The sequence below is a fragment of the Haliotis rubra genome, unplaced genomic scaffold (assembly GCF_003918875.1).
Source record: "Haliotis rubra isolate DU_JTF1 unplaced genomic scaffold, ASM391887v1 Scf2052, whole genome shotgun sequence".
In the NCBI taxonomy this organism is placed as follows: Eukaryota; Metazoa; Mollusca; class Gastropoda; order Lepetellida; family Haliotidae; genus Haliotis; species Haliotis rubra.
In genome coordinates this window covers 1-70,708 of record NW_025766062.1, presented here as the reverse complement: position 1 = coordinate 70,708, position 70,708 = coordinate 1, and the positions used below count along the sequence as shown (strand labels likewise).

The following is a 70,708-nucleotide window of genomic DNA, read 5'->3' as shown; positions in this document are numbered from 1 at the left end:
ATTTTGATGAATGATGCATACTTCAAAGATTTGGTTTAACTGAAAACGCAATTTTGGATTGTTAAACTATTCATGCGATGTTGGAAAAATCTAGTTAGAAATATACATCCTCAAATATATAAGAAGAAACGATTAAAACTAATATTGTACCGCTTACAAATTACGAAATGGGTCTCAAACAGCCAATGAGGTGCAAGAGAGTCGTTATTCGTATCACGTAAGGCTTTCAAAGCCATTAGTGCAGGCAGAGTTACCCTTCCGCCACAATGCAAGATATTCAGCCATCTTTATGGTACTTTAGAAGTTGGGGAAGTAAATATTTTAAACGAAGTGAATAAATACCTTCTTTTTATTTCGAGGGACGTGTATCGATACAGACTTCTTGTATCGTTGTCAAGCAGGAATGTAATCGTAGGATGAGAAGAGAATGCATAATATTGATAAAACCCACTATACTTACATTCAGTACCATACATCACAAGGAAGCGAAATGAAGGGCTTGGACCTGAACTAATTCATATTTTATCACTTGCGTATATATACCAGATAATTAACGAAACAGCTCCACAGTTCCTTAATGGACACCGTATAAAGTTATTAAGCTACATACAATCTGGATAATCATCCTGAGTTAAAATCGCCCTCGTGCAAACCCATGCTTTAAAAATGAGGCGATCAACGGATCGAGTAGCTAGGCTTGGTTGATACGTCATCGTACCCCTCTATTCGTGACTGATGCATATGCTGCTGATCACCGGATTATCTTGGTCCAAATCCGATTGATTACTTACAGAACGGCCGTCATATCGCTGAATCATGTTAAGTATTACATATACAACAAACCAAACGGTGGTCTTGCCTGAGGAGAGAGATTATTGAAGGTTCAGTACAATTCCACAACTTCCTCCCGTCTGTCTTCAGCATGGTTGGTACGCACCGGAACAAAACAAACCTGTTCACACAAAAATATATAATAATACGAATGAAAGGAACCCAGAGGCGTTGCTAAGTTTTAAAAAATCCGAAATCTAGGACTTGACAACATTTTCTAGACTTTGCACGGGCCTTCGGATGTAATTGTTTTGTGTCTCTGTATGACAGGCAAGGTCTATTGAGATTGTGGACATGTTAGCAATGCTAATATTGTTATACAGTAAGATTTTAGACGTTAAATCATGAGGGTAAATTCATTTTACAAGCATTACTGTGTACTTATATCCTGTTCATGACTCCTATTGCTTTCGCAGACCCGTGAGTAAAGTCCGGGTTAGAATTGGTCTTCAGCATCCCATGCTCGTCGTAGCGCAAATATAAGAAATAAAATAAAATGTTTTTCTACTAATTATGTAATTTTCATGAACTCTTTGAAGTTCGGATCACCCAAGAATAGTGACATTATCATATAATGCAACCGAGTCGCTTTGCTAAGAAAAACATTAAATAAAATATTGATGAAGAAAGATTTAGTTTTAGCTCTGGTGTATTGTTTTATTCCGCACTCAGCAATATTCCAGCTATATGGCGGCGGTCTGTAACAATCGAGTCTCAACCAGACAATCCAGTGATCAACAGAATAGCATCAATCTACGCACTGGATGATGACATATGTCAACCAGGTCAGTGCATCACCCGATCCCAAAGCTTAGTCGACTCTTACGACAAAGCATGGGTATTATAGAAGAACAATTCAACCCGACTTTCACGGTAAGAATACTGAATAAATGTATCGCTTTAGAAGGTAATACATTTAACTGTTTACTATGCCTCTATGTGTACTGCGTATATGCAAAACATGCCTTTGATAAAATGTGGACAATGTATGTATTTGAAACAATGAAGCACCTTATTTTAAAATGGACGATGAAGATTGAACAAACACCGTTCAAATTGCCAGCATTTTTTCACGTCAGGGCATAATCCCTCTTGTACAGCGGCTGGGAAAATTGCATACGCCAAGAATAGTTCATATTTCCCATCTCTTTGTCAATAGAGGGATAACCAAACACTGCAGGACGGCAACTGACAGTATCGAGTCTTGTGTACACATATTCCTCTTTAGATACACTTGCATGTCAATATGTAATCTTCGTGCCTGCATAAAAATATCACGACATCTCTTTTCACCTTCTTTGATTGTCTTGGGACGAGCCTTGAGTGACGAGAGTTAACCTTAGCTTCCGGTTCAGTCCGGATACATTTTATTACACTGCCTATGACGAGCTTCATCTGCCAGCCCAGCCGAAGCACACACTCAGACCTCGACGCACGGTGTCGCTCAATGTGTTATTACCCACCTCTATAGGAATGCTTGTTTGTATTGTTGAGATTATCAAGGCTATGAAGACGTGTACGATGTTTCAAATTCATTCTTGATTATGATGCTGATGAATATTATGCTGCTGTCAGCTAATTGTAACCTTTGTGTGGCCTGAGCCAGTTTTTCGACGTGGACTCTCACATGTGACTTCTGTGATGTGATCTGTGACCTCACCTTAGAACTACAGGGATACACTCGTCAAGTTATCCAGACATACTGTCCAGGTAAGACGTGAGCTTTAATTTGTTTTACAGTTTACATTTGCATGTAGTGATTCGTGACCACCCAGGAAATACAAGATACGCTCGTCAAATTAATCCAGACATACTTACTGTCCAGGTAAGACGTGAGCTTTAATTTGCTTTACAGTTTACTTGGTATTGTCATTAATTATTCTTATAACTGCTTCTCTTAACAGAAGAAGGACATTGGATAGCCTCTACACTCGTATTATGGGTTTTCGGACATTTAAGAAACGTCTGCTTTCGTTATCTTTCTTGGCCGCATGAATGACTATAAAACATCTCAATATAGCATCCCTCGTATAGCCCAAGCAGAAGCACTGCAGTCCGGAAACCTATATGGTGATATACGGTGTGACTATACTTCCAGCTTAAGCTTCCAATTTATAAATACTATTTTGTATCACTATCTTCATGTTAATCTCTCATGTTGTATAATAATTGAGATTGCGTTCAACTCTTGAAACAGTATTTTGAAATGGACCGTTTACTTGACTTCCGTTGTTTTGCAAAGCATTATCAGGTCAAACAGGGCCTGGTCATAGACACTCACTGCCTTCTCGGTTGTTGGATTCATATAGCGTATCACACACTGACCCGGTTAAAGACGGTTAAGCTGTAAGTGTACTAACCAGCTGACATATACTTCCGCGTGTTGGTTTTATCAATGAGTTATGTTTGGCTCCAGGCTTTAATGCTTGTTCGTACAATCGATTTGACTAGCCGTACATGGCGCGGCGTTTACATCATACAAGATTAATATTTCCGTTAATGCAACATTTATTCTGAATTGTTATTCAACACTGAGAACCGTGTTGTAATGCGCTTAACGCGTGGATATAGCTTTCATGCGTTGTCTCCCAGAACTGATGAGTGAGTGGGCAGGTTTTACGCAACTTCTTTGTAATATTCCAGCAATATCACGGCCAGGGCACACCAGAAATGGGCTTCACACATTGTCCCCATATGGGGAATCGGAACCCCTCATCTCTTCGGCGTGACGTGAGTGAAAGCCCCTTAAAACTGGTGGTAAAATACTCACATCCTCTCATTCGCTTTCTCTCTCTCATTAGGGGCGCAGGTGTTGCCGAAGACTTTTCATACGGCAGACTCCGCCTCCTTTAAAAAGCTTCAACTCCAGTCAACTCTGAGAACAAGAGTTGCTTCTTCGATAATTCCCACACGGATGTAACCATTTACATGTATTTAACCATGTACACAGAGGTACTCACAACCGGTTTCCTTTCGGCCTAGTTAGTATATGTGTGTATCCATGGTGTAAGTAAGTAATATTCCATCATATTACTCACAGTATTTATATTACGTCGTTTAGTAAACAACGCCATGGATTTTTGTCCTGTGCGTAAAGACACCATTTTAGAGTTTTGATGTTTTGCATTTCAGCTTCTTTACCAACGCGTCGAAACCTACCACACACAACATCGGTTACCGGGACACCGGGCTGTCCCAGCGTCGTCGATACGTCTACCATCAGCACCTTTGCATAGAAGGACACCTTCCCACCTCACGTTGTCCTGATAGCACTTTGGCTCCGCTGATAGTGTTGGTCGCTGCTCTAGGATACTGGCAGAATGTATTTGGAGACAGTCTGTACAAGATGGTGCAAGGCAGTAATTGCCCCGCAAGGACGTCGACGGTGAACCTGTGAAGTATCCCATACACCTTGGGAAGTTGGCGCTTGGAACCATAACAATTCACAAACACAGTTCCAGTTCCCACGGGTAGTTGCAAAAAACACTAAACGCTCAGCTATCTTTTTCTTGAGTAGTACGTATATATTTAGATATCGTTCCTCGGAGATCATTGTTGTCCAAATCTACCGATAATTCACCACTCCTAATTTCCGCCGAAAGGTGATAACACTGCTTAACTATATCCATGGTGACCGACATCTTTTTCTTCCAGATCTGCTTATTCCAAATCCGTTACCGTGGCTGACTAATGAAATATACCCTTGTTCCAGGAAGACACTGCGTCATGGTGTGCTGGATATGTGAAGGACTGTACCCACTGTTTCATGGATCAGGTGGGCGATGTCATGCAGGAACACCATCAGTATCAGGCACAGACAGCGCCCTCCTTGACTCCCCATACACGCACTGGAACCGGCATCACTTCACTGGCATCATTAGGGAATCACTCATGGGGATCAATGATACTACCTATGTAAGAGCTTCACAGTCCTATCAGTCAAGGAACCAACCTTCAAAGCTATTAATAACAGACTGATCCGATTCATGTTCACATATATGCTTCCGGACATTTCTGAGAATGAAAGGTCGAATTTGTTATAGTTAGGATCTCCATGGCTTTGACATGTAAGCTTCAACCAAATAAGCTTTAATACCCTCTAAATGGACTGATTAGAAAACGGGCTTTACATATTCTTCCTGACTCTCCCTGAGAATGAAAGGTTGAATGTTGCGCTATTTAGATGGCTATAGCTTTGACATATCAGTATATAAATGGAACTAAATATATCTTTCAAATGCGTTCCTCAAAACGAGCATCCACGCCTCTATATATTATGATTTCAGGCATTCCTGGAACGAAAGGTGCCAATGTGCATTATTTAGATGCCTTTGCAGCGCCTACCTAATAGTCCATTGCAGAAACTAGATAAACCTTTTAAACCGTTCCTTAAACGGGCATCCAAATGCCTCTGTACATATGCTGTATATTCCTGAGAACTTGATGGGCTGCTAGCGTGTAATGAAATGCCGGAATCGTCAATAACTTATTTCGTTTAGTTAGAGTCTTACAAAAATCTTCACCTGGCGGTGGTAAAACCTTGACAATTATAATATATGACGCTGAAGCGCATAATAACTGCATCTTTGATTGTTTAATTTCGCAGAAATGCCCAAAGGCTATACATTTCTTAGAATGTGGGCACCTCGCAGGAATCTAACGAGCGTCGGAATAGTAATGTAATCTTCAATTCGAACAATAATGATATGAATATGTCGGGGAAAAGGACTTAACTCAGCCTACGTACGACCCGGTGGTGGATCGCCAATACGACCACTCGCGCCCCATTGAAAAATGCAAAACGGCATACATAATAAACATGACAAGCACATGCAGCACATGTGTTGTCAGAGAAAGGACAAGTAACTTTGACCCTAATGTTCCTCCGGCAGTGAATGGGTACACCCGGCAGGATAAGATGGTAATGTGACGGTTGTATCTTTATGGTCACGGATGACTGAAACTGAATCGTGTGCAAATCCGACCCACTGACCGGTGCACTTGACTGATGATGTAGCGTCACGACCATACACGCGGTGAATGGAATTAGGCAATACGATATCGATGTTTAATATAAAACGGAACACATAAAACAAACGTTCAGGCGTTATTTCTGGGACACTGGTGTTGCGTCTTCCTCCAACCACTTCTCAATTTCCAACTGAGGTGTTGCGCGATGAACCAGGTATGTTGAAACTTGGTAACATTTCAAACTTGATTGTTTTGGTGTTGTATAACGATTTGACAGAGTTAAGGAGTATAACATTTGACAGAGTTAAAGGCATTATAACATTTGACTGAGTTAAGGGAGTATAGCATTTGACAGAGTTAAAGGAGTTATAACATTTGACAGAGTTAAGGGAGTATAAACATTTGACAGAGTTAAAGGAATATAACATTTGACAGAGTTAAAGGGGGAGTATAACATTTGACAGAGTTAAAGGGAGTTATAACATTTGACAGAGTTAAGGGAGTATAACATTTGACAGATATCTGATAAAGTGTTAGTGTTTGGGTATGAGTTAGACGATAATAATTGAAACTCTGTCAAGAATTCAAAGCACCGATTTACAGTTTGTAGCTGTGTGTTCGTGCTGAAGAGAATCAGTGCAGCTTTGAGAAGAGACTGTGGAAAACACATCTCTGTGAAGTACATGAACGTCAAACATGTTATCATGGAAACCCCTATCTAACAAAAGGAACCGGTTGGCAACTCGGCCTTTGTATGCGCCAAGATTTCGGAATATTCCACTACAGTAGTTTAGTGATAAACACACCGCTATGAACAGACTTAAGTAAAACCTGTTGGAGTTGAAGAATTAAAATTACAAAACATAACAAAGAGAGAATCAGCTGACATCCTGGTCTTAGTGTGTGACATGACATTGATTAGTCGACACGAGTACGGACACAGACACTACCATGAATTGTTTCCTGGATTGTGCATTATATACCATCAGTCAACATATGGCGTTGCCTGAAAAGGAAACGAGCAATGGATTAAGATCATAGCACATGTACACCCTCACGTTTAGAAATTACACCATCACGTTAATGTTTACCTGCTCCGGCAGGTGCGTGGCAGATAACAAAATCGATTTGATGGCGACACAAGATTGACCTCACTTTCCCGCTACACAGCACTGCCGCATAACACAGCAGACAGACATATTGTCCCGGTAATACTGGCTGAGTTTTATCATATAGGTTACTTCACTTACGATTCCTCCTACTGCAGCAGCTGGTAGTAGTTTAATGATTAGCCTCAGTGATTTGTACCCCAGTCTCTGACTGTGACTAAAGCCAAAGCTTATTGATGAGGAAATATTAGTCTCATGTCAGTTCATTAATTGAAGGACATTATATTTTAATGGTGAAAGAATTTGCTGTTCGAGTATATACTCGATATATACTCGTACTTCTTCCTGAAATATAGCGAAGTGCTAAAGTTAGCCATGAGTAATCGTGACCCTAGTTATGCGCCTTGATACCATGCAGTGAGAGATTAATCTTGAACAAAGAGCAATCACGGTTTGGTGCAGTTCAAATCAAAGAAACCGTAACTCCAAGTTTTATGTTATATGGAGAACTTGATCGAATGCCTCTGTGCACAGCAACGTGCAGTAAACATGGACAAAGTACTGTGACTATGTGTCCCAGTCCACCCAGCTGTAAAAATGGGTACCTCGTAAGGATGGGAATGCCACACTAACTCGGTGCGCCCTAGTAGGCTGCAAAGTTGTATGCTCCCAGGGGAGTTGAGATTGACAATACGATGTGCCGTTGAGGATTGACATCCAGTGAACGAGGGAAAAACAAAGCGCCTTTGAGCAGCTGGAGCTTCGAGCTGGATATCGGCGCTATACAAATGCTAGCATAATAATAATAATAATAATATCGAAAACATGACAAACATGGAATTCCCTCGATGCAGTTGGGCATTTGCTCAGACTTGGTTGACATTCTTGCCTGTATAGTGAATGATGTGAAAGATGTGAAGAAATCCTAAATCTTGAATGATTTGATTGACCATTTTAAATTATCTTGTTAAATTGACTTATTTTTGTTTTATGTCAAATAAAGTCATTGTCATTATCCATAATCCCTTCTCTGTGTGTTTGGATTAGTACATTTGGACTTGTCCATTAATTTAACGACGGTAACAGTGTAGTGAACCCTCAGTGTAACCAACCATAACATTTGTTGTTTTAACGCGTCTAACTTTGGGAGGACACCCCTCAGTATACTAGAGAAGAAGCATGTACAAGCGCAGCAACCACCTCACATAATGATTGCTCATGAGGTGTAGAGATCAAGACATCATACCCAAAGGCCTCAAGACCGCATCACCTATCAGCTCACCCCTTCCACGAGGAGCCATCCCATCCATACGGCCTCCAAAAAGACTTGTAAGAGGTGAAGCATCAAACATCACCGAACACCAAAGCCATCACCCTCAACCAGATCATCTGACCATATCAGCCAGTTGACCGACACACTCCAGCCAGATATCTTCAATACTGTATCATAACTGTTTCATTACTGTATCATAACTGTATCATAACTGTATCATTACTGTATCATTACTGTATCATTACTGTATCATAACTGTATCATTACTGTATCATTACTGTATCATAACTGTATCATAACTGTATCATTAATGTATCATTACTGTATCATAACTGTATCATTACTGTATCATTACTGTATCATTACTGTTTCATTACTGTATCATTACTGTATCATTACCGTATCATAACTGTATGATAACTGTATCATTACTGTATCATTACTGTATCATAACTGTATCATAACTTGTATCATTACTGTATCACTGTATCATTACTGTTTCATTACTGTATCATTACTGTATCATAACTGTTTCATTACTGTATCATTACTGTATCATAACTGTATTATAACTGTATCATTACTGTATCATTACTGTATCATAACTGTATCATAACTGTATCATTACTGTATCACTGTATCACTGTAATCATAACTGTTTCATTACTGTATCATTACTGTATCATAACTGTATCATTACTGTATCATTACTGTATCATAACTGTATCATTACTGTATCACTGTATCATTACTGTTTCATTACTGTATCATTACTGTATCATTACTGTATCATAACTGTATGATAACTGTATCATTACTGTATCATTACTGTATCATAACTGTATCATAACTGTATCATTACTGTATCACTGTATCATTACTGTTTCATTACTGTATCATTACTGTATCATAACTGTTTCATTACTGTATCATTACTGTATCATAACTGTATTATAACTGTATCATTACTGTATCATTACTGTATCATAACTGTATCATAACTGTATCATTACTGTATCACTGTATCATAACTGTTTCATTACTGTATCATTACTGTATCATAACTGTATCATAACTGTTTCATTACTGTATCATTACTGTATCATAACTGTATCATTACTGTATCATCACTGTATCATTACTGTATCATAACTGTATCATTACGGTATCATAACTGTATCATTACTGTATCATAAACTGTATCATAACTGTATCATCATAACTGTATCATTACTGTATCCTAACTGTATCCCTAACTGTATCCCCTAACTGCCAAGTTTCTTAATATTCTTATAATTACCTTCAGTGTGAATGATTCAAGATTCGCCTAGCTAATCTTCCAGCTAATTTAGAATGACTTTAAAGAAGACAATTAAGTGACTTTAAATATACAACCAAGATATTACATCGATGTTCTTCATCTTTAGATCACGGTTATGACCTTGATGTACCACCGAAACCCCTTACACACAAAAACATAGTTGCACTCGCTGACCTCTCGTCGTCAGCCGGTAGCGTGACCTTGAGAATTAGTCCAGGAGGAGGCAGCTGAAAAATTTCAAATCGTAGCCTCCCTAGTACTGATTTTGTTTGACACTATTTTCAGTTAGTATGATGTCTTGGGCTCATGAAAAGGCCTGTAATACTCTCAGATTGTGGTATCAGGGATTTTTTACAGGCCATTATATGTGGTGGGGGTCTGGGGGCATTTTCGTCACATTTAGTTTGCTGCCCGACAACACCTCAAAGTTAATCATTAATAGTTTTACTACTATCAATCTGATCACTTTCATTTTGACTTCTGTGTACTGCTAAAGGATGTAGAAATTATTTGACATAATTTTGTTTTGAAAAGAAAATCAAAATGGCCGCCATTATGGCCGCCATTTTGTTTTGTCGTGTTTTGCCTTCTCAGCACTTAAATCTACATAAAAATGAACACCGAATGTTTCCATTTACATCCAAAGTTGATACTTTTGATGTGTTTTGACACTTGTTTCTCCTAGAATGATGGCTTGGGCACAAAACAAGTCATTTTGTATGGTCATAGCATGGTAATTTAATGTTTTACAGCTTATTCTTTGAGACAGGGGTATTTTGGCATTTCTCAGTCTTTTCATGGAAATGTGTCAGAGTGATTTATTTAATGGCAGTTAACATTATTTTTGTTACTAAAACAAGTTGTTTTTGTTTTCTCTTTACTTCTAGAGTGACGGCATGTTATTAGGAATGTTTACATATTACCAAGATTTCAAAATGGCCGCCAAAATGGCCGCCATCGTAGTTTAACTACATATACTTAGTGGAGGACTAAATTTGTACTGATATGAAATCCAAACAAATCATTTGGTGTCTAATGTTGAATACAGTATAGGAATAGAGCTAAATTTCGATGATGGGTCAATCAAAGCTTCACACTCCTAAAATATTTGATGAAATAACATTATCCAAAAGTGTTTGAAAACTATGCTTCATGGCCGATAACTACGTCTAAGCTTTGGTTGTAGGTATTCAAATTGTTCTATCAGATAACTCTTAATCACTTTTGATACATCCATAAGCTTGCAATTAACCCTCCTTTTCACTTTCTTTCATGTCATATGTTACTTCATGTCACAATCGGACCTGTGAAGATCCGGGTTAGAATGGACCTTCAATAACCCATGCTTGTCGTAAGAGGCGACTAACGGGAACGGGTTGTCAGGCTCGCTGACTGGGTGGACACATGTCATCGTATCTCAATTGCACAGATTGATGTTCATGCTGTTGATCCCTGGGTTGTCTGGTCCAGACTCGATTATTTACAGACTGTCGCCATATAGCCCGAATATAACAGAGTGCGTAAAATTAAACTCACTCACTCACTCATGTCAGAATCGGAGTCATCTACTGGCAACAATCATCTGCCATACAAATAGACATGTCTCTGTGCACACTATATTATTCTTTCTGCTGGCATGCTGACTTTTTGCATTTACACGATGTCAGTTCAACCAATCCACGGGGAGCAGGATCTCTCGACATTAGAATAGCTGACCATCACAAATGCTCCAACCATGGTCAACTGGTGAAGGGATGTTCATGATTGGTTGCAGAGACTGTTTCCAAACATGGACTTGGTAGTTTACTCTTTCAATGTGATGTTTTAGACTGTTGGATGTTGGTGGGAGGTTTTCATTCAATATCTTGTGTCATCTACAGACATCACTGGATTATTTGGTACATGCATAGAACTCACAAACTGGCCACAAGATATAATGAGTGTTTCTTGAACATCCAAATTGTCATCCATTTGTTGTGTGAAGCTTCTCATCCCTAGGCTTTACATCCTTTTTGGATGTCAGTGTCAATTGTGTTTTTTTTTGTTGGTGATTTTCAGAGGACTTATGTAAGTCAATTCCCCATGTCGAACGTTCTACACGTTCTAAAATGGGACGGAGTAATAACGTACGTAAAATGAGATTGCCATACTAAGAACGGAATCGCGGCGCTTCAATTTTACTGGGTATGTGTGAGGACGTAGTGCAGTCCGGCATCAATTGCAATACGTTTGTACACAGTTTCCACCTGGTCCATCCCGTTTGCAGAACTCTACTGAACTCTAGTTAGTCGCTATTCCAAGCAAATATGTTCAAAACAAAATGAATCGTTCTGAAGAAACTTGTAGTACACGGTTCTAACAGTTTGCAATTGGTTTTCATCACGTTCTACTCGTTGTTAGTATGTTTATGTAGTTCTCATGCAGTCCTTACTATGTCAACTCTGTGTGCATTACGATATGACAAGGTAGGGTATATATACATGCGTTTTTAACATGGTCGTCATTTGGGATAGAGTTTCTATGAACAAGTTTGCAGCTGTCAGAATATTGAATGCTGGTTTCCTGTAATTTTATCGGAAGCAGAGCAAGAGAACAATGAGTTGGTAGAGCAATAAAGAAGGGAAACACAAGAACTTGTTGGGTGAGGAACTGGCTTAAACCTGAGAGGTGAATAGCTGTGGGACATTATCATCAACTGATGGACGAGCTCCGCCTTGATGATCATGAGCCCTTCTACAACTTCTTGAGAATCACCCTACCCATGTTTGATGAACTTCTTGAACGCATTGACCCCTTTATAAATTAGATGTTCACCCTTCTTCTTCCTTGGAGGCATGGTGATGTCATCTTCCTTGGAGGCATGGTGATGTCAATGTTTCCACCTTGAAATTGAGAACGGAATAAGAATGGGCAGGGTATTTATATAAATCGAACCAGGAAATGATTGCTATTACGATTGCACACACTAGAAACGGAGTGAGAAAGTAGTGAGAATGGGAAGAAGTGCCTGAAAATGAGTTGGTTTAGAAGAATGAGTTAGAACGGGGTTGTGCGCATTAAGAACGAGATAGGTTTAGTTCAGAAGGGATATAAAGTGACTATGGACAGGATTGGACTGCTTGAAAACGTTGTCCACACGGGGTGAACGGGCAATTCTACCCACTCTAAACGTAACACCAACTGTCTGAGGACAGGGTAAAGACGAGACAGACGTACTGAGAACTGTTTATGATCAAACTAGCATTGTAATTTATACAAAAGTTACACGTTCTATCCCGTTCGAGGTCACTTTACAGTTATTGTTTGGACAGGGCAGGACGTCCTAAGAACTACATTGGTGTGACTCAGGCTTTACCAACAGGTAGCATGGCTGGACAAACAGAACACCATCGTTCGTTCATACATGCTACAAGACTAGACTTGTTGACAGGACTGCTGATGTTTTTTCTCCCCCATTGTCTTGGCAGTGGTTTGTTTTTGCCAACAATCTTGACTTCTAGCGCCGTTGGCGATCCTCTTTTGATTTGCTCCCCTGCTTTGATTGAATCTTGTCTGGCATACCTGTCCCAAACAACATCAACTCTAATACAGTCTGTTCGATTCAGAATTAAAGTGAAGTTGTCTCAATGCATATCAGCCAAGTGTCCAAATGTGGAAGCAGCTCCCCTTTCTGAACATTTGCAATTTTGCCATTCCATCAACTATATGAACTGGCAACATTCTCTCTTCTGCTAGTATAAGCAGCGAAGGACCAAAAGCTTTTAAAGTTCATTTAACAAACCGCTTTTGATGTTCTTTCTTAATGTTCCATCTGAATGGGCCATTGTAAAATGAACACTAGAAATGTCCATGTTCACATCAGGGTTGATGACAAATCCACTCAATCTTCCAAATGAATGATGTCTGCATCTTGTGAACATTGGAAGTGGAGTTGTTGTCCCAAAGGATATGATTCACAGCCTCTTGCATGTTAAACAGATTGGGGCAGAGCAAAGGGATAACATCATAAGTAGTCGATTGAACTCTTCCAGGACAAACTTGTGGTCACCTTTACATCGACTGAACCTGAAAACCTTTTCTACATTGATTCCAAGAAAGGATGTAAAGCCCAGGAATGAGAAACTTCACACAACAAATGGATGACAATTTGGATGTTCAAGAAACACTCATTATATCTTGTGGCCAGTTTGTGAGTTCTATTCATGTACCAAATAATCCAGTGATGTCTGTAGATGACACAAGATATTGAATGAAAACCTCCCACCAACATCCAACAGTCTAAAACATCACATTGAAAGAATAAACTACCAAGTCCATGTTTGGAAACAGTCTCTGCAACCAATCATGAACATCCCTTCACCAGTTGACCATGGTTGGAGCATTTGTGATGGTCAGCTTATCCTATTCTGATGTCGAGAGATCCTGCTCCCCGTGGATTGGTTGAACTGACATCGTGTAAATGCAAAAAGTCAGCATGCCAGCAGAAAGAATGATATAGTGTGCACATAGGCATGTCTTTTTGTATGGCAGATGATTGTTGCCCGAACACATTTGACTTGTTGCCAGTAGATGACTCCGATTCTGACATGAGTGAGTGAGTGAGTTTAGTTTTACACTGCATTCAGCAATACTCCATCTATATGGCGGCAGTCTGTAAATAATCGTGTCTGGACCAGACAATCAAGGAATCAACAGCATGAACATCAATCTGTGCAATTGAGATACGATGACATGTGTCAACCCAGTCAGCGAGCCTGACAACGTTACCAGATCCCGTTATTGGGTTATTGAAGATAAATTCTAACCCACATCTCTGCAGGTCCGATTGTGACATGAAGTAACATATGAAATGAAAGAAAGTGAAAAGGAGGGTTAATTGCAAGCTTATGGATGTATCAAAAGTGATTAAGAGTTATCTGATAGATCAATTTGAATGCCTACAACCAAAACAGACGTAGTTATCGGCCATGAAGCATAGTTTTCAAACACTTTTGGATAATGTTATTTCATCAAATATTTTAGGAGTGTGAAGCTTTGAATGACCTTATCATTGAAATTTAGCTCTATTCCTATACTGTATTCAACATTAGACACCAAATGATTTGTTTGGATTTCATATCAGTACAAATTTAGTCCTCCACTAAGTATATGTAGTTAAACTACAATGGCGGCCACTTTGGCGGCCATTTTGAAATCTGGGTAATATGTAAACATTCCTAATAACATGCCGTCACTCTAGAAGTAAAGAGAAAACAAAAACAACTTGTTTTAGTAACAAAAATAATGTAAACTGCCATTAAATAAATCACTCTGACACATTTCCATGAAAAGACTGAGAAATGCCAAAATACCCCTGTCTCAAAGAATAAGCTGTAAAACATTAAATTACCATGCTATGACCATACAAAATGACTTGTTTTGTGCCCAAGCCATCATTCTAGGAGAAACAAATGTCAAAACACATCAAAAGTATCAACTTTGGATGTAAATGGAAACATTCGATGTACATTTTTATGTAGATTTAAGTGCTGAGAAGGCAAAACACGACAAAACAAAATGGCGGCCATAATGGCGGCCATTTTGATTTCAAAACAAAATTATGTCAAATAATTTCTACATCCTTTAGCAGTACACAGAAGTCAAAATGAAAGTGATCTGATTGATAGTAGTAAAACTATTAATGATTAACTTTGAGGTGTTGTCGGGCAGCAAACCAAATGTGATGAAAATGCCCCCAGACCCCCACCACATATAATGGCCTGTAAAAAAAAACTGATACCACAATCTGAGAGTATTACAGGCCTTTTCATGAGCCCAAGACATCATACTAACTGAAAATAGTGTCAAACAAAATCAGTACTAGGGGAGGCTACGAAATCCTATTTCTAGGCCCTTTTGAGATTCTCCTCCTGGACTAAATACTATTCGTGGCCACAGCTTGTTGACATTCCAACAGATGAAACATGCTGAGTGTAATTTCTACTCTGATAATAGATATGGGTACTTCTAGTTTTAGTCAGGTCAACTTTGCCGTGTAGTTGTAAGTGAGTCATGCAAGAAGTGGTCACATAGTCTACTTCCCCGAAGTTGTAGCCAGGCTGTGTATTGTTGACAACACGCGCAACTCCATGTAGCAATCTGATATGACATACAATGTCATGTGGGTGTCGGAAAGACCTCCTCAAAGCGACTGTGACTTTCTGTATTTTTTACAAAATTTCAATGTGAAAGGACATATTTCGGTCCGCTTGATCCCCATATGAATCATTCAGGTTACAAAGTACTGTCTTTCTTGCAACTACTGAAGAAAGTGAGGACAACACCCCCGACTTCATCTACTCCACCTCATAATGCCTCGACAACACCATTAAATGTTCACCTCAACAAGGCTGAGATTGCTGTGGTTATTGTTGCCTCTGTAATCGTCGCTGCGGCGTCTAAAGGGTGTTGGTGATTTACAACAAAGAGCTCGGCAAGATTATACAGGAACTTGTTCATTGCCAATATATACAGGAACTTGTTCATTGCCAATACGCTGATAAAGACAGACTGAAATTCCCGATACAGGAGGTCGGTGACGTTAACCTTGGGCCACCATCCCTGACACTAGACTAAGGCTTAGTCTCTGAATATATATAATTTTGATAGTAACAAACAAGCCCATTTAAATTGAAAAGGAGCCCTAGGGGAAATCTAGACTTGATTCGTTTAGGGTTTTAGCACTACGAGGAAGGCTAGGCTGTAGGAAAATAATGTGGTTCAGGGACTGTGAGACAGACTACCCTGACATCACAAGAAGCAACACCAACATCAACAGTACAGTCAACGCTAGGCACACCAGCATTAAACCAAGAGGCTGGACCGAACGATAGGTGGATACATTTTGCCTCGCCCAGTGGAACCATTTTTCAATATAATCTCTGATTGAATATATCTGGCGTTGATATTTTATTGTCATTTCACACCGTAGTTTTTACACCCTCGCCCTCTGACACGTACGTCGACACGAGCGACGGAAACTACCGGACACTGACGAGCAGGCCTAACCAGGTTGTCTTGAACGCATGGTGACAATACTGAATTTCGGTGACCTATTCGTCATTGCACTCTGTATCGCCTGTGGGATGTTTGCGGCAGATACGTGAAAGTGAATGTAAACGTAACAGGGAAAGGATGCACAGGGCGTGGTAGACTCTGATAGTGAGAATACTGTGTTAGTGTTTATACTTGTGCACAGGCACATACTGGATACGTACATCGATATGTGTGTGTGCGTGTGCTTGTGCCTGTGTGTGTGCGCGCGTACGTGTGTGTGTGGTTGGGGTTGGGGTAAAATTTAATATATATGTTACATATGTGCAAACATTCGCAGTCTTCTTCACGCGTGACGTTTTAAAAATCTCTTTTACAGGTCAAACAAATTTGAAGTTATGTTCTTAAAGTGGGGTGATCACAAATAACAACACAAAACACATGATTAAGTTGGTTGCTATTAAAAACTGAACATATTTTTCCAAATTGAACCCAACAATAATTATTATATTTCTTAGGAATGACACCCTCTTCTTTGGGCTGACGCATGTCTATTGAGATCTGTGTGAGTGTGTTGTGGGTATATACAGTGGAATAATAGTGTTATGTATACAAACATTAACTGCAGCGATAAAGTCGAGTCAGTGTGAACACACTATCCACCATTCATTGCAATTTTCTGTCGTGAACAGTCTCATCTCCAAATATTTTGTTTCTGTAGCAAAAATACCTTTCTTCATTTTGTGCCAGTGTTGTTTCAGAAGCAAAAACATCTGATTTTCTTCCCCAGAATCTTTGAACTTCTACCCGGTAGTCGTGAAACATATTCAATAACTGCAGTTTCTGCTTCAATGATTTTCTAATTATTCTACAGACCGCCGTTGCATGACAATACTGATGTGTGGAGCTGGGCTGCGATTGCTTACAGTTTCTAAACACATTTTTGCGAACACCTGGTGTCTTCACTGATTTTCAGTGGTCCATTCATATGATTCTTTTGCCCTTTCCATGAAATTGAATCTATTTCCTGACGATAGTCAAAATCGGCATATTGTTGGGGTTATATTCACCGAAGAGAGAGCGGGTTTTTTTAATTTAAAGTTCCCCTAATTGTTGCTTAAACTTATTTAAATGTATATGGGAATGGGTGTTGATTATGCTGGAGACACAAACCAGTGATATGCACGAGAAATAGTTTTGTTACTTAGAAAATTGTTGTTACTTATAGTTTGGGAAATACGTGTTGCTATTGCTCTGTGTTGATACATTTGTTGTTCTTCCCCTAATGTAGGGCTGAACATTATCAGCATTATTATTTTACTGTTGAAGCATTCATCCATCCACATCCATCCACGCTTCCATCATCATTCACCACCACCCATCCACACACACACACACACACATTGATACACACACACATCGACATATGCTAGCATACTTCCCTCCACACATGCATACAGAAAGTAGTACAGAGAGCGAGCAGACACACACACTCACACAAACACACATCTGCACACACGTGTACATTGAGACAGATACATAGACATAGACAAACTCATGCACATATATAATCACCCAGTTATACACAAATACAGACACATAGAAACACACACACTCACACAAACACAGAAATCACATATATGCAGACACACACGAGTATACATACACATAATACACACACGCCCACACATACACAAAGAATATATTATAGATATCAATTATGGTTTGCTATACAGGAAATAACAATTGTCAGTCACTTTGTCAAATGTGATTTCCTTCACAAACACAACTTCCTTCCTCTCTTCCACAACACAGTGTGTTTACGGCAACAGACGCAATTCTCAGTCGACGGCGACTTTGGGTCTGGTAGGGTCCGGTGTAACTTCAGTGGCAACTAAGTGTCCATCCACAGAGGAATACGTGATCATGTCTATACAGGAATCAGGTGATGACCCCCCCCAGGACAAAGGTAAGATGGATCCGCGGGTCTCTATCCTATCTCAGGTATCAACAATGTCGTCAAAATATATATAGGATATTAAAGGAATGCCCATGTCATACTATCTTTTCTTATCGACACGAGTGCCTAAATGTTGATATTTCCTGAGCGAGAGCGAGGCATATACCGATATTTAGGCACGAGCGTCGTAAACATAGTATGATATGGGCAACTGAATATAATATTCTGTTTATTACCGAAGTCGTCAAATTGAGGAAAATAAACCCAAATCTAGTTTCAAACATAGGGCTGTCTACCCGCCGTCGCCGCATGTAGAACGCAACGCCATAGAAGAAACGTGACGTCATAGCATTGTTCATGACGTCACATCACCATGACAAAGTCATATTTTGCCCTAGGGCATCGTATGCAAAATATGAACCCCGATATTTTCGCCCTCGTAGGTACTAATGTGAGGTATGTATCCCCATGACCAGACTCATATATCCTGATGACTTATCGCGCCTAAAAGGAAAAAGGAAATCTGAAATAGGAAATAAATCGGTACTGCTCCAGCTAATGATAAAAACAGGATGTTGGATGACAATCGTATAACAATGAACTGTGTTGACGCCTCTTCTTCTTCTTCTTCTTCTTCTTATGAGATAACCCATCCCCGGACAACGGTAAGATAGCTTAAATGTCAATAAACTCGTTGGGCTATGTATCCACATGACAGGCTATATCCTCATGACTCAACCCACACTTGTATCCATGGCGACTTGAAGGGATTGGTTGGTTGGTTTGTTGTTTAACGCCGCACTCAGTAATACCCCAGCTGTATGGCGGCTGTCTGTAAATAATCGAATCTGGATCACACAATTCAGTGATTAGCATCATGAGGATCGGCCTTCGCAATTGGGATACGATGACATGTGTCAACCAAGTCAGATATCCTGACCACCCGATCCCGTTAGTCGCCTCTTACGACAAGCATGGGTTACTGAAGATCAATTCTAACCATCCTCACGGGTCACTTGAAAGGGAAAGTGGAAGATTCCGATTACTCTTGCTAATAAAAGCAGAAGTGTGTCGAATGTCAAACTGATGACAGTGAACTATGCAGAAGCTCCTTCCACCCTGAAGTTCTTTGTCCACTCTACAACCTCCCCAATTCATTTATGATAAATTAAAAAACAATAACAGTGTCTAAACCAAATAGAGCTTTTCACATGTCTAAGAATTGTTGAATTGTACTATTACTACTACCAGCTTGATCTCAGGTGAGTGAGGTGGTAGTGGTAGTGGCAGTAGTAAGTAGTAGTGGTAGTAGCAGTGTAACCTAGACGCAGATTTTCACTGTTATTTGTGTTTCGGTAAATGCTCGATACTGATTAATCTCTGGCGTTGATGTTCTATATTTAACCATGACGTAACATGTCCATATATACCCATCCGTTTATAAATTAAACGCTTCCATTTTAAACATCCCGTTATTCAGCCTCATCAAGGAAGTTACTTGCATATTTGTACCACACAACAGAATGCAGAATGTCTAACCACAACCGGACACAACATGTCCTCAAAGTAGTTCTCCATCTTGTGCACGTGAATTTCATCATTTCTTTAAAGTCATTATTTTAGCTCTCCGGGATATTATTACATGAAACGATTTAACTTTGTCAAACGTATTTAAATATATACGCGCTCTATGTTCTATAACACAAAAAGATATGAAAATTAATGTTTTTTCCAAATCTTTTTCATGTAAAATAATATGAATATTCATATCATAGCAGCATGTTTGTGTTTGTCATTCACCATAATTAGTAATTTTGTACGTAGTTGTGAATATTCTCTAAAACATGCTGTTGTTCCATCATGGGAGACTTTGATAAGTATGCAGTATGGTTTTGAACGATATGAACGATGCGAAAACGGCTAACGAGCATCATAATGTTGTGTGACATATTGATTTGAGCATTATCCGTTATACGTTTGCACCAATAGATATAGGAAGGAAGTATTTTGTTCCAAGCTTCTTAACACAACCGTGTTACGATGATACAACGGTGACATGTATACCATGTTATATTATTGAGTACATTCCAATTTTTTACTGGGGCTTAACTGTCCCGGAATATCAGGGTTTCACTGTTGACATTTTATCCGCCTGTGTATCATCTCTCCCCGGCCTAAGTAAATAAGTTGAAAACAACAAAATAAATCTAGAATGATCTGGTCTGTACCTCGCCACAACCTCAAAGTAATCATTGTGATCTGGGGTATATTTAAATAATTTCAGTTTATAATGTTGCTTTAAAAAAGTCAACTCTGTTTGGAACTAAATCAAATTTTAGGGTTTCTTACCTCACACCATTTCGACAAATACTGACCAGGTGTCCGTGGTCACATCACCGTGCTACATCAAGCACAGGGATACAGCTGTCCTACTTCTAGTCTGTGCTGTCTGCGTTGTTGGTTCTGCGGCGACCGTGGTTGCCTACAGACATGGCATACAGAATACGCGGCGTCAACATCTTTATGACTCTGTGCCAGCGAGACTTGACGAGACTTTGAGGTATCCCACTCAGGAGTCGGGAGATGACAACTAAACAGCTACCTGACCAAATGGTGGTTTCTTAATTGTACTATACGTCAAACTGTTCTGCTTTACATAATTATTAACATTTGATTGCAATGATTGATTCAATGTACTTGATTGAATTTAAATATTGTTTGAATGCTATTATCTCAAGTCTTATGCAAACAAAAATATTATTTCTTCAGATAATTTATGCTAACACGGTTTACCGCGATTAAACCGTTATCAAATGGCATAAACGTGGATCATATATTTTTAAACGGTATTTATTGATTACCGCCGGTGACAGACTTTCGTCTATCCGTACCCACTTGTCTCTGTCAAACAGAAGCTGGTGAAGGTCATTGGGTGTAACCATAACAGATTGTGACTGTCGCCGCTATTTCCCAACAAATATGGTTTGTAGTGTAGACTGTTGTGACGGCATCAAGATGCTCCTCGGGGCACATTCTGTTAACCTTCAAACTGACCTTCAAGGGAAACATGAGAAAGGAAAAGAAAGTGAAGAAAATTGTACAGATTATGATTAGGTTTATTTGAGAGGCTATTTATTGACCAAAGTCGTTAGATCTGTATTGTTACTACAAGTTGTTGTTACGAGTCGCTAAGTTTGAGCACACCTTTACAACCTTACTCTATGTTTAGATGTAAAACACCAAAATAAAACCATAAGTTAAAATGATGGAAATATGTACATCTCTTTGTTAATGTAAAACATTTGGCATGCTGCATGCATGCATTGCAATGTATGTATATATGTATGTATATATATCATATGTATGTATGCATGCATGGTATGTATGTATGTATGTATGTATGTATGTATGTATGTATGTATGTATGTATGTATGTATGTATGTATGTATGTATGTATGTATGTATGTATGTATGTATGTATGTATGTATGTATGTATGTATGTATGTATGTATGTATGTGTGTGTGTGTGTGTGTGCGTGCGTGCGTGCGTGTATGCATGTATGTATGTATATACAATTTTTTACCAGTTTTATTCATTTTCTGATGTAACATGGTCCTTTGTACACAATTATGTACTTGTATTGAACTATTGACCTCAATAAATTATCAACCTATATGTTTTGTAACGGCTCCATGGTAATAGTTGAAAGATTTATCTTTTCATCTCTAGATCCGCTTCTGTGGATCTTCAGAGATAATCATATCTTTGTCACCTACTGAGTAAACACACTGCGATTTTATACCTACTCCTGTACAGATCGGTGTTAGAATTGCGTGGCTAAGAGGCAGAGCTTCCAAGCCATTTCACGGTGTTAGTCACTGGATTGTCTGATCCAGGCACCATCTACCATCTACAGACTGCCGTGACACAGGAAACATATTCTACCAGTCCACCAGGTATTAGTGGCATCCGAGTCAACATTATTCTTGATACACGGTGTGAGCAACGATCCACGACATCGGCGCAACAACATCGGGGCACGCTGACAACGATATCGGGGCACGCAAATACATTTCAGCCGAGTCCCAGAGCTAAAACAATTTTGTCTGTTAGAGGCAACTGTGGGGACCTATTTTAATCTGAACCACATCGGGGGATCCAGAAAGGAAAACCGAGAATTGGATGTGTTTTGAATGACACAGGTATATTGTTAATACAAGGTATATTGTTGATACAATGATTTTGCTGAGTTAATGCAAGTTTGACGAAGTACAATGAATCTGAATTCGCGTATTCAGTTGGTTTTTATGACCGGTAGATTACTCATACAATGATCAATGATCATGAATGCATTTATATTTATTCTGAGCAAAGGGACAGTTTGCAGACGCGGAAGCCGAAAGCGTGATCGCTGGTCGAGCGATAAGAACAGTATCTCCTGTTGATTGACTATTCACTTGTAACCATTTGTACCACTGCAGAAACACCTATAGTATAGCATATGTCAGAAATAACCCATATTGGCCGAACTGGGCGTTCAGGGGATGCATCCAGAAAAGCATGTTTACTCGTAACAACGGGCGAATTAAACTTAGAAAAATACGAATAGCTGCTGAAAACAATAGAACAGACTATAGATGGCAATTAGGTCGCTCAGCCAGGTATGACGACGGACCATCGACTCACCTGACATGAAATGCACGCTGCCTACAGGCACAAAGGGTCATCGCATATGTTTTTATGCTTTTCATGTGTATTGAATATGTCTCTATTGATTATCTTATCGTAGCGAATGACTATCCCCAAGCCTGGCCCCAACTACTGCCAGCAACACCCGACCCGGTGTTGTTTTTGAGACGAAACCCTCCTACCTATTTCTTTTTATAGTGATAGTGAGACCTCAATGGTATCGATCTCCTTAATAGTTTCAGTATTAAAGTTGTTATTTTTTTACGTCTGCTATAGTTTATAATAAAACTAAGTATAATTTCATATTGGATATTCAAAAGTGTCATTTGTTATACAATATTATCGACACTATAGTTTGGCATGAAATGCATGTGGACCCGGTTTTTTGTAAATATCTCTTCATCCAATGACCCAATCAATCTCAAACTGTGCAAGTGGATGTTTTGTCAGACAACCTAATCACATTGTAAATCACCGATTTTATGCATTTGTATTAAAGAATCTGTCTATGTAACTGTCAACAAAATCAACAGCAGAACGCAGAATGCTTGCAGGGGAGGGAGCCAATGACCTGTAACAGCGGCGAAATAAATCGCTTCAGACTTTGAAAAACCCGCATTGCTCATTTCAGCACTAATCTCTCCTCAGTAAAATCCTTCTTTAACATTTCCTATCTCCCCGAGATTGTATAGATTGTGTGATATTTCACACTTTCTTGCATAATAACTACCTAAATTGTAGATATAAATGTGAAGAAACAGTTTTTTTTTTTCCGACAGTACTATAGTAATGTTTTTGTGGTATGTCATGAAATATTAACTGTCACTGCCAAGACATCCAGTTGTTATTGCAGTAGTAGCAGCAGCATATATTTATGATTATGTGAAATAATATGCAAATCGCACTGAAGAGCTTTAGATAGACTGCTCAGATCTACAATTTGCGCGTTTGCGTACAGTCAAGAGAAAGCTGATGTCAAGTGATATTGCATATTAGCTTGTCACAGTGATGCTGTTGTGTTTCATCACGCAACGAGCACAGGCCCTCGTGACTTTGCGAGGATTAAAGATTTTAAAAAGAAAAATATATATATAAATTTGAGATGACTCCCGACTCGAAATGCTTAACAGTACAATACATTATGACACTAGGCGGGAAGTGTATTACTGTGGCACCTAACCTAGAGCCGCGATGCGGTCCTATACAGTCAAGACGGTCTACTCCCATTTGCGAGAGCTCCCAGTTGCGAGACTCCCAGTTGTGAGACAGTGGAGAAGGTAAGTAGCAAAGAAAACACACCTTACTCCCTATCTGATAGAATGGATTAACCCCAGCTAATTAGGGATTAGCTATTTAACTGAATCTTGTTGAGGTAGCTTAAAAGATAAAGTAATTAACCTACTCAGGTAAAATGGCTTTAAAAAATAAACACTTTGTGTAGGTAACTTCGTGATCATTTGAAAGAGAAATTAATTTACCTACTCAGACTTACGTGCTTGAAATATCTAGCAATAACTGTTGTAACTATAATTAATCCAAATGTTATTATTAACCTGTGACTGCTCTTTCCGATCACCATTATGGCAGGCCTTCAACAAGTAGAATACATCACCAGTTCACGAGGCAGTATTCAGGTGCTCTTTCAGGGTAACCTGTATTACAAGAACAAGCAGCGGCAGACTTGTACCTATTGGAGATGTACAATACGAACGTGCAACGGCAAATGCACTACAGTCGGCGACTGTATTCGGAATGTGACTGATCATGACCATCCTCCAGTAGATGTCCAACGCCTCCGTTTTGTCACAAGAAAAAAAATGGTGATTTCCAAAAATTTCCAATTTGGAAATATCATATTTCCAAAATTTCCAAAATTGGAAAGATGATGTTTCCAAGGCTTGGAAATTTTGGAAATTTAGGAAGGATTTTACCACTACTTCTTTCAGTTTCTCCTTTTCCCAAGGACCCCGTGAGTGTATAGACTGTGTATTCGTCCTCCTAGGAGTGTATTCGTCCTCCTGTGCGAACAACTATAACGAGGGAGACTATAAGACGTTGTAGATTATTCCTGGTATAACTTCTCTCGTCTGCATCCTTGTTGTTCTAGGTGTCAAAATTGACATTAACTGTCATATTTGCCCTGATATGGCTAGCATTTTCCAAAATACAGTTTTAAGTGTATGGTTTACTTATTATCCACAAAAGCGCAAATAGTTTTGACCTGTCACGGTTTGCATAAACACAAATTACATAGACCTACGTTACATCATTGATTAAATAAAGTTTACCGGACCCACTGACTGACTGGCCAGGGTTTATTACATGTCATAAAAGTGAACCCTTGCCAGGGAATAATAGGCTTATTGTAGTAGAATACATTCTTTAATGGTACCCTCTAATTAACACCTGACACAAGGGATGGACCGTTTGGGTGGTTTATCATTGCGAAATCAACAGTCAACAGACCATGAAATGTTGTTTTAAGACTGTAGGCGAATAGAGAGCAACCCGTTTGGGTTTGTGGTCAGAGACGGTGTTATGCAGTTGGTGTATTCACGAAATATCATAAACTTAATAATAGATAATTGGTTATATTGTCCACACACAGGCGGACTGGGGCAAAAGAACCCAAATGAATTCCTTCTTAAAAACTTCATAGTGTAACTAATTAATTTGGTCATATACAATAAAAGGTGACTAAATGTTTAATTTTAGATAACGTTAAATAATTTCTAGAGAAATCACTACACAAGTTCATATCACAGGTGATTCCAGAGACAAATAGTTTATCAGATTCTAATTTATGAAAAGCATTAAATTCCAAACAAACCAATCTGTTCTCTAATGCTCAGGAATTATTACCACTTACATACCATAGTTTGAGATGTCGACTCAGGAAGCAGACCTTTCGATTCTTATAAGGCTCAGGACATTGACAAGGGGTACGCTTTAAAGTTTGGGTGTTATTTTCGCACATGGCTTATCTCATGTGACGTGTTATTACAAGCTGGTGGTTGATGGAAGTGAACACATCGCACACTGAAGCCGATCGTGTAAAAACATGATCAAAACAATCATATGGTAAACACATTTAAAAGGGCACTGATCCAGAGCAATTTCCTCGCACTGGTTGTTGCTTTTGTTATTGCTTTTCTCCCCTGAGTACCCGGATGATATCCCAGTATTTTCGATTGGTTCGTGACCTTTGCTGCGCAACCCGCATGCGCAATTGATCGTATAGGTGTAGATTGATCAACAAAAATAAAATCTTTTTTACTCGATAATATTTCCATCATTTTGATTATAACAAATGAAAACAGTTTGAAGTTTAATCATCTGCCAGTGGTAAAAAATGTCAGGACTGAAAAATAACGAAGTCAATGTATGTGTCAGGGTAGAGACTGCGATCTGGTAGAATCGGAAATTCTACCAGTAGAGATTGCGATCGGAGTCTCTACCAGTAGAGACTGCGATCGGAGTCTCTACGGGTAGAATCTCCGATCCTACTAGTAGAGATTGCAATCGTAGTCTCTACTGGTTGAATCGGAGATTTTCCAATTCAACTGGTAGAAACTCCGATCCTACTAGTAGAGGCTGCAATCGTCTTCAACTGGTAGAAACTCCGAGTGATCTGTGGGTAAACAACAAAGACACTTTTCTGAACAGTACTATGCATTTTATTCAGATATAACACTAGACTGTTTCCGCTTCTACAGATATATTAAGGACTAAAAATACAAATGTGACTTGAGAGATCATATTACAATATACATATATTACAAAACTGATTACAAGCAAGATCAATTGCATAATCAGTGTTTTCCCTAGGCATAAAAATTTAGAAGTCATAATGAGAGGGAGTCATGGACATGTTTTTGGGAGTCAACTTCTTTCATCAAGAGATCAACTGTTATCAGGGTTCGAAATACCCCATATATTAGTGTGCCATGGCACGGTCATTATTGAAATGGCACGGCTAAAAAATGTCCTCGGTGCCCTTTTGACACGCCTGATTTAACTGACATAACTCACATTTAGTCATACTCATATACACTGACAATTTTTATAGCCCTCAGAAGAAAACCAATCAAGATTAGCAAATGTGGTGAGGAAAATAGAATATTATTTGTCCCTCCGTTGTCTTTGAAGCTATGTTGCTGCAACTGGTACAAACAACTTGGTCTCTACTGGTAGAGACTCCGATCGCAATCTCTACTGGTAGAATCTCTGATTCTACCAGATCGCAGTCTCTACCCTGACATATGTCTATATATTTTGTCTTATAATCCTAATTATTATATTGCCATATTTGCATGCATTTTGAAACTTAATAAAAAAGCATACGATTATACTTATAGCGTATTTATAACATGACTGTAATATCTAGACATTTTATAGAATGCCAACATGAATCATATTTCACACACACCCCAGGTATGACCTAGTGTATGTTGTCTGTCTCATTACGGCGAAAACAAATGATTCTGTTGAATGCTACCGCAAATGAATAAAAACAAAATACAAATATTAGAAATAAAACCGACTAAAGTCTGCAACAATGTCAGGTTATTACCTTGTTCGAGGAATGTATCCATCAATATCCCCATAGGTTTATTCCCGATTTTGACAGCCTCAAATTTGATCTAGCCAGTTATCCCAATTTTGACAATGAACTTTGGTACACTTGTCAGCTCTTCTCGTGTCCGTTTTTTTACATTACTGGTAAGGATATAGGAACCAATAGAGCTTTGGTCTGGATGTGTATGCTGTTTGTCCTCTCTTCTGACAACAGTCCCATCTGCTGTTGTAGTGACTGAGGCTGTTTTCAGGCACTGACATCTCCATATAAAGGTACCATTCCTGCTGGCAGTTCGTCTCGTATTAGTTCGTATTAGTGTTGAAGAATTTTACTTGTTCTGTACTTCTCTCAGGTGATTGCATTAACATAACTACCCTTAATTGGTGCAGCTAGTTATCCCATGTTTGAGAGCGAAACTTCGCGAATCAGTGACCAAGACGCTGTCAAAAATGGGACACTACCTCCACATAAAGGAACAATATGCCATTGATCTGCAGGTGACAAAGAATCCTGTTCCATGTCAAGTGTCTTTTAACAGTCTAATACCTAAAAAAGGGATACATCGATTCAGGTTTCACATTGGTGTATAATCTCATTGGTCAACTAATTGCATGATGTCCGCCATTCTTTAAAAAGGTAATTTAATTAGCCAATAATGAGCATTTAATCCACTTGTGTTTTTCTTGGCTTGGTCATCTCCTCCCCCACCCACCCGTACCATTGCCTTGCTAATTAACATGGTCTGGTGATCCTCTTACGCCTTAAATAAACAACTTGCCCGACTGGTAAAAGAGGAACACCCCCATCAACTTACTGGCGGTTAATACATTGAAGGAAAGATGTTGTTTTTACACAGGTACAGGGTACAGGACAGGGTGTAATCAGTATAGATTAGTAAATCTACATACATAAACACCACCTTTTTGACAAATCCGCTGTGCAAGAAAAAAGTAATTAATCAATCAGCGTGTTATCGGTTAATCCTTTGATCAATGTTTGTTTTGTATCTCAGCTGATAATTCGTCTTGCTGCAGTTCCATGAGCATATTGCATAACATGTAATACATTTGTCACATCAGACCTTAATTCATAATGCTGAGTAGATGTATTTACTCCAGACACAAGAAATGCGAAATGGGAACCTTTGGCGGGTAACCTGAGTGGTATTACCATCATACCTGTTATAAAATGCATTAACTGACCATCAAGGAATGATGACAAATAACATGTGTAGGTTTATACCACCAAACACTCAGCTGGTTACAGCAAAGGGATAGTAATCGCTGAATTGCATGCAATGTTAATTGCCTGAAAAAGTTATGGGCCGACACTGTTTGGAGGATACGAACGGAACTTCATTGTTGCATAAGAAATACATATAAGCATTGATGTGTACTGAAGTTAAAATTGTATATACCTGAGTACATTTTCATTTGTCATAAATACAATATGTAATAGACATCATATGTTTACATGGCATGATTAAATATCGAGGTAAAAACACAGAAATAAGATCAAATTGGAAAATTGATCAGTCACTATGCCATCTATGCATTAAAAATCCGAAAAGCATATACACTGCTGGTATACTTTATTGCAATCAGACAGGAACTACTGGGGTATTCTCAAATACATGTAACAGCATCTGATGAGCATCCACCCTTCCTAATGTCCCACTGTTTGGGTTGAAGAAATTTTGTCAAGGTGGCCAGAAGCCCAGTCCCTGTGTCCTTCACGGTTGAGGGAGCAGATACCGACAAGCGTGCAGTTTGGTTTGGTAATTAGACTGTTGGCGAGAAACATTAATCGCTCTGGATCAGTTCCCCTTATTACATGGGGATATATACATGTAATGAGAAGAAGCATGAAAGTGTACATTCGATTTCGAAATGGCTAATGCTCAACTTGAACATAAGTTTATTCCTACACCTCGTTGGTGCAATATGCCGAAGGCCAAAGACAACCCACGAAGAAGAAATACCGATACCTGAACGACATCCTCAAGAACTGAGACACCAGTTTCAAATGGAATGTTAACTGTTAGACAGTTTGCTTGATTCAGCGTCTCTTCTTCTTTACATCTTTAATATATTTATAATGTACTTATAAATGTGTATGTATATTTATAATTATGTAATATTTTGAAACATTTCATAATATGATGTAATATAACTATTTATAATTCCTGTAAGATGTAGCATGTTGTAACATGATTAAATAAAATCTGCCCATATAGTCTCCCGTTACCACTCGTGGCTTACGCCTTCTATGTTTTTTTGTGTTTTATATTTCAATGTTTATATGCTGAGACTGAAATGAAACACTATCTTTATACATATATTTGGCTCTGTTTTCTCATTAGGTGTGCTCTCATTCGCATAATCCGGAATATCCTCTTCTATCAACACGTAGGCCAATCATTGTCTCTATAATCCAATGTTAATTTGCTAACGGACGGACATCAACATTTCTCTTAACTCATCTGTTTGGACCAAAGGTCGATAGAGGGCAGTTTCCATGTATATTCTCACGCCGTTATCAAGATAACAGTTACTACAACCAGGTGAACAGAAGTATATATGCATAGTGACTAGCAGCAAATTAACACCAGGTAATTCAGCAACTAGCACATCGCTGGGGCCAACAGGAGAGTAAGATCAACAAGTCTAAATCCACTCCTTTGTCCAAGTGATGGAATCAATCAACATTCAATCAGCTTGTCTATCCTGAACGTTGTACATCGGAATGCCGCTCTATGCAATAAACATGGAGTTGTTATCACATAACTGGTATGTTTCTGTTGTGTATCCCCATACTGTTTACTGCAGTATAAGTGAAATCTGCTTCACTTTGCGAATGGCCAATCTTATGAAGTTGATTTAAGTTCTACTTAAGTAAACTGCTACCTAACAGATTCATCTCAGATTAAAACATCTCATTCCAAAGTCGTGTTTTCTATTTCAGGTTCTAAGAAATACTGAATTTTTACATATTAGATATAAATCTGTCGGTACCAGTTTGACGTGTCTGGTCATGAGTTAACTAACATAGAGATTATATATTTTGACCATTACATGTGTCATTCACACGTCATGTATGCCATTCTAATGTTCTCTGATCCATTTCATCATACAGCATTTATTTCTATTCAATGTTTTGAAGCTCATATGAAAACATGAAAAATGTTACTGTTCCAGTTCCTTTGAAGAGTGAAATTATTTTTGTTCTCGGAGTGTTCCAAACCAATATAGTCATTATGGTTACAATCGGCCTGATTTTAATTAATACCTATCAAGTTAGATGTTATACACGCGTGCATGCACAAACACCCACACAAAACATCCGTAATTTGTGAATTCTGTTCGGACGATAAAGAAATATCTAATTTGATAAGAATCACTCTATAAATTATCTTCCCTTACTCTGAGAGAAGCATGGCATTATTCGTTCATTTTTTAATAATTTTATCTGCATAAAAGAAGGTATTATAAAAAATGTGAAACAAACTTCCGTATACTACCATTTCACAAACATTGCGATATTAACCATGGAATAATGTTAAGTTTAGTTTTGTTTTCAATGTCATAATATGTGAGGTTCCTCATTCACACATACATACAAACTGACAGCATAACACAAAACAATATGCAACCAACCCAATGTAATACAATACAATTTTCACCGCCTGTGCATACCACACTGTTGACGAATCTCTCAGGTGTGTTAGAGCGATAATCACATCGCGACATGATTAACAAACCTACAGCTCAGCAGATTTTAATAACTTACCTTTTTAATAAGAAAAACAAGATTTATGGATGTCAACTTCTTTATTGTGAATAACACGAAGTTTCGGAGTGTATGCTTGCTCCTTCATCAGGTGAAAATCAGGTCACAGTAATGCATTCCACTTCTTAATGCCCATCAAAGATTTAACTTACTTCCAGAGGCTTCTTTAAGAGGCATAAAAACGTGTTAATTAACAAGGCAGTAGGCCTTGTTAATTGGTGACTCTTAACTGCCTTGACTCACTCATCAATCAACAAGGGATTAGGTCCTGGGGCGTGCAAAGAACAATAATTTACCATCACCCACCAGTTATCTCCCCTTGTGGACATTTCCAAAATTGTACAATTGGAAACATTGTTCTTGAATATGTCATGTTCTTGCATATTTCATGTAATTCGAAAAGCAACTGTTTGCGTTTCTCCTTTTTAACACATCCTTGCACTTTGCTATTGCTAGAAGACTCTGAAAATTTACTTAGGTAAATAGGTAAATACAGTTTTAGCACACAGCAAATGCTTATATGCATTTCTTATGCAACAATGAAGTTCTGTCCGTATTCTCAAAATAGTGTCGGCCCATAGGTTTTCATATGCAATACAGCAATTAATACTCCCTTGTTGTAACCTGTGTTAGGTGGTATAAACCTACACATGTCATTTGTCATCATTCACTTGATGGTCAGTTAATGAATTTATAACAGGTATAATTAGTGGTAACACCACTTAGATAACCCGACAAAGGTTCCCATTTGGCATTTCTTGTGTCTGGAGTAAATACTCAACATTATAAACATCGATCAAAGGATTACCCCATACTTTTATCTTACACAGCGGATTTGTCAAAAGGTAGTGTTTATGTATGTACATTTACTAATCTATACCGAATACACTCTGTCGTGTCTGTGTCTGCGTAAAACAACTTCCTTCTTTCAAAGGATTAACCGCCAAGACATTGATTCTCATTATTGGCTAACTAAATTACTTTTTTGTAAAGAATGGCGGACATTATGCAATTAGTTCCCAGGTATGCTATCTTGGGTGACCAATGAGACTATATACCAATGTGAAATACCTGAAACGATATATCACTTTTCGTAAACATGTATTAGACTGTTAAAAGACACATCATTTGGAACAGCTGCAGGTGAATGGTATATCACTCAGTTTTGTGGATATTGATGGATACATTCCTTGAACAAAGTAATCGCCTGACATTGTTCTTATAACTCTAATCTGTTTTAATTTTAATATTTGCATTTTGTTGTTTTTTCATTTTTCGTAGCATTCCACAGAATCATTGTTTTCGTCGTGAAGTAATGAGACAGACAACATACACTAGGGCGTGTGCGAATTATGATTTACATTGCCAAACTATAAAATGTCTAGATATTCCAGTTATAAGTATAGGCAGATCGCCTGATTTTTATTTAGTTTCAAAATGCATACAAGTATGATAATAAACTAATTAGGATAATAAGACCAAACATGAAGACGCACGTTGACTAGTATCTACATACTGGTGAGTGGACGTTTACCACGTGAATGTAGCAAGAAATTTATTGGGCAGTATTGTCACTTCGACTTCCCCACCTCGCTTCCGAGGAAGAAATCGTTATGTTACAAGTTGTGTCATGCCAAATCCTGTTGGCCATGATTCAAATACATATTTAACTACGAGTAGAAAGTAGTTTCGATTTTCTAACTTGATGAAAACAAACCATAATCTCATTAATTCTTTAACAGACTTTAGCCCGTGATGTTACGATTATTAAAAACATCCGCCAGTCTGAGAATAAATGCTATTTAGGTTTGTTTTCACCGAGTTACAAAATCAAAACTACTTTCTACTGGTAGTACAATATGTATTTGATTGATGTCCAATAGGATTTTGCGTGACATATCTTATATCATAACAATTTCTCTCGAGGAAGCGAGGTGGGTGTCAATATAACACTACTTACAATATTATTGTCACTTCCACCACGACCTCACTTCCGAGAAAGAAATCTTTATGCTTCAAGTTGTGTCATGGAAAATATTTTGGTCATCAATCATATATATATTGTACTACAAGTAGTAAGTAGTTTGATTCTTTAACTTCCGCGAAGCGATCTGGACAAATTTAAGATATCGTTCCAAGCTTCCACAACGCTCGCTTCGCACTCACAAACATAACCCATTTACTAAATGATTTAGCACGAACTGCGGGTCCGGTGGAAATTAGTGCATGGTGACACCATCACTCGACCCCCGAGGACGGCAACGCAACGATTGACAGCAACGCAACGATTCATTTTGCTTTGAGTAAGTTTCGTTGTTCAGACCATCCTTTAATGTTGGAATAAGGGCGAAAAGTAAATATAAAACAACATGAGTGATTCTACCCTCTGTGTATTGTAATTTACCATTGAATCAGAGTACCAATTCTTTATTGAATGTTCATTTTACTGTGATCTGAGAAACAGCCTTCTCCCACAATACTACATAAATAATCCATGTGAAACATTGACAAAAAGAGCGAAGTTTTTGAATATAGAATGTATAAGATTAAATGAGACATTGTACACGTTAGCATACAGCTTAATATTATATATGGCGCAGGATTGTATTTTCATCTTTATAATTGTAAAACGGGTCGGTGGCCCTTATACGAAATTAACTCTCACTGACTAGATATAAGCTTATGATGATACATATTTAAACTCAACGTGACAAATTCACTTTTCACTCCACAACATTGAACACTTAAAATGTGTTCACTGCAATTTCGACTAGTCAAGTCGATAATCCTTTCGTTAGCCCCTTAAACAATCATTACTAAAACAACACCAAACATCAAAGACTACCGCCAGTCGCCTTAACGACCCCATGAAACACTCATGCCGCCCTATGCCACTATTGCAATTAGCCCATGCAGAACAATAATTTACCATCACCCACCAGTTATCTCCCTTGCGGATATTTCCAAGATTGGAAATTTTGAAACATCATCTTTCCAAAATTGGAAAGTCTTGGAAACATCATCTTCCAAAATTGGAAATGTCTTGAAACATCATCTTGTCCAAGACATTTCCAAGCTTGAAAGATGGATTTTTTTCCAGTGCTTGACCAGGCTCATGACAATGCTTCAGGAGCTGATAACATACATTATCAACTCCTGAATCATGTTAAGAGACACTCTTACATATTTTTAATGGTATTTGGACATCTGGTCAATTTCCTTCGTCGTGGCGTGATGCTATCATTGTTCCCATCCCTAAACCTGGACGTGATCATACTGATCCTTTGCAAGACAATGGAACGCATGATAAATAATCGGCTTGTGTGGTACTTGGAAACCAATAACCTAATAACAGACATACAATGTGGCTTCCGCAAAAACAGAAGTACCATCGATCATTCAGTGCGTTTAGAATCTTTTGTTAAGAATGCCATAATTAATAAACATCATGCAGTATCGATCTTTTTTCGATCTAGAAAACGACACCACATGGGATTTTGAAAGATTTACATGACTTTGGATTACGAGGCCGTTTGCCTCAATTTATATCCAACTTTTTAACTGACAGGCATTTTCAAGTCCGCGTGGGTTCCACCCTGTCTGACCATTACAATCAGGATCAGGGTGTCCCACAAGGCAGTATTTTGTCTGTCATTTTATTTAGCATTAAGATCAACAGTTTATCCAAGGTTTTAAATGATTCAATCGATGGATCACTTTCTGTTGATGATTTTAATATTTCTTGTTGTGGTAAAAATATGCATACTATTGAACGGCAACTACAATTGTGTTTAAACAAAATACAAAAATTGTGTCTTGAAAACGGCTTTAAATTTTCTAAGTCAAAAACAAATTGTCTACACTTCTGTAGAAAATATAAGCCGCATAAGGATCCTGAACTATTTTTAAATGGCACTCCCATCAAAGTTGTTAAGGAGGCCAAGTTCTTAGGTCTAATTTTTGACTCCCATTTAACTTTTCTTCCACATATCAAATGCTTGAAAAATAAATGCCTGAAGGCACTCGACTTGTTGAAAGTCGTTTCTAATTCAAAGTGGGGAGGGGATCAAGCTACCCTCCTTCATTTATATAGATCACTGGTCCGCTCGAAGATTGATTATGGCTTCATCGTATATGGTGGAGCCTGCAAAAGTAACTTAAAACTACTTGATTCTGTCCACCACCAAGGCCTAAGACTTTGTCTTGGGTCTTTTCGAACTTCTCTTGTTGACAGTCTCTACGTCGAGGCAGATGGGCCATCTCTTGCACAACGCCGTATAAAACTATCTTTAGAGTATATTACCAAACTGGTCTTTAACAAATCTAACCCTGCATATAACTGTGTCTTCAATCCCCTCTATGAGGATTTATACAACAAAAGGTCTTCTCTTGTTCCGCCTCTTGGGCTGAGACTTAAACCATTCAATCTGCTGCCGGCATTGAGCTGGAAAATATATCTCCTTCCCGTCTTCTTTCTTCTCCTCTTTGGCAACTGGTGAGGCCTGAAGTTGACCTAACTCTGACTCTGACAAAGTTTAAGAAATCTGAAACTAATGAATTACAATATAAACAAGAATATAATCAGTTAAAAAATAAATATAATACATACAAATCCTTATTTACAGATGGGTCTAAGGATGGTGGCGCGGTAGCATGTGGCACTGTCATTGGATCCAGAACAATATCTTCTCGACTACCAAATAACAGCTCTATTTTCACAGCAGAAGCTAAGGCCATATTAACAGCTCTTAAATATATTAATAAACACCGTAAATATAAACAATACATAATCTTTTCCGATTCTCTTTCGTGTCTTCAGGCTATTAAAATCTTTCTTGTAAACATCCACTTTTATTAGACATTATTGAATTGTATAATGAGCTTGCTACTGGCCAATGCGACATCGTCTTTTGTTGGTTGCCCAGCCACGTTGGCATTTCTGGGAACACAATGGTCGATCTTGCTGCCAAGGCAGGACTCAACAAATCTGTGACATCACTTCTTATCCCATACTCTGATTACAAAGCTAGCATTAGAACCTACATCCGTGATCTAAGGCAAAAGAAGTGGGACACCCAAGTAGCTATTAACAAATTACATGAAATAAAACCCTATATTGGTTACACTCACTTGGGTTGTCAGTCCAGATTTGAGGAGGTCATTATGCGACGATGTCGTATTGGCCACACAAGATTTACTCATTAGTACCTCTTAAAAGGTGAGGATCCTCCGTTTTGTATCCCTTGTGATGAAAAAATCACGGTCAAGCATGTCTTGCTTGACTGTGTTGAATATTCCATCACAAGGGATATCTATATCAAATCACGAACTATGAAGGATCTTTTTAGTAATATAAGTTCTCATTTAATTATTGCATTTTTAAAAGAATTAGATTTGTTAACTGATTTGTAAATAGATAAATATTTTATGATTGGAAGTTTGAATTAATAACTCAGATTGTTAGTGGCTGTATACTCAAGGGGGGGTTAAAGTACTGTAAAATTAGTGTCCTCCTGAGAGGATACCAAGTCCACAAACATTCAAAGTAAATTGAAACTCGCCGCTATCGTAGAATATGTGGGTTTTTTAAATGTATGGCTAGATTTGTCTACGTTGCTAACGGCCGAGGGGATGATGTAAATCCAGCTAGGGTCCATGCAGGAAGCAAATGTACTGTAAGTCCCCATGGTCCCTAGTATGGTGATCTACCTTCAGTCGTTGGCAATCTATAGCCTGTTTTTATATTGTATTGTCATTTATAGTTCCAATATTTTAGATTTAATTGCTAGTTTTAAATGGATATCTGTGATACACTAGAAGTTTTACTGTTCTTCGTCAACAGGTTTTATAATTTTTAACTTTATTCATCTTTAATATAATTATAAACTGTTCTCGTCACGATATGGCTGAAATATTGCCGATGTGACGAAAAATATTAACTCACTCACTCACTCACTCACTCTAAACTCGATTATGGTTCCATCATTTATGGTGGAGCCTGCAAGAGCAATCTTAAATCATTAGATTCTGTTTATCACCAAGGTCTCAGACTTTGTGTTTCGAACTTTCCGAACTTCTCCTATTGACAGTCTTTCTGTAGAGGCTGACGAGCCATCGCTCAAACAAAGCCGTATCAAATTATCGTTACAATATATCACAAAGCTATATTCTAGTGAGTCTAACCCTGCATATAACTGTGTTTTTAATCCTCTTTATGAGGATCTGTACAACAAAAAAGTTTTCTCTTGTTCCGCCTCTTGGGCACAGAATTAAGCCATTTAATTCTGCTGCCGGCATTGAGCTGCAAAACATATCTCCTTCGCGTCTTCTTTCTTCTCCTTCTCTATTGCCGATGTGACGTTAAATATTAACTCACTCACTCACTCCGTTGTGTAGTGGTTAGAGCATCCAACTGGACAGCGGAAGGTCGCGGGTTCGATCCCCGGCCACGTCATACCAAATATGGTAGTTGTTGGTCCCTGTCTGGCGCTCGGAATTAGTAGGTACAGCAAGGACTGGTCGGCTCGGAGTCAGTTGGCTATAATGTGGGGTATTCATGCTAAACTGCGGCATGGTATTTCAGTGAGCTAGCACTATAAAACCAAATTTAGTCTGGGCTAGTACAAGCAGCCACACATACACACGCATACACATCATCATATGAGTGAAATAATCTTAAGTACGACATTAAACTCTATTTCACCTCCCCTCCCCTGTACTATATATTTCTGTAGTATGCTTATTCCTGTAGTACACCTATTCCTTAAGTACGCCTATTCAGGTTTATGCCAATTCCTGCAATATGCCTATTCCAGTAGTATACCTAGTCCTGTAGCAAACCTATTCCTGTAGTATGGCTATTCCTACAGCATACCTATTCCTATAACATACCTATTCCTATAGCATACCTATTCCTGTAGTATGCCTATTCAGATTTATGCCAACTGCCACTATTAAAATACTGTGAACTGTGAAATGGTCACTCAGAGCCAGAGGCTCTACTAATAAGTCCAAATACAAATTGGTCCATTTGAGGCCACTTAATTCCTCAAAATGAAACCATTCAAACCCACAAAACGTAAAGTATTTGGTAGACATTTGGCAATTTTGGAGCCACTTATAATGACACTTCCACTTGTAAAATGTTACATGAAACCAAAAGAGCTAAAAGTATATTAATCAAATCAATTAAAGTGCTAGAGCTATGCGTAATTCGTGTTGGTGCATTTATGATCTGGTTTATCCCACACAAACGTTTTAGCGTTTCAATTTTAATGTTGCTTTCATTTTGAATATCTATATTAAAGTCACCGGCAATAACAGTGAACATGTTTAAATCAATCGCCATATCAATTGATTGAACAATCAAATCCCAGTATTGTTCACTTTTGTCCGCGCGGTAAAATGTACCAATGAGATAATTTCTAGATTCGCATTTAATTTTTACCCATAACGCTTCAAGACCCGCAATGTCTAAAGCTTCCATACTCTCTACACATAAGTATTCTTTGACATAAATGGCCAAGCCGCGGCCTCTTGTTAAACGATCTTTTCTAAATGGAATGTGAAAACCTGGAATTAGTATATCATTGCTATTAATATTATCATTCAGCCAGGTTTCTGTTAAACATATCACATCAAAGTCTAAAAATTCTGCATGAATGATGTCAATTTTATCTTTAAGACTTCTGACATTGAGATGTATTATCTCTAGGTTTCTATCATTATTTGGTCCCGGGTTTGGGTGAATATCTCCGCAACAAAGTAAAAGGATGGTGATAAATATGGAAATAGACGGTTGATACAAGCATCTAAAGTTAAAATAAAATATATAAACATGATAAACCTGAAGATTATATGCATTTCTTGCATGAAGTGTAACTGCAAAGCATCCCACTGCCTGCCTGTACTGCGTTATGTCAACAGACATGTAACATATGTATCTACAAAAGATTTAGAAAAGCCGACAGTGGGATCACATTGTGAAACCAAAAGGTCATCAAGCACACGTGCACCCGAAATAAGATAATTGTGAAAATGTTTTGTTGAAAATTGGTCAGGTTTTTCAAAGAAAGCTTTTACAAAATAAACACACAAAAAAGGAAAAAATAATAAAATGATAATACTCATTGAGTATATAAACATGATAAACCTGAAGATTATATGCATTTCTTGCATGAAGTGTAACTGCAAAGCATCCCACTGCCTGCCTGTACTGCGTTATGTCAACAGACATGTAACATATGTATCTACAAAAGATTTAGAAAAGCCGACAGTGGGATCACATTGTGAAACCAAAAGGTCATCAAGCACACGTGCACCCGAAATAAGATAATTGTGAAAATGTTTTGTTGAAAATTGGTCAGGTTTTTCAAAGAAAGCTTTTACAAAATAAACACACAAAAAAGGAAAAAATAATAAAATGATAATACTCATTGAGTTTTTAAAAACAAAAAGGAGAAGAAGCCCCACGGGTTTAAATTACCAAATAAGTAAATCAATTAATTCAGGACCAGTCATTGAAAGTGGACATAAATATAAAAATATTGAATCAAAATTACATCATGTTTGAGGGCTGCCTTGAGTTCGTGTATATTTATGTTTTTGTTTATGGGTAGGTGTAAGTGGGGTGGTTCAGGTGAGTAGGGTGGTTGGTTTTTGATGATGTTTTGGAAATTTGCTGTGTAGTTGGTGGAGCTGCTAGTTTTCGAAAAGTGGGCAGCAACTGTATTAGCTTTTTCTTTATTTGTGGGGAGGTTCGGAAGGTTTGGTTCAATTATAGTTTTGGAATTCCCCTGAATAGCTTTAAAAAATTTCCACATTTTCCTGGAGTTGTGTTGGTTTAGCCTCAGGGTCGAGCAAAATGTTTTCCAATGTTCCTTTTTTGCTGCTTTGATTAGTTGTTTCGTGTCGTTTCTGAGTTTTTTGGCCAAATATAATTTTGAACGGTCCCTCTTTGATTTGTTGAGGGCCTTTTTTCGTGCCTTTCTGGCATTGATAATATCTGGGCTCCACCATGGGACTGTTTTCTGTGCTTGGGTGGTCCGAAAGGTGGGTATGCATGTATTTGTTATGTCAATAATGGTGTTGGTAAGCTGTGTGTTAAAAGTTTCTGTATCGGTGTTAATAATGTTAGATGGGTCTACTTGTTTGCATAGTTTAGTGAATTTATTCCAGTCTGCTTTGTGTACATTGTATTTGATTTCTGTGCTGGGAGTGGGGGTAGTATAAGGGTTTGTTTGTGGTTCTGGTGCAAGAAATGTAGATATGGTAATTTTGATGGGGCAGTGGTCACTGCCCCAGGTGTCTGAGTGTACCTCCCATAGGCAAGATTTTGAAAATGTAGGGGTGGTGATAGTTAGGTCGATTGCTGTAGGTGATTGGACGTGGGAGGGAGGGTATCTAGTGGGTTGGTTGTCGTTTAGGGTGATGAGGTTTTGGTCGTCTAGCCAGTTTGATAGGAGAATGCCGTTGTTATCAGTATAAGATTTTGTGCCACATAATGGATGGTGAGAGTTTAGGTCTCCAAGGATAAAGGTGTTGGGCGTTAAGAATTTTGCTATGTTGTCTAAATCTTGAGGTATAAGTTTAATGGAGGGTCTTCTGTAGATATTTATAAATGTTAATAATTTATTATTAATTGTTGTTTTGATAGCCAGGACTTCTAGGTTAGTGGTTGGAATATCAATTTCTGAATAGTTTAGTTTGTTTGAGATAAATATCCCCAGGTCCCCAGCTGGGGGACCTGGGAGGTTTATTGGCCGAGGTCTGTCTTTCCTGATATAATTGTAGCCTGGAATTTTAAAGGCGAATTTTGGTGATAATTTTGTTTCTTGTAGGAAGATTATTTGGGGCGAAATTTTGTTTTGGGCGATAAGTACCCACATACCCAACTACCTAAATACTCCGATAATCCGGATGTCTCGCCTCCCGGACGATTTTAGCTTGTTACCAATCTATGCCTAATTAATTTGCCTCGATAATCCGGAAATTCGGTTTCCGGAACCTGACGGTAAGTAGCTGTAACCAATCAGTAAAATTAACAGTAAATTGCTTCACAGTCCGGACCCTGCAAGTCGTGTTCACGAGCCATAACAACACCCCACGGTGATGTTTACTTAACCGGCCATAAACAATAAAAACTCAATGTCATGGAGTTGACAAGATGAACTCTTGTTAACTTTTGAGAAATGTCTATTAAGGGTTGTTGTTTTAATTAGACATTAAAATCTCCCGACTGAAGATGCTGTACATTTACATTTTGATTGACACCACAATAAAAGGCGTTGATGATAAGTGAGCTATTTTGTGATTGGTTACTTTGACAGACAGATGCGGTCACGTGGACTCAAAGTGATTTTGAATAATTTGGACATTCAAGGCATACTACAATAGATCGCTTGTTAGATATTACCTCACCTGTGCTGAGGAAGGACGTGATCAGACACGTCGGATCAACATGCGGATGTCACTCGGTAAAATTATTCATGTGATGAATTCAATGCGGAAGGTTAAACGAACACAAACAACAATGAAAGACTTTTTGCTATGACTATAGATTATTGTTGTGCTTGCTATTCATTGTTTTATAAGCTTTACATTAAATGCTTATTTGTTTTATCCAGATTCGTGTCGTTTTTGTTAAAGTAAGGGAAGCAACTCTTGCTTGAATTTGGGTCTTGATTCAGTAGTCCGGACTATTCGCAATCCGGACGAATTTGCTGAGAAACGCAACCGTCCGGATTAACGAGGCTTCACTGTTCTTACCTACATACCTACGTACTAACTGGAAATGTGCGGATCGATATGGATATTGCGGTCCACCATGCAAGTTGTATTGTTTGTGTATCGGAACGTCATGCACAATTATTTGGATCTCAGTAACTGTGCATAGTGCTCGTATTACGTAGAGCGATTACGCCTCAGACCAACGTCTCAGATGAACGTTCAAGGTGAGTGTTAATTGTTATCAAACCGTCTTTAAGTGGCATTTAGAAGCTGGTATGATGAAGAGGAACACTTTTTATGGATAGACAACTTCTTTGTTGCAGTAGTTGCGACGTTTCGGTGTAGATCCTAACAAATGATTTGCTTGATAACGGTGTTAGGATCTACGCCAAAACGTCGCAACTACTGCAACAAAGAAGTTGTCTATCCATAAAAAGTGTTACTCTTCATCATTCCAGCTTCTAAATGCCACTTAAAGGCGGTTCCTCTACTTATGAAGCCGGTATTTCTAAAACAATGTCCTGAAAACATTGTGCTATATCACCGCATCACACACTGTATCGATATGAGGAATGCAGCCGAGATTTCTAATATTGTGCTCCACGATTTGGGGCTAATATCTGGTCTCCTGGACATTATTCAATCATTGATATGTGTCAAAAGTAGACATTTCATTGTGTACTTAGAGAATTATTTAATTGGAGCCTCCAGTTGATCCACGACTCTGTTATAAAGACGTAGACGCTGACAATAGTGTTAGTGGAATTATATTAAGGTGGCGATTGAGTGTAACTAGACGCAGTTTAACAAATGTTTGACTGCATCTGTTAACACAAAACATAGACATATGCTTTCGAAGCAATGACTGTGAGCTTAATCAGACAGTCGCCCATCTCAGTGCTAGTCTTGATCACGTTTCATGTTTAAAATACATCATCATATGTTTTACTCATGTGAAGTTTTAACGTGAATGATTGTGACAGGTAATTGTTGAGTAGGGCAGTGGTGTTAATACTTTGGTTCATCAGGTGACAGGTACTTGTTGAGTAGGGGCAGTGGTGTTAATACTTTGGTTCATCAGGTGACAGGTAAATTGTTGAGTAGGGGATAGGTAGTGGTGTTAATACTTTAGTTTATCAGGGTGACAGGTGACTTGTTGGTACTTGTTGAGTAGGGGTAGTGGTGTTAATACTGTTTTAGTTCATCAGGTGACAGGTACTTGTTGAGTAGGGGTAGTGGTGTTAATACTTTAGTTCATCAGGTGACAGGTAATTGTTGAGTAGGGGCTAGTGGTGTTAATACTTTAGTTCATCAGGTGACAGGTAATTGTTGAGTAGGGGTAGTGGTGTTAATACTTTAGTTCATCAGGTGACAGGTAATAATTTTAGTTCATTGGTCATTGTTGAGTAGGGGTAGTAGTGTTAATACTTTAGTTCATCAGGTGACAGGTAATTGTTGAGTAGGGGTAGTGGTGTTAATACTTTAGTTCATCAGGTACTTGTTGAGTAGGGGTAGTGGTGTTGATACTTTAGTTCATCAGGTGACAGGCACTTGTTGAGTAGGGGTAGTGGTGTTAATACTTTAGTTCATCAGGTAATTGTTGAGTAGGGGTAGTGGTGTTGATACTTTAGTTCATCAGGTGACAGGCACTTGTTGAGTAGGGGTAGTGGTGTTAATACTTTAGTTCATCAGGTGACAGGTAATTGTTGAGTAGGGGTAGTGGTGTTAATACTTTAGTTTATCAGGTGACAGGTACGTGTTGAGTAGGGGTAGTGGTGTTAATACTTTAGTTCATCAGGTGACAGGTACTTGTTGAGTAGGGGTAGTAGTGTTAATACTTTAGTTCATCAGGTGACAGGTACTTGTTGAGTAGGGGCAGTGGTGTTAATACTTTAGTTCATCAGGTGACAGGTACTTGTTGAGTAGGGGTAGTGGTGTTAATACTTTAGTTCATCAGGTGACAGGTACTTGTTGAGTAGGGGTAGTGGTGTTAATACTTTAGTTCATCAGGTGACAGGTACTTGTTGAGTAGGGGTAGTGGTGTTAATACTTTAGTTGTTAATACTTTGGTCATCAGGTGACAGGTACTTGTTGAGTAGGGTAGTGGTGTTAATACTTTAGTTCATCAGGTGACAGGTACTTGTTGAGTAGGGGTAGTGGTGTTAATACTTTGGTTCATCAGGTGACAGGTACTTGTTGAGTAGGGGTAGTGGTGTTAATACTTTGGTTCATCAGGTGACAGGTACTTGTTGAGTAGGGGTAGTGGTGTTAATACTTTAGTTCATCAGGTGACAGGTAATTGTTGAGTAGGGGTAGTGGTGTTGATACTTTTAGTTCATCAGGTGACAGCTTATTGTTGAGTAGGGGTAGTAGTGTTAATACTTTAGTTCATCAGGTGACAGGTACTTGTTGAGTAGGGGTAGTGGTGTTAATACTTTAGTTCATCAGGTGACAGGTACTTGTTGAGTAGGGGTAGTGGTGTTAATACTTTAGTTCATCAGGTGACAGGTAATTGTTGAGTAGGGGTAGTGGTGTTAATACTTTTAGTTCATCAGGTGACAGGTACTTGTTGAGTAGGGGTAGTGGTGTTAATACTTTGGTTCATCAGGTGACAGGTACTTGTTGAGTAGGGGTAGTGGTGTTAATACTTTTAGTTCATCAGGTGACAGGTACTTGTTGAGTAGGGTCAGTGGTGTTAATACTTAAGTTCATCAGGTGACAGGTAATTGTTGAGTAGGGGTAGTGGTGTTGATACTTTTAGTTCATCAGGTGACAGCTTATTGTTGAGTAGGGGTAGTAGTGCTAATACTTTAGTTCATCAGGTGACAGGTACTTGTTGAGTAGGGGCAGTGGTGTTAATACTTTAGTTCATCAGGTGACAGGTAATTGTTGAGTAGGGGTAGTAGTGTTAATACTTTAGTTCATCAGGTGACAGGTACTTGTTGAGTAGGGGTAGTGGTGTTAATACTTAAGTTCATCAGGTGACAGGTACTTGTTGAGTAGGGGTAGTGGTGTTTATACTTGAGTTCATTAGGGGACAGGTACTTGTTGAGTAGGGGCAGTGGTGTTAATACTTTAGTTCATCAGGTACTTGTTGAGTAGGGGCAGTGGTGTTAATACTAGGGGACAGTGGTGTTAATACTTTAGTTCATCAGGGGACAGGTACTTGTTGAGTAGGGGCAGTGGTGTTAATACTTTAGTTCATCAGGTGACAGGTACTTGTTGAGTAGGGGCACTGGTGTTAATACTTTAGTTCATCAGGTGACAGGTACTTGTTGAGTAGGGGTAGTGGTGTTAATACTTTAGTTTATCAGGTGACAGGTACTTGTTGAGTAGGGGTAGTGGTGTTAATACCTTAGTTCATCAGGTGACAGGTACTTGTTGAGTAGGGGTAGTGGTGTTAATACTTTAGTTCATCAGGTGACAGGTAATTGTTGAGTAGGGTAGTGGTGTTGATACTTTAGTTCATCAGGTGACAGGTACTTGTTGAGTAGGGGCAGTGGTGTTGATACTTTAGTTCATCAGGTGACGGGTACTTGTTGAGTAGGGGTAGTGGTGTTAATACTTTAGTTCATCATGTGACAGGTACTTGTTGAGTAGGGGCAGTTGTGTTAATACTTTAGTTCATCAGGTGACAGGTACTTGTTAAGTAGGGGTAGTGGTGTTAATACTTTAGTTCATCAGGTGACAGGTACTTGTTCAGTAGGGGTAGTGGTATTAATACTTTAGTTCATCAGGTGACAGGTACTTGTTGAGTAGGGGTAGTAGTGTTAATACTTTAGTTCATCCCGGAAGGGCTGTGTGTCGATTGGCATCTGGGTATGAATCACTCTCACATAACGATGATACAACTGGAACTGATCAAACACTTGTCTACTACTAAACTTTCTCAAAATTTTAGGGAGGCTTTGAATATTGTACGCTTGATCACAATGCTTCTGAGCAGGAGTGATAGTGCACCTCAACAGATGTGACATGTTGTTTACTGGTAGTCAGGTCCTGTTTTGTCCTTCGAATGCATTGATTCTCAAGGCAGAAATACCACAATCAATATCCGGCGGCTGTTGCCAAGGGATAGCGTAAGCATCCAGAATGAACTGTTTTGAAGCATGTGCCTGGTTAATCAATTGAACGACAATGCAGTCCTGTCATAGTTATATTTGTACAAAATAAGTACAACCTGCAAGCACCAAAAGTTAACATTGACGCACTGTTTTCGTAATCAAAAATATAAGTAAAAGTCTGAAATTCTTTGATACTGTACAACGATGCAACACAGGATATGATAACAGGAAGTATTACTTGTCATTACTTGTATTGTTTATAATCTGAAACGATACTGGATGAGTTGATCCGCCTTAGCTTCACAATCATGTCTGGAAATTTCACTGAGTAGAGATGATGGTTTACACGTTAACCAGTAATAACCAGTAATAACGTCCTATCTAACCTTTGTATAATTTTAATTTCTTAATCTTTCTATTTTAGATTCGTTCTATCTTACTGATAGTTTACTGTGCCAACGTATTTCCTGTTTTGTGAGAATACAATCAATGCAATGATTTCAGATGGCTGTGGTCTGTGTGAGACTGTGGTTAATGATGACGACATCCCTTTACAAGAGCCATTTCGCCTAACAATCGACATCAAAGCCACCCTGGTCAACATATCACTCAAAAAGGAAGATAAGAAAACCCGGAAGACTGCCAGGGAGGATAAAATCAAAGAGCTGACCAAAAAGGTTTCAGCCTTGCGGAACGCTGGAGGAGGGGCTTTGTTCGTTCATCTGAAAGGTCTGTCACCCGATGATCGCTGTCTCGCGCTCTTTAACGAATATGTCGATGACACGTTAACAAAACTGATAGAAGACGGAGTTCTGTTTGTAGACACATACAGGAAAATCTGGTTGAGTGAACACACGAAGAGGAAAGGATACCAAGAGTATCTGCTGCTTATTGTTAAGTCATCCCTTTCTTTGACTACAGCAGATTTCAAAACCAAGGTGACTTCCGACGAAAACTTAACTCGTCCAACAACCCTCAATGTTCAAAAATTGTTGTTCAACGAGCAACAACAAAATGAAAAAGGTCCAAGAATAAGAGGCCTAGACAATTTCATCCAGGAAGGCAGGGATATCGAATTTAAAGCATTTGACAAGACATCATTTGATGGAAAAATTACACAATCAAATGTTCAAAAAGTACTGAAATACATTTGGAAGGATCTCAGACTGAGAGAATACATTTCCTGTTTCACAAAAAACCAAGATGGTGGTTCCTATTACCTAGGAATAGGCGAAGATTTAAAAAACATTACTGGTTATGATTACAAGACAAAGTCCAAGATCCTTTCTGGGATTCGTGTTGAACCGAGTTTACACGAGACTGTAAAAATTGGTTTGACAGAGTTGATCAGGCAACACACATTAGTTCAAAAAGGGAATGCAGCCCAACCATGTAGTGCAGACTCGCTGGTGAAATTCAAGTTTCATGAAGTGGGCAGAGGCCAAGTGTACATCCTTGAAGTTGCAGTTGGGTACACGCCTGGATGCGTCTTCTATGATACGCCAGAAGTATACACCATGGTTGAGGGGAGTAATCAAATGAAAGCGGTAGACTTCTCCGAGTGGCTTGAAAAAGTGAAGTCTTTCCAACCTTATCGTCAGCCCAAATGAGTTATATCAGACGACAAGAAGGAGTGATTTGATAAGTGGACACATTTTTATACCGGACAATCTGACTGACTGAAGGGACCAATAGCCCTTGAGGGTGTGTCCTGTCATTTTCAACGTTATCTTCAAGGAGAAAGTTACAAGTCAAATATTATACCAGTAATTGGTATTCCGCCCTATTATGATAGTGAAAATGACTTGTTGCTTATAATCTCAATCATCACAGGATAAACAAAAGTTTCGGACTGTAGGCAGCTGAAACATTGCATATGTCCAACTGACAATCAAGCTGTAAAGATGGTTTGTGGTTGTAGGAGTACCGAAACATTTCTCGTGGGACTAGCTGAGGTCATTATTACACTTACTTCAAAACTGTTTAAACAGATGTGATCCAGACGCGTGTCCCGTTGAATGATCCCTCGAATCCTGTTTTCTACATGTTCGTAAAACTTAATGGTTATATCATTCACATTCAACTTTATCTTGTTATTAATATTGTACGTTATCCAGGTGAAGGAAAGAGTGTGTACCATGGCCGGTGTTGCCTATATGAAAGGTAAACGCCCTCTACCCTTTGTTTATACTTTTAAATCAGTAAAGAGACACACATTATCAACAAATATCTATTTAGACATAATCTAAAACAAAATGCTCATTGGAAATGTTGCATTATCCCGCGAAAATGTCTTACATTTCAGTTCTGGTCACAGAGATCAAGGTTGTTTGTTTGTCATCATCCGAGGGATGATATTTGAGATCTTTATTTCCTAACATTACTTGCCATGTTGTGATATCACCAAAACCTGTGCTAAACACACTCACTCTTTCAGAATCACGAAACACAGAAGGTGTAGTTTCATGGCCAAGTAACTCCCCACTTCTTCCGAGGGTCCGACTGCAAGAGGAACTATTTGAAGCAATCCAGACGCATGTCCTCACTTCTGGTGACGTATTCACAGCATACATTATGATGACAAAATCTTAAGTGGGACAAATTGGTTACATTTGAGTGGAAGTAACATTTTGTTTATAATCGTGAGGTTATGAAGGCAGAGGGTATAACTGGATTATCGTATTAATCACGAGAATATCATATAGGTTAACATTCCTCTATCATTTATTATTTATTGAACAATCAGACGACCAGTGAAGGATGTTTTTATTCATAATGCTTTGTTTCTTCAGGTAAACTGTCGGTATATCCACCAAGGACTGCTAACATCATGTACGACAGCATATACCAGAGAATTCAGTCTCATGGAAAACATTTCGAAGGAGGATTGTCCTTTGTGACAAGATCACTAGCAGTGGTGTTGAATCTTCCGAAGGTTGATATACCCGATGGAGTGATATCGGAAGTGTTCTATGTTCTTCCAGATCGTCCATCAATGATCCTCTGCTTTGTGTGTGAGAAAAGAGACGATCTCGGGAAATATGTTCTCCGTCTTGCCCGGAGAGCAATAAATCAAATCCGGAAGTATACAGATGAACATTTCAGTGCAGTCTATGGTCTCCTGGACCCTGGTGATTTAGAATCAGACAACCTATTCGCCGATGCCTTGAGGTCAATTGAAGAGAAAACCTCTGCTTTATGCAGCTTGCATGCACTTAGCATGAACAATGTGAAATGTATGAACATAATACGTGCCTTTCTTGCTGCAGTAGCAGTTACTGATCTCACAGAAGGACACAGCATGAAACCGGAACTGCGCTTACTGTCCAAACAACAGTTCTGCATGTTGGTGGAAAACATTGATAAGGACATGGTAGTGATTGACAAGGCCACAAGTACAGAAGCAGATGGATGTTCAGAGATACTTATGATCGAAGTTGCAAGGAGGCTAGAGAAGAGGGGACCAACCATCCTTCTTGTCCAGGAGGACCTCAAGAAAAAGCTGCAGTGAGTGATTGGACTCATAATTCGGAATATATACAACCACCATAGCTGTTCCATACCTTACCAGGCCAATGCTAACGTGTGTTTTCTGCACTGCCCAATGGGTACCTGTAAGAAGGTGATGTATTTACCATGATAACTGAGGATTTGGACTAAATAATATATCTTTATTTTTCCAGAGAACAACATGCAGATATTGTGTCTCATATACTTGCTTCTGAAGAACTGGAAGACGTTTCTAGATATAACTGTCCTGAAATACAACACATCGTCGGAGCCAATATGAAAATGAATGACATCAAGAAACTTCAACCAGACCATGAAAGAAGTGGACAAACTGTCATTTGGCTTTTCCACAATTCTGAGGGTAACTATGTAATGGAATTACTAACTGGTTGTAAACTAATCTACATTAGATATTCTTACAACAGGAAGAACGAAATCAGAGAGTTTAAAATGTATATCACACTGATATTATATCAAATTTGCTTTGATATTCTGACAGCTCAAGAAAACGCCACACACGAAGGACCGCATTCCCTTGAGCGTGCAGATGAATTGAGAGACGACAACAGTGGTAAGAACAAACCAATTCATTATTTTGACTCCACTGTAAATTGATAATAAAAAATATATATACTAATACTCTAAAAGGCTCTCAAAACATTGTAAGGAAAGGCTTTTGTGATTCATGGGCAATCTCATGCTACAAGACAATCTGACAAATAGAGATATAATGCTGGGTCCAGGAAAATGTACAACCAAATCCATGTTGCAAATAGTGACCGTATTGCTGAAACTAAATGTGGAAGAATGATTGTACATATTCTCCGAAAGTATTTGGGACCAGTGGAATAAATACCATATGGGTTCATAAAAATAAAATGATTTAAAATAAAGTTCACTGAGAAAAGTGAAATGTGGACTTCTCATAGACAACACAGTGAGACATTCAGTGAGAGGACATTGATCAGAGTAAACGTCACCATGTGTTCCACCTTTTCTATTTTCTTTACCGAGTCATCAGGTTTGAACAAAAATCTGAACAAGAGGATTTTGCAAAGATGTCCGACTTAAGAGTCTGGTCCCGATTTCTCGAAACAAACTATGTCTATTTTTTTTCCTAAGTTAGAATTTTTATATATTCTCCGAAAGTATTTAGGACCAGTGGAATAAATACCATATGGGTTCATAAAAATAAAAGGATTTAAAATAAAGTTCACCGAGAAAAGTGATAATTTAGCTGTTTCAAACTGTCAAACTCAGTTAGAAATTTGAGTAAGAACTTTTGTTTCGAGAAATGTGGGCCTGGTATATGGAAGATATCATTCCATAATGGACAAATAGCCAGTTCCCTTCCACTCATATATAACATTAGCTAAATATCAACGAAACAGTGAAACAGCCTTGTCCATTTCAAAAGCATTTGGATCTATACATCAGGATTCTTATTCTTGACATGGAAAAAAACTGTATGACAAAGTAATGGTTCAGCCTTTCCTTCCTGTTTGCTGTCTGTCGCTGTGTGTGATGTTGCAACATACCTTTTCCCACCTAGTATCATCGCAAGCTTATGATACAGGAAATTGAACGATGCAGCTGATGTCATTCATGTTTTGATTTTCCATGCTGCATTTGTACTTACAAGTATTGTGATCTTTTATGATTCACTTACTTTCAGAACTCAGTTTCTCTGGAGAAACATCTACTTATGAAAGTGCTGATGACATGAGCCGTTCTAGAAATGAGGATGGGTACTGGTCGGAGGTGACTGAATCTGATGATGACGACATGGAGGCAATACAATCAAGTGATGATGCAAGGGAAGCAGGTGAAATACAGCTGCAAGATAAGTCAAGAGATGACAGTCTACGTGGTAGGACTATTTCCGAATACGCTTTGTCTAATGCTGCCTTACATTATGTTTGTGGCAATGTTATTATATTGTCATCTTTGTAAATTCTCCACCTTGACTCTGTGCACTTTTGACTCAGTATTCACTTGATGAAGGAGAAAGAATTATCTCTGAAACATCCTATGAAGAACAAAAAAAGAGAAGTTGTTATCCAGACAAATGTCATGTATTCATTGCTCATCTGATCTAACAGGAATTTCTAAAAACGTTCAGACGTTTTTTCAGCTCTTGTGTTCAAATGCCAAACCGTCAATCTTGCACAAAATATTTAGTTAAAATACCACTATGATGAATATTTATGACTGCATATTCCAATTTCAGACTGCGCTGAGCAAACCATCAAGCAATGTATTTCAGGAACGGCATCTTCACCGTTGCTGCCTCATGTGACAAAATGCCTTAAGGAACATTCTTGTACAACGATCATTGGTCAGCCTGGTGATGGCAAAACTACTCTTGCTTTCCAGGTTTTGTCTGAAATGCACAGAAAGAAATGGAAAGTTTATGTTGTGGAAACACCACAGGATTATTTTCGGATCCAAAAGAGTGACAGGTATATCATTCTTTTCAGCAACATTTTTGGCAATCCCAACTTTCAGTTTGACCACTACCGAAAATGGCATCCTGTCCTGCTAGACGTAAGTCAGGAACAAGTAGCGTCGGCTTCAAGATGTCAAGTGGTATATACAATATTCCTGTTCAGGAAAAATGTGTTTCAAACAGCACTCAAATATATCACTCCTTTCAAAAATACATTTTTTTCTGAACATCAAAGAATTGACTTTGAAAAGATTTATAAAGCAGAAGAGAAAATAACACTGGATACTGACAGGACAGCTGATAAAACATCAAATGATCATGTCACTGATTGTTCAAAGACAACATCACCCCTGCTACACAAGTTGTGTATGATGATAACACTAAGACATGAAGTTTTTAACACTCAGGCCATGGACAGGGAAAGTAGGTTTCGACAAATCCTCAAGAACTTGATGGTCAATGAAGGGATTCTGTCTTCTTTACAAATCTGTATCCATCAGGACTGCATCCCACATCCAGCTGAACTCTCAAATGTGGAACTAGGAAGACTGTGCACAGCGGCCGGGGCATCTCCTTTGAGAAGTAAGCAGCTCTCTGAGGCACTTACACAGATGGACAGCTACATCCTTAAGAAGTCAGCTCATGGATTCGTGTTCTCACACGCATGGACTTCAGAGGTAGTTGCGAAGGTTTTAGCTGAACTTGATGAAACTACATTTATAGTTCATTGCAGTCTCAAGTATTTAGAGCACGTCCGCTTGGAGCCAAATGAAGTTGCAGACTTTGATTATGCCATTATCGTCCACCAAAAGTCAGCAACGGTTCTTGCACAACGTCTGTGTGAAGAACTGTTGAAAGGTCATCTTCAGTTTGTCATGTCTCACATGTCACTGACACACCCAGTCGTATGCGACGCAATTCAAACACTGCTTCAAAGAGAGAATTTCAAAATGAGAGATGCACACTCAAAGAAACAAATACTGTCCTTCATTCCTATTTGCAACATACCCTCCTTAGAACTGAAATTGTTGGAAGTAGCTTCAGGAGGTATTTCCACAATGCAATGCCTTCGTATGTGTAGCAGATATGGTAATGTAAGACTCATGAGACTGCTTATCGAGAAGATCGAGAAAAATGCTCCCATGCTGCAGCAAAAGAGATACAACGTAGGAGAATTATTTAGAACCTGTGCTAAGTGGAATCATGCAGAAGGATGTCAGGTTTTGTTGAAGTATGTGGATGTCAACTCCACCAGTAAACGGGGCAACACAGCCCTTCACTACGCAGCCAGCTCGGATAACCTGGAACTGTTATCTCTCCTCTTGAATCAGGATGAAATTGATGTTGATGTTCTGAATAAGAAAGGGGAGACCGCGTTGGCAATGGCTTTGTATTGTAAGCATGAACAGGTGGCAGAAACTTTGATAAAAGCTGGAGCCAATACACTACTCAAAGATAAGTATGGTCGGACAAGCTTTCTGATAGCAGCACTTGTTGGGTCTGTGTCTATTCTAGAATTGTCACTGAAAACAGATCATAGATGCATTAATCACTGTGATGCCTTTGGAAACACGGCCTTGCATCTGGCAGCAATAAAGGGCCAGACAGAGGTGATCAAACTTCTCTTAAAAGAAGGTTTAGACATTCAGAAAGGAAACATGGACAGGATGACGCCTCTCCATATTGCAGCTACAAATGGACGATACTCTGTTGTGGATCCCCTTCTCAGCATAGAAAGAAATTCAGCTACTTCTAGACAAGACGGAAAGCGTTTTGTCCGAGGTGTGTCTGTGGATCTTAAAGATATTCATGGCATGGCACCGATTCACTACGCAGCCATGTGGGGTTATGAATATGTATTAGGAAGACTTTTGCAAAACAAGAGCGAGGTTAACCTGATGACCGAGAAATCTGAAACTGCGCTGCACTTAGCAACTCAGGGCAGCCACATTGAAACTGTACAATCCCTTCTCAGAAACAAGGCTGATCCGAACTTGTCTGATGGGACGGGAAGAACTCCTCTTCACATTGCTGCCGAGGAAGGACATCTAAAAATAGTAAAACTCTTTCTCAGGGAGAAGGTAGACACTCAGAAGGTAGATGAAGACAACAAAACAGCTCGTGAGTTAGCTTTTGAAAATAAACATCGAAGCATTGTGAAGGAGATTTCCAAAGTTCGAAAGAAAAGAACTGAAGGAACAGAACTCTCTCAATACATGTTGGAGAGCAGGCATGACCGGCACCCTTCGAGGGTTAAAGGGGAGAGTACAGTAAACTTGGTACCATTTGTGATCGCTATCATTATTGTGGTTTTGATGTTTGGTATTCTACACTATCATAACGTAGATCTCCGGTGACTGATCTGGTCACACAGTCGACAAAAAACATCCTCTTAAGGTTACAAGAATCAATTTGGAGTGGTTTAAAGAACCTATCATTTTGGGAAGTTCAGACAATTGTTCCTTATACTTAATTTTATGTACCTGTCATTGGACATATTTGAAGTTAGCAACCCGGAACTGATTAAGAGAATGTGTTTGTAGATTAGCAGTGATCTAGTTATAGAAATTTCGCAGCTATCTTGCATGTCACAACCCATAGAGTCACTGGACGGATAATCGAGACTGGTTGTGTTCTTGTGGTGGCTTTTACCTAGTACCTCCCTTGTGTTGGGGCCCCTTACTTGTGTCATATGTTCCTGTGTTTCATCAGATTGGGTGCCGCCAGTCGGACAGCATACTCTCACGTTTTCAAGATAATGTGGCATAATAATGTGCTGATACTTATTCATAAATGCATGCTTATGACATACATGTAGTCAATGGACTTTCTTGTGATTAGGGAAAGTTTTTTGTAACTTTTATGCTTATACAAACGATACTTTTGCTTTGATTATGTGATGATTGGAAAGGGTTTTCACGCTTTTAGTTTAGGATTTTAACAGTTTTCATCGCTTTAAAGAATATAGAAATATTTTTATTGCTTCTATTTCTATGGGGTCACCAGGATATGTTAATGCATTGTGTGATGCCATGCATTCTGACACAAAGTTGACATGTAGTCAGTGGACTTTCTTGTGATTAGGGAAAGGTTTTTGTAACTTTTATGATTATACTATGAAATGTTATTACGTTGTGTGACGCCAAGTATTCTGACAGTAAGTTGACATGTCACTGATAATGTTACTACATTGTGTGATACCATGTATTCTGTCAGTAAGTTGACATGTCACCGATAATGTTACTACACTGTGTGATACCATGTATTATGGCAGTAAGTTGACATGTCACCGATAATGTTACTACATAGTGTGACGCAATGTTTTATGGCAGTAAGTTGACATGTCACCGATAATGTTACTACATTGTGTGATACCATGTATTCTCAAAGTAAGTTCACATCTATGAAATCAAATCATATCAGTCTTACATGACCATCCTAGATACATTGAACACATTGGCACGTTGAACTGACCACTTCTACTGCTCACAGGACATATATCAGCTGTGAACACTGATGCCATGCTGTTCTGCTGACAACATTAAAAGAACAAATGATAATGAAATACAAGCACCATGGACTTATGTACTTTATTCATAATAAATGTTGGTTCATGAGACTTGATGTCCATTCAAAACATGGTCAGAAAGGCATATGAAATATAATATACAATTTCTGTGGTAATTTCTGTAGTACTCCTGAAGTTTAGCTTTGACATCAAATGACGCATTATTGTATCACCTGAGAAGGTAAACAATGTATGATTATAGCAAATAAAAAATTAAGGTCCCTTTGAGTTTATTTTAAATGTTATTTACTGTAGCATTTAAAGGACCTCAGTTTTTATCATAAAAGTATAGTTTGTATCAAACAAGAGTCATCAGAAGATGACATATCCCCCGGCCCCCACATCTTTGAAAGAATAAATCATCTGACAGTTACTTAAAGTCCAGCTTGATTTTACACTAAGTGCAAATCGTTTCCATGGAAATGATGAAAAACATAAATGACAAACGTCTGCAAACAGCAAAAAGGCACCACTTCAAGATCTGCATCACATAGCTGCCAAGTTTTACTGAAAGATATTAAGAAGTTTTTGAAACGAAACCCACCTCTCCCTTTTGAGACTAAGTCTAAATGGAAACCATGGAAACCTAGAAAATTAAAAAAGACAAAAATCTGTAAATAGCAAAAGGCACCACTTTGGGATCTGCCTCACATATCGGCCAAATTTTGCTGAAAGATATTGAGAAGCTTTTGAGTTGTGCTCTGGAAACGAAACCTACCCCTCCCTTTTGAGACTAAGTCCGAATCGTTTCCATGGAAACCGGGAAAAATAAAAATGCCAAAAATCTGGAAATAACAAAAGGCACCACTGAAGGTTCTGTTTGTTATATCTACCAAGTTCTGTTGGTAAATATTGAACGGTTCTTGAGTTATGCTCTGGAAACGAAGCCCACCCCTCCCTTTTGAGACTAAGTCCGAATCGTTTCCATGGAAACCGAGAAAATAATAATCACAAAAGTCTGCAAATAGCAAAAGGCACCACTTTGGGATCTGCCTCACATATCGGTCAAGTTTTGCTGAAAGATATTGAGAAGTTTTCGAGTTGTGCTCTGGAAACGAAGCCCACCCCTCCCTTTTGAGACTAAGTTCAATTTGTTTCCATGGAAACCGGGAAAAATAAAAATGCCAAAAATCTGCAAATAACAAAAGGCACCACTGAAGGTTCTGTTTGTTATATCTACCAAGTTCTGTTGGTAAATATTGAACGGTTATTGAGTTATGCTCTGGAAACGAAGCCCACCCCTCCCTTTTGAGACTAAGTCCGAATCGTTTCCATGGAAACCGAGAAAATAATAATCACAAAAGTCTGCAAATAGCAAAAGGCACCACTTTGGGATCTGCCTCACATATCGGTCAAGTTTTGCTGAAAGATATTAAGAAGTTTTCGATTTGTGCTCTGGAAACGAAGCCCACCTCCCTTTGAGACTAAGTTCAATTTGTTTCCATGGAAACCAGGAAAAATAAAAATGCCAAAAATCTGCAAATAGCAAAAGGCACCATTTAAGGTTCTGTTTGATATATTTACCAAGTCTTGTTGAAAAATATTGAACGGTTTTTGAGTTATGCTCCGGAAATGAAGCCCATCCCTCTTTAAGACTAAGTCCAAAACGTTTCCATGGAAACCGAGAAAAATAAAAATAACAATAATCTGTAAATAGCAAAAGGCACCACCTTAGGTTATATTGGACATATCTACAAATTTTTGTTGAAAAATATCGAACGGTCTTTGAGTTATGCTCCTGAAACGAAAAGATTACGGACGGACGAGGCGACGACTATATCCCCCTGCATTGCATGCTGTGGGGATAAAAGTACTTTCCACTGTATTTGCCACAAGATGTCTCAAGACATAATTCTATCCGATTCCATAGATCTAGTTGTATGTCTTCAACCATTCAGTGTGATAAAATTCAACAACCTTGGTAGTCCCGAGCCATGGCTGGATCCAACAGATACAGGGTCTTGACTGTCGGACCTCATCGTGGCTCTTGAAGTTACCACGGTTATGGGGATACACATGATACCAGTGAAAGTCACAATCAGAGATGCTAACCCCAAAATGTTACAAAAAAGTAGTAGCAAGGATCAAAATTAGTAGTTTGACCATAAAATTAGTATTTAACTGTGCTTAAAATCATGATGGATTCTGAGAAAGATAATATGACATTAATCAAGAGGGAAACTTTAATTTCACATACATTGTAACTTCAACAGCAGATTTCCAAATTATCAGCATTACATTTCTTCTTGTGATCTCTTTTTAGCGAAAATGTATTTAATAGACAAAAATATACTGAGTCAAAAAAGAAACTTCACAAAATGTAATTTGAAAAATAATGAATAATTTTTCTCTGATGATACATCTATGTATCCGAAATGGGATCCCTATCTTTCGACTCTAGAAAAACGTTAGCAAAACCCACTCAAACCCATCCATTCGTCGTGCAAATGACGTTAGTGCCAAATCAGGTTTTGCACGTGCAGTCGATCACGTGATCTTCGCATCGAAGTTTTCTTCATATGCACGTGTTTGCATTGGCCTCAAGAATTGAAAAAACCCTTTTAAACCACAGTTCTAACAGTACTTGAACTGCCAAGATTGTCAAATGTGCAACGTGAACGTGCCGTTGGCATATTGCAAGCGGGAAGATCAGTTATTGACGTCGCAAGAGCAATGCGATGCTGCCGTCGTACTGTGTATGACTTGCGAGGTCGTCTACAACAAACTGGCACTGCTTCTGATTGCCCAAGGTCGGGCCGTCCACGTGTGACGTCACGAGCAGAAGACCATCAAATCGTCCTACGTCACCTACGTGACAGATTTCTGCCGGCTACACGAACCAGAGCTGAGATGTTTAGAGGTCGACTGTACTCACAGACCATTGGAAATCGGTTGCGGGCTGCCAATTTCCATTCTCGACGTCCATATCGTGGGCCAATATTGACGCCGTTTCATCAACGTCAACGTTTGCTGTGGGCCCAACGTCACCTCCGATTGACCCAGAGAGACTGGAATCGAGTCTACACTCAGATTCGCGGACGGCAGGCATAGAGTCTGGAGACGATGTCGTGAACGGTATGCCCAATGTTGTGTACAGGAAGTCGACAGATTCAGGGGGCGGAAGTTGCATGGTGTGGGGGGCTTTCTGTGGGAACAACTGTCCCTGACTTCTGGTCATCCGTGGAAACCTCACAGCTGCTGCTTAACGCGACCAGGTGCTCACCCCTGAACTCGTTCCTGTCATGGTGGCTCATGGCCCAGGTCTACACTTCCAGCATGATAATGCTCGGCCGCATACCGCGATGTTGACACGAAATTTCCTTAAAAACGCTGGAATCAACGTCATGGACTGGCCATCGAGGTCCCCTGACCTTAATCCAATAGAGCACGTTTGGGATGCACTTGGGAGAAGGCTTCGTGGTCTTAGGAACCAACCTCAGAATGTGCAGGAACTTGGCGCTGCCTTGCAAGAGCAGTGGCGCAGAATCCCCAACCACGTGTTCACAAGCATCAGGCAGTCGATGAGGAGACGGTGTTTGGCAGTGGTGAATGCGCGGGGTGACCATACACGATATTAAACTGAGAAATTTCGCATTTTTATTCTTGTGACTTGACATTCTATATACCCATGTTTTGGAACGGCGGTGTAGCCTAATGGAACTGATTATGGCACTGTCAGTGTATCGAGTACATCACACAGATCTCAGCAATGAAATAATAACAATTCAAACATCTTACCATCTCTTGTTCTTTTATAGTGCCCTGAAGAAAGAATGTGAAGTTTCTCTTTTGACTAAGTATATATGTTTTTGTCTATATATCCGACTTTCAATCAGTTTTCTTCAAATTTCATAGAATTTCAAGTGCAGTCATATTGGCGTAGTTTGAGGCTAAAATTCGTAACGACTACGATAAAATTGTAGAGGTTGGCATCTCTGCGCAAAATATACACTCTCACACACATCATACACACAGACACAAAACACAATGCACACCAACTCTCTCCATGTTCTTTCCTAAGGCTATGACCTTGTAACGCAACTCGCATTTAATCTTTATAACAGTAAATATAAACATAATTTACACCAAAATATATGCTTGTATTGGATGAAACTAAAACATACAACACAGTTTCTAAGTATCACAGTAAGATATAAATATTTTATCTCCATATCAGGGTTTTCAATATAAGCAAGTGGATGAAGAGTTAAGTTTAATTGGGGAGAAAACTATAACAAGTGGCCTTTCAAATCTGAGGCAAAATGAAAAAGAAAGAATTACTGTTAGTCAAGGTTTTGTTTGGTCTGTCTTCATTAGACCAAAACCAAATTCATCAATCGTATACAGATCTTTACTCCCAAATACTGACTGCAGCTTGAAACGTTTTCTAAAGACATGTCACAAATAAATCAGATGCTAGAAATATTACTGCATCCTGTCTTTTCCATAGTGTGTCATTTACTCTGTTATGCCTTCTACTGCAGTATGCCTATTCATGTAGTATACCTTTTCCTGCAGTATGTGTGCCTATTATTGTAGTATGCCAATTCCTGTAGTATGCCTATTCCAGTAATATGCCTATTCCTGCAGAATGTCAATTCCTGTAATATGCCTATTCCTGCAGTATGCCTATTCCTGCAGTATATATGCCTATTCCTGCAGTATATATGCCTATTCCTGCAGTATGTATGCCTATTCCTGCAGTATATATGCCTATTCCTGCAGTATGTATGCCTATTCCTGTAGTATGTCTATTCATGCAGTATGTGTGCCTATTATTGTAGTATGCCTATTCCTGTAGTATGCTTATTCCTGAAGTATGCGACCGCCACGTGTAGTGGTAAGAGAGGAAGGTCACGGGTTCTATCTCTGGCAGCGTCATACCAAAAGAGGATAAAATATGGTACTTGTTGGTCCCTGCCTGTCGCTCGGCATTGGGTACAGCAAGGACACACACACACATGTATCATCATAGAAGTGAAATATTCTTAAGTACGAAGTTAAACCCAATTTCACCGCCCTCCCCTGTACTATGCCTATTCCAGTAATATACCTATTCCTGTAGTATGCCTTTTCCTGTAGCATGCCTATTCGTGTAGTATGCCTATTCATGTAGCATGCCTATTCCTGTAGTATACCCATTCCAGTAGCATGTCTATTCCTGTAGTATGCCAATTCCAGCAGTATGCCTATTCCAGTAGCATGCCTATTCCTGTAGTATGCCAATTCCAGCAGTATGCCTATTCCAGTAGCATGCCTATTCCTGAAGTATGCCAATTCCAGCAGTATGCCTATTCCTGTAGTATGCTTATTTCTTGTAGTATGCCTATTCCAGTGGTATGCCTATTCCTGTAGTATGCCTATTCAGGTTTATGCCAATTACTACTATTACATTACTTTGCCTACTTCTGTATTTCCTTATTAGGAGTCCTGTTACTTCTTCAAATCCTGCACTTGTATCTATGATCAGACTTCTGCACAGTGATTCATTTCACCTTTTTAAGGAAAACAAATCTCCACAGCCATTCATGGCACCATAAGGGACACAAATCTACATAGTGATTCCTGACACCTTAAGGGACATGACATGCCTTTGCTGTGATATTCGAGTCCCAACATGTATCAATATATATGTACTTACTTTGATATTCCAAGAGATGCTCCCAAACAACTAGTTTGTGTTTACTTGCACGACTGATTGTGTAACACCTATATGTACCAGTGATCAAATGAAGGCCACACCAATCAGGATGGTATCAGCCAGTGTTAATCACAATAAACGCAATATCACTTTTGGAAACCATACATAAATTCAATGCATAATGTGCAACATAATATCAGACATAAACTTGTGTTACATGGGGGGATTACTCACACTCCCAAGCCACAGATTAATTCAAGTTTTTCCCCTGAGGTCCATCCATTGCAACTGTGCACTTGTGTGACTAGTTCAGGGAATGTGTAATGGACTAGTCAGCGATGCCTGGATGCAATGGCAACAGTCCATAGGCAGAGTGATGCGGTCAAACATCTCAATTTCCCATTGACTTCCATAACATACAGTATCCACTCATAAAATTCAAAAACAGAGGCCCAGATAAGCTGCGTATCCGGGTAAAATACGCATAGAAAATTTCCAATTACGCATTGAAAATAATTGTTGCGTACCAATTACGCATTGAAAATGTTAGATACGCAAAAAGTTTAGAACAAATGCGTACGGAATATATTTATAAAAATCGCTTGCGTAATGAAAAAGACATCGATTGCTATCAAGTTGTAATGTTAGTATAGGACAAGTGTTGTACTGTCAGTATAGGATGAGTGATTTTTTTATGAAATGATTTCCATTATATTTAAGTTGGTTTTGATTAGGTATGACATAAGGCAGAACATACCTGCTTAGTAAACGTACTCAATGACATATACTTAGGTGAGTAAAATGACTGAAATACGCACATATTTGAAAGCAGTGGGTTATGCAAAATGAAATACCCACTCAACATTCATAATACCTACTCCAAAATACAGTGGGTACCATACAGTACCCACACGAGCTAAACCTTATCTGGAGCTCTGCAAAAAATATGATGGCGCATCTAATCTATACAGTCTTATCTAATCTACACACCGTCTTATCTTGTGTGGTCATGTGCATTAGAGCCCAGGCCTAGATTTTTTTCTAGCTCTCTTAGCACTACGATAGTCGTGTCATACATTAACATTAACTTACGACTATCTTAGCTAAGAGAGCTTCCAAAAATCTAGGCCCAGGTCACTAATCAGTTGAAGTTAAGCAATCTTGGAGCGGAGAGTCTTGGATGGGTGACCGTGTTTGGCAGCTTGACTCCTGTGAGTTTCTGGTACTTCAGTTCTGACCCATAATGAGGCATATGTGACACATATTGGTCTCATCCTAAGCAAGTGGATTTGTTCCTAAATTGCCTCTGTTCACCCAGCAGTGAATGGGTACCCGGTGGGATAAGTAATGTGACTGTTAACCTTCTAATGCCTCACAGACAGCTTGGGTTATCCAGGTAATAATATGTTATCGCTTTGATCATGCACTTACACTATATACACTGAACCACACAGTGGAGTTTGACTATTAACAAGTAACAAACCCAGTCTATGTCCAGGTATGGACATGGATTCAAACTCGGACAACATTGCTGATCCATACCTTCAAGAATCACCATGACACTACATGTTTTGGCTTTCTGTCAGTTTGCTGAAAACTAACTGTTTGAGAGGCATTCTAGAAGTTGTATGCAATAGGAATGACAAGACCTTATGGATGATCAAATATACAATAAAGAAGTTGATCAACCATAAAGACTCATTCCTGCTGAAAATTGTCTTCGAAATTCCATTACATGCTTTATAGTGTCTTTGTAATCACAATTCCCCTATCAGTTTCGGGGTTTATGTGATATTAAACAGGTTTTTCGGAAAGATCTGCAACTGAGGAAGAAGAAGAGTTTGGATCAGAAATTTGGGGGCCGATTGGCTCTATGCCGGAAGAGTTTCCATCAGCAAGGGGAAAGAGGTTGACACGGACGTCCATCCGAAGTTTTGGGTCTGCTTCCACTTGAGCACTGTGTTCATGCAAAGGCTCCTGACGGGCTCCAGTTGTGGGTTCAACTGGCTCACGGGGCTCGAGATTTTTAAGCCGCCCCAATTGGTCTCGGAGATTTTGCTCCGTCAGGTAAGCATACATGGGCATGGCATTGTCCCAATGAAGCTTCAGATAGGTGTTGTACGTTTGGCGCCCACCACGCTGAGGCGTACATCATCAGGCCCTCATCAATATTATTATTATGTTTTACAGATTAAGATACATTATTATTAAGTGATATTATACGTAATATACCTATTAGTATATTATATTGTTCTAATGAAGATATTACCCTGTTGTGATCTGAATAAGATCATGAGGAAACATATCTTTTGTTAAATACGGTAACCTGTTTGAATCACTAAGCATGCTTTGACAGCATAGCCGGAAGAGCCACATTCTACGCCTCACGCGACCATAACTATTGCCGAGACAGCCACATCAAATTTGGCTATCTGTTTTTGAAAAGTGGTTTTCCCGAACTGTGACCACTAACCCTCTAGAGCCTCATAGGCTATGTCACATCTAACCCTCTAGAGCCTCATAAATGTGGTTTTCCTGAACTGTAACCATTCACCCAGCAGTGAATGGGTACCCGGTAGGATAAGTCATGTGACCACTCACCCTCTAGAGGCTCATAGGCAGCTTGGGTTATAAGGGGTAATAATGTCTATAATGTCGTATGCGCTCAGAGCATGTCCGTGCGGTCTTTCGGTCCCAGGTACAATTAGCTTGTCCTGTTATACCAGGGTCAGTCCCAGAGAAGCGCATCTGACAGCTTCAAGTAGCTTCTAACTTCTAAACCACAAAGGTTTGTACACCTAGTATGAATGCACCTAATACCCTACTACGAGTGCTGTTTTCTAATGTTAATGAAATAGTTAGCTATGTTTTTTAGGTGAGCTTTTCTAGTCAACGTGTTTTCATTGGGTAATATTTTAAAACTGTGTAAATTGATATTCTTAGTTTTCCAACATTAGTGGCTCTGAAAAAAATGGACACATTTGTATTTCCTTAAAATATGAATATTGAGAGGATTGTTTTCATAAAAGAGCTGCACGAGTAAAGTAGTAGGGATGGGGTCTTTAAATGAAAAGGTGATATTTTTTCGGTAAACTGTCTACTGTTGCTGTGAGTAGGTTTTATTACACCGCAACGGGACCCTACAACTGGAAATGACGCCACCGTAAGTATAGAGGCTGTAGAGTCCCCACGTCATTTCAACCACAGCACATCCGGGTATTCCAACAGACGCTGGCTCCATTCTGTGTACGGTGTTGGTGCAAACAATACATAATTATCTTTGTGGGACGTTATGCTGTTCTAAGACGTCAGCGTGGACATTTACTAGGACGATTTTGTGTAAACGTTCAGGCATGGTGAGGTGAGGTGAGGTGAAATTGGGTTTAACGTCGTGCTTGAGAATATTTCGCTCATATGACGACGTGCATGGGTGTGTATGTGTATGTGCGGCTGCTTGTACTAGCCCAGACTGAAGCTGGTTTTATAGTGCTAGCCCACTGGAGATACCATGCCGCAATGAAGCATGAATACCCACCTCAGACACATTATACTGACTCCGAGCCTACCAGTCCTTTTGTTGTACCCATTAATGCCGACAAGTACCATATTTTAACGTCTTTTGGTATGACGCGGCCTGGGATCGAACCCGCGACCTTGCGCTCTCCGGGCGGACGCTCTAACCACTACACCACGGAGGCGGTCTCAGGCATGGAATCTTAGGCACTGGCTTAGGAGTGTGGTTCAGTTATAAACCTCGTTTTAGGTCGACATCGGCGAACCAGTTTCAACAGACATAGGAATGAACATGCTTCGGCCCAAACAGAGCAGCTGATGTCACGAGACCAGGACTTCGGGAGTGGCATTGTAAAGATATGGGTAACCATATCCTGTACCCACCTGGTGCACGTGTAGTGAGTAAGCTGGGTTTTACACCGCTTTTAGCTGTCACGGCGGGGAACACCAGAACTGGGCTTCACACATTGTGCCCATGTGGGAAATCGAACCCGGGTCTTCAACGTAACGAGCGGAAGCTTTAACCACTAGGCTACCCCACCGCCTCTGGTGCATGTGCAAGGCAGTTTGCAGCTTAAAGAACAAATAACTTTTGTTTTTTGTACTCTTTTAACCATTACATATGTGGTTAGTCTTAAGCGGAACACCAAATTCGTTCTTAAAAAACTTGTGGTTAATAAATACCGAGTGATTAAAAGTTGCCAAAAAGTCGCCAACTTCACTCTCGACCGCCAACGAAACCACAATGAGAGGTTACCTAACTCTGTCGCCAATGACCTTATGTGAGGAAGGATTTTCAGTTAGTTGTATATATAGTCACTCTCCTACCCAGAGTTCCATGCGGCAAGCCAGCATAGTATCTCTGCCACAGGCCAGAAAAATGTGACGATACGTCACATTTTACACAGTCCTTTCAAACAAATAAATATACAGATAGGAAATTCCCTCAAGTACAGTTAAAATCAATTACCACATAGAACATGAACATAGTTGTATTCACAGGAAAGCAAACGAAGTAGATAGCACTGCACTACTTGAAATGCGCGCAGTGAACCATTGTTTCCATCAGTTGTTCGGCTCACCTTCCTTCCGATAGCCCCCTCAAACACACACACACACACACACACACACACACACACACACACACACACACACACCTAACGCTACTATTTTGGCATCTACTACAGTTGATTACTATGTACAACTGGGAATGGGTTTGGGGGATGAAACGCCTGTGAAAAGAGCCAAATGCTTTTGCTGTTTGGATTCCAATCCGTGGAGACTGTATTTTGTTGGGGGAGGGAAGTGGAAGAGGTTTACAAAAAATAAATAAATGTTGGGACCTTATAAAAGCATCAAGGACAATGTGTCCAGGATTACTTCTGGACATGGCAAGAGGGAAGGGAAGACACCGGAAGAAAAGAGGGCCACTAAAAGAGTAAAACATAAAGGAGTCACCTTTGTCGAAAGTTATTTCAGTCTGTCTCTGATAGTCATGTGCCTTGTCCATCTGAAGGTGTGCCCGACAATGTTATTTTGAAATCAGGGTAATCGATAATAATTCACCCTATATAGATAGTCTTTTATCTACTTATGACGTCATTTTGGGTATACTTAATATCCTACTTATGACGTGGTATCAGTTACACTGTCCATGTAGTGTTGTTCCGTGCCAGTGCACTGCAACATATAGTTTACCGTGATCTTTAGATTACGAGAGCTCATACCGTTGGAATTAGTATGTAAAACAGATCCAAGCCATCTCTTCACCTCGTTCCATCAGTCTACCTGATGTGGCGTAATGTATGTAGTGACTTTGGTGTTGACTTGTGCTGCCTCAGGTAAGCTACGTCTTGACATGGGCGCCGCCATGTTGTGACGTCATAGCGAGGTGTTTTAGAAGGTTTCTGTATCTAGGATTTTACGTCACAATAGAAATAACGGAGATGAGGGATTTCTTCGATTAACGGTTGAGACAGACAGACGAATCACTGAGAGTTGGATGGTTGCATCTCCATCGTAGGGAAGAAAACCATGAATAACATGTAAGTTTACACCCGGCTTGCCGGAGGCACTATACTCGAAGAAGCGCATGTAAAATCTTTCTACTGTTGTAACTATATTTATTGTACTGTACCTTATAACTTGTAGAGTAACGCTTTGGGCGGCGTGATTGCATATGTCTTTACTGTTAGAAGTTTGCTATTGTTTATAATAAATTTTGCTGTTGGTAACTTTTAAGACTTGTGAAATCATTTACTAGTTAAAACTGTTGTGTTGCCGTGGCTGGAAGAGAGTGATCCACATACCCACATTGTCGTAGTAAATACCTCTCCAGCCACCCCGTCGACCGTTACAGTTTTATGGTGGCAGCGGCGGGATCCATTTTGGATCACCTAGTAAACTGTGACTAGTAAATTAATTTATTATAAATGTCAAGTAATATAGTGAGTAATTTGCAGTTTTATTAAATCATTTGTATAGTACTGAATATATTAGTCATGGCAAGTCCTTTGAGTAGTGCTGATCCTTTGGATGGTCCTGCTGGAAACTTACGTTCTCGTCGGATGCAAATCAATCCAGAGTTAAACTCTGAGTTAAATTCGGGAACATTCTCCCAGGTTACATGAACAATTCTCCTGTTCATAGACAATCTTTGTTGAACCTGTACCACCACCAAACACACCACCTGCCATGGTGAGCTCAGATTCAAACTTATTGGGTCTTGTGTCACAGCTGTCAAGCTGCATGATAAGTCTATCACAGAGAATTGATTCTCTAGGTCGCTCTGCTAAGAATAATTCTGTGGGAAGAATTTCGCTTCAGCTGCAAAAATTTAATGGTACCGGTGATTACCGTGTGTTTGAGTCACAGTTCTCAAACCTTGCAGCCCAGTCCGACTGGAGTAATGCCTGCCGCCCAAATAATGGGTTGCGCTCTGAGGGGGTAGCCTCAGAAATTCTATTCTGGCTTACCTGAGAGACAAAGATGTGATTTTGTGTGGCTCTCTCAATGTTTGAGAAGAAGATATGCTAGCTCTCTTCCGGATGTGAGGCAAGAAGAATTGCTCACCCGTGTTCGCCAGCCAGGAGAACGAATTGCTGATTTGCGTGATGAAATCTGGTGTCGTGCTCAAGGTGCTTACCCGGATTTGTCGTACGAACTACAAGAAAGGCTTGCTTTTGTTGCGGGCTGTAGGGAAGGAATTACGACTTCGATTCATGGACCGTGGGGTCAGTACACTTCAAGAGGCAGTTGATGTTGCTGAGATGTACGAGTCCATCGTAGGGAAGCCCGGTCAGAACAAACCGGTGAGAGCTCTCAGTCCTCATCCTTCTTCTGGGAGAAGAGTTCACTTCAAGAAGGAGGATTCAGAGGACCAGCGCTTTAAGATGTTGACTGATCAATTGTCAGAGCTTCAGAAGACAGTTGAACGATTGGCCTCTGTACAGCAGCAGCAGTCGTATTCAAGACGTCACCAGTATCAGTCTAGAGGCCGCCCAGGTCACCAAAGATCTGGAGATAAGAATAAACATGTCAGTGGTTCAGAGCATCATCAATCTTTTTCCCGAGAGAGAAAAAGATCAGGGGAACGAGGCACTCCTCTCTCTCGTTCACCGAGTACAGGCAGACACTCCAGTACCTGTTATAAATGCAGTGGGACTGGACACTTGGCATCCGAATGTCCAAGTAAATGCCACATTACCGAGCAATCGGGAAACGATCACCCACCTTCCCGGTTTAGGTCGGGATTTGGTGGAGTCTGATAAAAATGGAGCCGCAAATCCTAAAATAACAAAAACAAGAGGTCATATGGAGGGAGAGATTTGTTTGGTTTCTGATCAAGGGGGGACAACTCCTTCAACACTCACTCCATCTGACGCGATTCCTGTCAAGGCCAATTTCCGAGCCTGTTTCAATATTGGCGATAAAGGCCAACTTGTCAATCTTAAGATTGGAAACGCTTTACTTCACCCCCTGCTAGTGGATACCGGTAGCCAGGTATCTCTAGTGTCCCCTGCCATGAGTAAACGATTGTCTTCATCTGTAGCTGTCAGTTCCGTGGACTTCATGCTTGAAGCTGTAAATGGAAGTCTGTTTAAAGCCCATGGTCTTTTTCAAGCACCTGTTCATGTGAGTGATGATATTTACCCCACTGTGGAGGAATTTCTGATTGCAGAGGTGGATAATTCCCATGAATGTGATGGTATTCTTGGAGTAGATGTGTTGGAGAGACTTGAGGGTCTGATTGACATCGCTGGGTCGAGAATCCGGATGCTTGGCAGTTGGTTGCCAATGGTTGGATCAGAAACCACTGTCAGCATTGCTGATGACGTTCACCTACCACCTCACTCCGTTTCCTACGTCCAAGTTTCCTTGCCGGGAGTTAATCAAAAACCGTCCTCAGTCCTTGTTGAACCCTGTAAAGACATACTTTTTTACACAAGGTTTAATGATGAGTAACTCCATAGTTCATAATGAAACTAAAGCAGCCACAGTTAAAGCCATTAATGTTTTAGACAGCGAATACACTTTAACTAAGGGAGAATTATAGGTCAATGTTATGGGACTAAAGTCATAGAACCTAACATAATCCCAAAGAGAGTTTCTAAGGTTAGGGTTGCAAATCCCGAGGTTCCCGAACACTTAGTAGATTTGTTCGAGAGAAGCCAAGATAATCTTACCCTGGAACAACAGGAAAAACTCAGAGATCTCCTGTATACTTACAGAGATATTTTTGCTAAGAACGATGATGACCTAGGTCGTACAGGTCTGGTGAAACACCGTATTGATACTGGGGATGCTAGACCCATCAAGCAAGCTCCACGTCGCCAAACTCTTGCTAAGCAAGAAGCAGAGGAGAAAGAGGTTGCCCGAATGTTAGAGCAAGGCGTTATTCGTCAATGGAATAGTCCTTGGTCTTCCCCAACGGTATTAGTGCAGCGCGCTGATGGTCGATGGAGATATTGCTGTGATTTTAGGATGCTCAATGGTGTTTCTCGTAAGGACAGCTATCCCCTTCCTCGAATAGACGATTGTATTGACTGTCTAGGAGGGGCAACCATGTTCTGCACGATGGACCTTCAAGCAGGCTACTGGCAAGTGGAGATGGACCCTCGAGATCGAGAGAGAAACAGCTTTTGTCACTCGTTCAGGACTCTACGAGTGGAATGTCCTCCCATTCGGACTTTGTAATGCTCCGAGTGTTTTGAGAGACTAATGGAAACATTCTTGAGAGGCTTACAGTGGAGTGAATGTCTCTGTTTTTCTTGACGATATAATTGTCTTTGCAAATTCCTTTGATGAGGCACTTTTACGACTAAAATCTGTTTGGGACAGGCTGACTGTAGCAGGTTTAAAGTTAAATCCTAAAAGTGTCATCTCTTCAGAGAAAAGTCAACTTTCTCGGCCATGTAATTTCTGCTGACGGGGTTCACACCCAGCCAGAGAAAATAAACTCTGTTAGATTGTGGCCTACTCCTAGATCTCGCAAAGAGATTTTACGATTCCTGGGGCTTGCAAACTATTATCGGAGATTTATCAAAGACTTCTCCAGAATTGCAAGACCCTTACCTTGCCTTACCAGTCCCTCAGTTGATTTTGAGTGGACTGAGTGTACTGACCGAGCATTCATGAATCTGAAGAGGCTCTCACCTCAGCACCCATATTTGGTTTTC

At 39.4% G+C, this 70,708-nt stretch overlaps 1 protein-coding gene and 1 long non-coding RNA gene across 2 annotated transcripts; one reads left to right on the top strand and one right to left on the bottom strand.

The window, feature by feature from the left end:
• Positions 1-42,443: 42,443 nt before the first annotated feature.
• LOC124276088 lies at positions 42,444-54,665 on the top strand. Its single transcript, XM_046711744.1, has 8 exons — positions 42,444-42,509; positions 46,854-48,512; positions 48,787-48,900; positions 49,142-49,856; positions 50,033-50,220; positions 50,359-50,430; positions 51,535-51,729; positions 52,090-54,665. Exons 2-8 carry the CDS (start codon positions 48,410-48,412, stop codon positions 54,663-54,665), a joined length of 3,963 nt encoding a protein of 1,320 aa, XP_046567700.1. The 5' UTR covers positions 42,444-42,509; positions 46,854-48,409.
• A 6,244-nt stretch (positions 54,666-60,909) lies between these two features.
• LOC124276089 lies at positions 60,910-69,580 on the bottom strand. The gene is made up of 3 exons (XR_006898410.1): positions 69,570-69,580; positions 61,514-61,516; positions 60,910-61,324 (listed from the first exon to the last, which is right to left on the bottom strand). It is a non-coding gene; the product is annotated as an uncharacterized LOC124276089 (long non-coding RNA).
• Between the last annotated feature and the right edge of the window lie 1,128 nt (positions 69,581-70,708).

Bases quoted from the DNA above. Each gene is read 5' to 3' on its own strand.
- LOC124276088 (XM_046711744.1), top strand. From the start codon at position 48,410: ATGGTTATATCATTCACATTCAACTTTATCTTGTTATTAATATTGTAC. The intron at 49,857-50,032 runs GTGAGTGATTGG...TTATTTTTCCAG, and splicing joins GACCTCAAGAAAAAGCTGCA to AGAACAACATGCAGATATTG. The intron at 50,221-50,358 runs GTAACTATGTAA...ATATTCTGACAG, and splicing joins GCTTTTCCACAATTCTGAGG to CTCAAGAAAACGCCACACAC.